We start from the raw sequence: 72,089 nt of genomic DNA, 5'->3' as shown, positions 1-72,089 counted from the left end.
AGATTTATATTGAGGTATTTAGTCCATCTGGACTTGAGTTTTGTGCATGAGGATAGATATAGATCTATTTTCATTCTTTACAAGTTGACATCCAGTGTGCCAGCACCATTTGTTCAAGATTCTTTCTTTTTTCCATTGTAAAATTTTAGCTTCTTTGTCAAAAATCAGGTTTTCATAGGTGTGTAGATTAATATCCAGGTCTTCAATTCAATTTCATTGATCAACCTCTCTGTTTTTATGCCAATACCAAGATGTTTTCATTACTATAGCTCTGTACTAGAGCTTGATGTGAGGAATGGTAATGCCTCCGGAAATTCCTTTATTGTACAAGGTTGTTTTGGCTGTCCTGGATTTTTTGTTTTTCCATATGAAGTTGATTATTTTTCTGTCAAGGTCTGTGAAGAATTATGTTGGGATTTTGATGGAGATTGCACTGAATCTATATATTGCTTTTGGTAGAATTGTCATTTTTACTATGTTGATCCTACCTATCCAAGAACATAGAAGATCTTTCTATTTTCTGGTATCCTCTTCAATTTCTTTCTTCAATGACTTAAAGTTCTTGTCAAATAGGTTTTTCACTTTTTTGGTTAGTGTTACACCGAGATATTTTATGCTATTTTGAAAGGTGATGTTTCTCTGATTTCTTTCTCAGCCCCTTTATTATTTGTATATAGGAGGGTTACTCATTCTTTTGATTTGATCTTGTATCCCTGGTAGAGTTTTTGGGGATATATATATATATATATATATATATATATATACATACATATATATATATATATATATTCCTATCAACTGCAAATATTGAAAGTGTGACTTCTTCCTATCCAATTTGAATCCCATTGATCTTCCTTTGTGGTCTTATTGCTATAGCCAGAACTTCAACTATGTCGAAGAAATATGGAGGCTATAGACAGCCTTGTCTTGTTTCTGATTTAGTGGAATCGTTTTGAGTTTCTCTCCATTTAATTTGATGTTGGCTGTTGGCTTGCTGCATTTTGCTTTTATTATATATAGATATGTTCCTTGTATCCCTGATCACTCTAAGACCTTTATCATGAAGGGGTGTTGGATTTTGTCAAATGCCTTTTCAGTATCTAATGAGATGATCATATTTTTTTCTTTCTGTTTATTTATATGATGGGTTACATTGATAGATTTTCATGTGTTGAATCATCCTGCATCTCTGGGATGAAGCCAACTTTATCATGGTGGATGATTTTTTTATGTGTTCTTGGATTAGGTTTGCCAGAATTTTATAGGGTATTTTTGCATCAATGTTCATGAGTGAAACTGGTCTATAATTCTCTTTCTTGGTTGAGTCTTTGTGTTGTATCAGGGTAACTCTAGCTTCATAAAAAGAGTTTGGCAATGTTCCTTCTGTTTCTATTATGTGTAACTCTTTGAGGAGCGTAGGTATTAGTTTTTCTTGGAAGTTATGGGAGAATTCTGCACTAAAACCATCTGTCACTGGGCAGGTTTTGGTTGGAAGATTTTGACTGCTGCTTCTATTTTCTTACAGTGTATAGGTCTATTTAAATTGTTCACATGGTCTTGATTTAATTTTGGTACATGGTATCTATTCAGAAAATTGTCCATTTCTTTTATTCTTTCCAATTTTTTGGAGTACAGGTTTTTGTAGTATGACCTAATGATTTTCTGAATTTCCTCAGTGTCTGTTGTTATTAGCCCATTTAATTTTTCATTTTGTTAATTTGGATGTTTTCTCTTTGCCTTTGATTAGTTTTGATAAGGGTTTGCCTCTCTGGTTGTTTTTCTCAAAGAAACATCTCTTTGTCTTATTGATTCTTTGTACTGTTTACTTTGCTTCTATTTTGTTGATTTTAACCCTCAATTTAATTATTTCCTGTCTTCTATTCCTCCTGGGTGATTCTGCTTCTTTTTGTCCTAGAGCTTTCAGCTGTGCTGCTAAGTCACTAGTGTAAGCTTTTTCCATTTTCTTTATGTGGGCACTTAGTGCTATGAAATTTCTTCTTAGCACTGCTTTCATAGTGTCCCATAGCTTTAGGTATATTGTGCCTCCATTTTTGTTTAATTCTCAGAAGTCTTTAATTTTTTTATTTATTTCTTCCTTGACCCCGGGGTAATTCAATAGTTCACTGTTCAATTTCCATGAGTGTGTAGGCTTTCTGAGAGTAGTATTGTTGTTAAATTGTAACTTAAACATTATGATCTGATAAGATACAGGGGGTTACTCCATTTTTTTTTTTTTTTTTTGTATCTGTGGAGGATTGCTTTGTTACTGAGTATGTGGTCAATTTTAGAGAAGGCTCCATGAGGTGCTGTGAAGAAGGCATATTCTTTTGTGTTTGGGTGGAATGTTCATAGATGTTTGTTAAGTCCATTTGAGTCATAACATCTGTTAGTTCTCTTATTTCTCTGTTAAGATCCTGTCTTATTGACTTGTCCATTGGCGAGAGTGGGGTGTTGAAGTCTCATAATAGTGTGTGGGGTTTGATGTGCAATTTAAGCTTTAGTAATGTTTCTTACATTGTGTTTCTTAGTAATAATAATAATAATAATAGTAATAATAATAGTAATGTAATCTTTCTTACACGTGTGGGTGATCTTGTATTAGGGGAATAGATATTCAGGATTGAGACTTCCTATAGATGGATTGTTCCTGTTATGAGCATAAAGTGTCCTTCTCCATCTCTTCTGATTGATTTTAGTTTGAAACCTATTTTGTTATAAAAAAAAAAAACCTGCTTGTTTCTTAGGTTCATTTGATTTGAAAACCTTTTCCTAACCCATTACTGTGATGTAATATACATCTTTGAGGATGAGTTTAGTTTCTTGTAAACAACAGAAGGCTGGATCCTGTTTCAGTATCCATTCTCTTAGCCTGTGTGTTTTAATAGGTGAATTGAGTCCATTGATTTTTTTTTTTTTTTTTTTTTTTTTTGGTTTTTCGAGACAGGGTTTCTCTGTGGTTTTGGAGCCTTTCCTGGAACTAGCTCTCGTAGACCAGGCTGGTCTCGAACTCACAGAGATCCGCCTGCCTCTGCCTCCCGAGTGCTGGGATTAAAGGCGTGCGCCACCAACGCCCCGCGAGTCCATTGATATTAAGAGACATTAATGACCGGTGGTTGTCTGTTATTTTTCGGTGGTAGTGGTTGTTTGTTTCCCTTCTTTGGGTTTGGCTGGTGAGATGTTATCTGTTGATTGTGTTTTTGTGGGTGCAGTTACCTTTTTTGGGTTGGGGTTTTCCTTCTAGTACTTTCTGTAGGGCTGGATTGGTAAATACCTATCTGGTTTTGTCATAGAATATCTTGTTTTCTCCATCTATGATAATTGAAAACTTTTCTGGGCTTGCATCTGTGGTCTCTTAATGTCAGCAGCACTTCTGTCCAGGACCTTCTGGCTTTAATTGAGAAGTCATGTATAATTCTGGTAAGTCTACCTTTATATGTTATTTGACAATTTTCCATTGCAGCTCATAAATTTCTTTCCTTATTCTATGTTTTGTGCTTTAATTATTATATGGTGAACGTATGTTTTTTGTTTTTGATCCAGTCTATTTGGTGTTCTGTAAGCTTCTTATAACATCATGGGCATGTCCTTCTTTATGTTGGGAAAGTTTTTTTCTATAATTTTGTTGAATATATTTTCTGTGCCTTTATGAGCTGAAGTTATTCTCCTTCTTCTACCACTACTATTCTTAGGTTTGGTCTTTTTATGATGTCTCAGATTTCCTTGATGTTTTGTGTTAAGAATTTGTTGGATTTAATGTTTTCTTTGACTGATGAATCTGTTTTCTCTATAGTATCTTCAACACCTGACATTCTCTTGATTTTCTTGGATTTCTTTGAGGGATTTATTAATTTCTTCCATTTTTTGCTTGTATTTTCCTCCATTTCTTTAAGGGAGTTTTTCATTTCCTCTTCAAAGGTCTCCATCATCTTCATAAAGTTACATTTAAAATAATTTTCTTCTACTTCTTCTGGGTTAGGATGATAAAGTCTTCCTGTTTTGTGATCACTTATCTGGTGTTACCATGTTGTTTGTTAGGCTGTTGGTTTAATTCTTTTTTTTTCCATTTTTTTATTGAGAAAAGGAGGAAAAAAAACAAGTTTCCACCTCCTCCCAGCCTCCCATTTCCCTCCCCCTCCTCCCACCCTTCTCCCCTTCCTCCCACCCTTCTCCCCCTCCCCCCACTCCTCTCCCTGTCCCTCTCCAGTCCAAAGAGCAGTCAGGGTTCCGTGCTCTGTGATAAGTCCTAGGTCCTCCCCTCTCCATCCATTTCTAGGAGGGTGAACATCCAAACTGGCTAGGCTCCCACAAAGCCAGCACATTAAGTAGGTTCAAAACCGCGTGCCATTGTCCTTGGCTTCTCATCAGCCCTCATTGTTCGCCATGCTCAGAAAGTCCAGTTTTATCCCACGCTTTTTCAGTCACAGTCCAGCTGGCCTTGGTGAGCTCCCAATAGATCAGCTCCACTGTCTCAGTGGGTGGGTGCACCCCTCGTGGTCCTGACTTCCTTGCTCATGTTCTCCCTCCTTCTGCTCCTCATTGGGACCTAGGGAGCTCAGTCCAGTGCTCCTGTGTGGATCTCTGTCTCTATCTCCATCCGTCACCAGATGCAGGTTCTATGATGATATGCAAGATATTTGTCAGTATTGCTATAGGATAGGGTCATTTCAGGTTCCCAATCCTCAGCTGCCCAAGGAACTAACTGGGAACCTCATCTTGGGCACTTGGGAGCCCCTCTAGGATCAAGTCTCTTGCCCACCCTAAAGTGGCTCCCTTAACTAAGAATTCTGGTTCCGTGCTCCCCTATCCAACCTTCCTTTATCCCAGTCCTCCTGTTTCCCCAAGTCCCCCCTCCTTCCCTTCTACCTTTTCTCTCCCCATCTCCCCTCACCCCCATCCCACCCCACCCACAAGATCCCAATTTTCTCCCCAGCAATTTGGTCTACTTCCCTTAGCCAAGAGGATAACTATATGTTTTTCCTTGGGTTCACCTTCTTACTTAGCTTCTTTAGGTTCACCTATTGTAGACTCCGTGGCCCTTATTTACGGCTAGAAACCAATTATGAGTGAGTACATCCCATGTTCATCTATTTGGGACTGGGACACCTCACTCAGGATAGTGTTTTCTATTTCCATCCATTTGCATGCAAAATTCGAGAAGTCATTGTTTTTTACCACAGCATAGTACTCTAGCGTGTATATATTCCATACTTTCTTCATCCATTCTTCCATTGAAGGGCATCTAGGTTGTTTCCAGGTTCTGGCTATTACAAATAATACTGCTATGAACATAGCTGAACAAATGCTTTTGTCATATGATAGAGCATCTCTTGCGTATATTCCCAGGAGTGGTATTGCTGGGTCCAGGGGTAGGTTGATCCCGAATTTCCTGAGAAACCGAAACACTGACTTCCACAGTGGTTGCACAAGATTGCATTCCCACCAGCAATGGATGGGGTACCCGTTCCTCCATAGCCTCTCCAGCAAAGGTTATCCTTGGTATTTTTGACTTTAGCCATTCTGACAGGTGTAAGATGATATCTCAAAGTTGTTTTGATTTGCATTTCCCTAATTGCTAAGGAAGTTGAGCACGACCTTAAGTGTCTTTTGGTCATTTGAACTTCTTCTGTTGAGAATTCTCTGTTCAGTTCATTGCCCTATTTTTAATTGGGTTAATTAGTATTTTAAAGTCTAATTTCTTGAGTTCTCTATATATTTTGGAGATCAGACCTTTGTCTGTTGCGGGGTTGGTGAAGATCTTCTCCCAGTCAGTAGGTTGCCTTTGTGTCTTAGTGACAATATCCTTTGCTTTACAGAAGCTTCTCAGTTTAAGTAGGTCCCATTTATTCAATGTTGCCCTTAATGTCTGTGCTTCTGGGGTTATACATAGGAAGCGATCTCCTGTGCCCATCTGTTGTAGGGTATTTCCCACTTTCTCTTATATCAGGTTCAGTGTGTTCGGGCTGATATTGAGGTCTTTAATCCATTTGGACTTGAGTTTTGTGCACGGTGAGAGATATGGGTCTATTTTCATTCTTCTACAGGTTGACATCCAGTTGTGCCAGCACCATTTGTTGAAGATGCTTTCTTTCTTCCATTGTATACTTTTAGCTCCTTTATCGAAAATGAGGTGTTCATAGGTTTGTGGGATAAAATCCGGGTCTTCTATACGATTCCATTGGTCGACTTCTCTGTTTTTATGCCAGTACCACACTGTTTTCATTACTGTAGCTCTGTAATAGAGTTTGAAGTCAGGGATGGTAATGCCTCCAGAAGATCCTTTATTGTATAGGATTGTTTTGGCTATCCTGGGTTTTTTGTTTTTCCATATAAAGTTGATTATTGTCCTCTCCAGATCTGTGAAGAATTTTGATGGGATCTTGATGGGGATTGCATTGAATCTATAAATAGCCTTTGGTAGAATTGCCATTTTTACTATGTTGATCCTCCCAATCCAAGAGCAAGGGAGGTTCATCCATTTTTTGGTATCCTCTTCAATTTCTTTCCTCAATGCCTTAAAGTTCTTGTCAAATAGATCTTTCACTTCCTTGGTTAGATTTACCCCAAGATATTTTATGCCGTTTGTGGCTATCATGAAAGGTGAAGCTTCTCTGATTTCCCTCTCTGCTTCCAAATCCTTTGTGTATAAGAGGGCGACTGATTTTTTGTAGTTGATCTTGTAAACTGCCACATTACTAAAGCTGTTTATCAGCTGTAAAAGTTCTTTGGTGGAGTTTTGGGGTTCGCTTATGTACATTATCATATCATCTGCAAATAACGAAAGTTTCACTTCTTCCTTTCCAATTCGAATCCCCTTGATCCCCTTATGTCGTCTTATTGCTATTGCTAGAACTTCAAGCACTATATTGAAGAGGTATGGCGAGAGTGAACAGCCTTGTAGTGTTCCTAGTTTAATGGAATGGCTTTGAGTTTCTCTCCATTTAATTTGATGTTAGCTGTCGGCTTGCTGTATATAGCTTTTATTATATTTAGGTATGACCCTTGTATCCCTAATCTCTCCAATACCTTTATCATAAAGGGATGTTGAATTTTGTTAAATGCTTTTTCAGCATCTAATGAGATGATCATATGGTTTTTTTCTTTCAGTTTATTTATATGATGGATTACATTGATAGATTTTCGTATGTTGAACCAGCCCTGCATCCCTGGGATGAAGCCTACTTGATCATAATGGATAATTTTTCTAATATGTTCTTGGATTCGGTTTGCCAGTATTTTGTTGAGGATTTTTGCATCGATGTTCATTAGTGAGATTGGTCTATAATTCTCTTTCTTGGTTGAGTCTTTGTGTGGTTTTGGTATCAGAGTAACTGTAGCTTCATAAAAGGAATTTGGCAGTGCCTCTTCTGTTTCTATATTGTGAAATACATTAAGGAGTATAGGTATTAGATCTTCTTGGAAGTTCTGGTAGAATTCTGCATTGAAACCATCTGGTCCTGGGCTTTTTTTAGTAGGGAGGTTTTTGATAACCTCTTCTAATTCTTTGCGACTAACAGGTCTATTTAGATTGTTCACCTGGTCCTGATTTAACTTTGGTATATGATATTTATCTAAAAAAGTATCCATTTCCTTTACATTTTCCAGTTTTGTGGCATATAGGCTTTTGTAGTAAGATCTAATGATTCTCTGAATTTCCTCTGTGTCTGTGGTTATGTCCCCCTTTTCATTTCTGATCTTATTAATTTGCAAATTCTCTCTCTGCCGTTTGATTAGCTTGGATAGTGGTTTGTCAATCTTGTTGATTTTCTTCAGGAACCAGCTTTTTGTTTCATTGATTCTTTGTATTGTTTTCTGTGTTTCTATTTTGTTGATTTCAGCCCTCAGTTTGATTATTTCCAGTCTTCCACTCCTCCTAGGTGAGTCTGCTTCTTTTTTTTTTCTAGAGCTTTCAGGTGGGCTGTTAAGTCTCCAATGTGAGCTTTCTCTGTTTTAAGTGGGCACTTAGTGCTATGAACTTTCCTCTTAGGACTGCTTTCATAGTGTCCCATAAGTTTGAGTATGTTGTTTCTTTATTTTCATTGAATTCCAGGAAGTCTTTAATTTCTTTCTTTATTTCTTCCTTAATCCAGGTATGGTTCAGTAGTTGAATGTTCGGTTTCCATGACTTTGTAGGATTTCTGTGGGTAGCATTATTGTTGAATTCTAACTTTAATCCATGGTGATCTGATAAGACATAGGTGGTTACTAATATTTTTTTGTAACTGCGGATGTTTGCTTTGTTACCGACTATGTGGTCGATTTTCGAGAATGTTCCATGAGCTGCAGAGAAGAAGGTATATTCTTTCCTATTTGGATGGAATGTTCTATAGATGTCTGTTAAGTCCATTTGATTCATTACCTCCATTAATTCTCTTATTTCTCTGTTAGGTTTCTGTCTGATTGACCTGTCCATTGGTGAGAGAGGAGTGTTGAAGTCTCCTACTATCAGTGTGTGCGGTTTGATGGCTGCCTTGAATTTTAGCAATGTTTCTTTTATGTAAGTGGGTGCTTTTATATTAGGGGCATAGATGTTCAGGATTGAGACTTCATCCTGCTGAACTGTTCCTGTTATGAGTATAAAATGCCCCTCTCCATCTCTTCTGATTGATTTAAGTTTGAAGTCAACTTTGTTAGAGATTAGTATGGCCACACCTGCCTGTTTCTTAGGTCCATTTGCTTGATAGGCCTTTTCCCAGCCCTTTACTCTGAGTAGGTGCCTGTGTTTGTGGTTGATGTGTGTTTCTTGTAAACTGCAGAATGTTGGATCCTCTTTTCTTATCCAATCTCTTAGCCTGTGCCTTTTTATAGGTGAGTTGAGTCCATTGACATTAAGTGATATTAATGACCAGTGGTTGTTAACTCCGGTCATTTTTTTTTAATCATAGAGTTTGTGTGTTTCCCTTCTTTGTTTTGTGTTGGTGAAGGGTCTCTAGATGTCTGAGTTATTGTGGTCATTGTTGGACTCCTTGGTTAGTGATTTTCCTTCTATTACTTTCTGTAAGGCTGGATTTGTGGCTGCATATTGTTTAAATTTGTTTTTATCCTGGAAAATTTTATTTTCTCCATTTATAGTGAATGAAAGCTTGGCTGGGTATAGTTATCTGGGCTTGCACCCATGGTCTCTCAGTTTCTGCAGTACATCTATCCAGGACCTTCTGGCTTTCATGGTTTCCATGGAGAAGTCAGGTGTAAGTCTGATAGGTTTACCTTTATAAGTAATTTGGCCTTTTTCCTTTGCAGCTCTTAATATTCTTTCCTTATTCTGTATGCTTTGTGTTTTGATAATTATATGGCGAGGGGATGTTTTTTTTTTTTTTTTGATCCAGCCTATTCAGTGTTCTGTATGCTTCTTGCACCTTCATAGGTATATCTTTCTTTAGGTTGGGAAAGTTTTCTTCTATAATTTTATTAAATATATTTTCTGGACTATTGTGCTGCACTTCTTCTCCTTCTTCTACTCCTATTATTCTTAGGTTTGGTCTTTTTATTGTGTCCCATATTTCCTGAATGTTTTGTGATGAGAGTTTGTTGGACTTGCTGTTTTCTTTGATCAGTGTGTTTATTTTCTCTATGGTATCTTCAGAATCCGAGAGTCTTTCTTCTATCTCTTGTATTCTGCTGGTTATGCTTGTTTCTGTAGTCTCTATTCGTTTACCAAGATTTTCCATGTCCAGCCGGCCCTCTGTTTGTGTTTTCTTCTTTGACTCCATTTCAGTTTTCAGGTCTTGAACTGTTTCCATTATCTGTTTGATTGTTTTTTCTTGGTTTTCTAGGGTATCATTCACTGATTTATTCAATTCTTCAAACTTTCTGTTATATTTCTCATCCATTTCTATAAGGGTGTTTTTTACATGCTGTTTAAGGGTGTCAATCACTTTCATGAAGTCAATCTTTTCTCCTTCTTCTTGATTAAGGTGTTCATGTCCTCCCGTTGTGAGGTTGCTGGTTTCTGGTTGCTTCATGTTGCTTTTCAGCTTGTTGGGTGAATTTTTGCCTTCGCGTCTGCCCATCTCTTCTTCCAAATGCTTCCTTATGGATCTTCTTTTACCGGATCAGGTCTCCTAGCCTACCCAATGCTGGCTCTCCCCAATGTTGGCTCTCCTGGCGCCAAGAGATCAGGCCTCCGTGCTGGTTGTGCAGCTCAGCTCGCAAACAAAGTGCCTACCCTGCTTGGTGCAGGCAGGCCATAGAAACAAAGGAACTCCAGCCCGCTTGGGCGCCCCGAGGATTCGGACACAGTGACCAGACAGGCTGGGCTGGGCGATGTCACGCACCAAAAGAAGGCAGTGGGGTCGAAGTGGGGAGGGCTCTGGACAGAAGCTGGGTGGGCCAGGGAGAAAGAGTTAGCACCCAGGGAGTAGAGGCCCTGCAGAGAGCCCAAGATAACCAGGGTGCCAAGGAACCCCTGAGCTCCCCGTCCCCGGCTGGCACCGCGGGCCAGAAACTCACCCCAATGCTGGGTCTCCTTGCTCTGAGAGATCAGGCCTCCGTGCTGGTTGGGCAGCTTGCAACCAAAGTGCCTACCCCGCTTGGTGCAGGCAGGCCACAGAAACAAAGGAACTGCAGCCCGCCTGGGCGCCCCGAGTACTCAGACCCAGCGCCCAGACAGGCTGGGCTGGGCGATGCCACGCGCCAAAAGAGGGCGGTGGGGTCGAAGTGAGGAGGGTTCTGGACGGAAGCTGGGTGGGCCAGGAAGAAAGAGGCAGCACCCAGGGAGTAGAGGTCCTGCAGAGAGTCCAAGAAATACAGGGGCCCAAGGAACCCCCCGAGCTCCCCGTCCCCGGCTGGCACCGCGGGCCAGAAACTCACCCCTCAAAGTTGTTTTGATTTGCATTTCCCTGATCGCTAAGGAGGTTGAACATGACCTTAAGTGTCTTTTGGCCATTTGAACTTCCTCTGCTGAGAATTCTCTGTTCAGTTCAGTGCCCCATTTTTTAATTGGATTAATTAGCATTTTAAAGTCTAGTTTCTTGAGTTCTCTATATGTTTTGGAGATCAGACCTTTGTCTGTTGCGGGGTTGGTGAAGATCTTCTCCCAGTCAGTGGGTTGCCTTTTTGTCTTAGTGACAGTGTCCTTTGCTTTACAGAAGCTTCTCAGTTTCAATCGGTCCCATTTATTCAATGTTGCCCTTAATGTCTGTGCTGCTGGGGTTCAGAGTAACTGTAGCTTCATAAAAGGAATTTGGCAATGATTTTTCTGTTTCTATATTGTAAAATGCATTAAGGAGTATATGTATTAGGTCTACTTGGAAGTTCTGATAGAATTCCTCATTGAAACCATCTGGTCCTGGGTTTTTTTGGTAGGGAGGATTTTGATAACAGCTTCTAATTCTTCGCGACTAACAGGTCTATTTAGATTGTTCACCTCTTCCTGGTTTAACTTTGGTATATGGTATTTATCTAAAAAAGTGTCCATTTCTTTTACATTTTCCAGTTTTGTGGCATATAGGCTTTTGTAGTAAGATCTAATGATTCTCTGAATTTCCTCTGTGTCTGTGGTTATGTCCCCCTTTTCATTTCTGATCTTATTAATTTGCATATTGGATAGGGGTTTATCAATCATATTTATTTTCTCCAGGAACTAGCTTTTTGTTTCCTTGATTCTTTCGATTGTTTTCTGTGTTTCTATTTTGTTGATTTCAGCCCTCAGTTTGATTATTTCCAGTCTTCTACTCCTCCTAGGTGAGTCTGCTTCTTATTTTTCTAGAGCTTTCAGGTGGGCTGTTAATTCTCCAACGTGTACTTTCTCTGTTTTCTTTAAGTGGGCACTTAGTGCTATGAACTTTCCTCTTAGGACTGCTTTCATAGTGTCCCATAAGTTTAAGTATGTTGTTTCTTTATTTTCATTAAATTCAAGGAAGACTTTAATTTCTTTCTTTATTTCTTCCTTGATCCAGGTGTGGTTCAGTAGTTGACTGTTCAGTTTCCATGAATTTGTAGGCTTTCTGGGGGTAGCATTATTGTTGAATTCTAACTTTAATCCATGGTGATCTGATAAGACATAGGTGGTTACTAATATTTTTTTGTAACTGTGGAAGTTTGCTTTGTGACCGAGTATGTGGTCAATTTTCGAGAAGGTTCCATGAGCTGCAGAGAAGAAGGTATATTCTTTCCTATTTGGGTGAAATGTTTTATAGATGTCTGTTAAGTCCATTTGATTCATTACCTCCATTAATTCTCTTATTTCTCTGTTAGGTTTCTGTCTGATTGACCTTTCCATTGGTGAGAGAGGAGTGTTGAAGTCTCCTACTATTAGTGTGTGCGGTTTGATGACTGGCTTGAGTTTTAGCAATGGTTCTTTTATGTAAGTGGGTGCTTTTATATTAGGGGCATAGATATTCAGGATTGAGACTTCATCCTGATGAATTGTTCCTGATATGAGTATAAAATGTCCCTCTCCATCTCTTCTGATTGATTTAAGTTTGAAGTCAACATTGTTAGAAATTAGTATGGCCACACCTGCTTGTTTCTTAGGTCCATTTGCTTGATAAGCCTTTTCCCAGCCCTTTACTCTGAGTAGGTGCCTGTCTTTGTGGTTGATGTGTGTTTCTTGTAAACAGCAGAATGTTGGATCCTGTTTTCGTATCCAATCTTTTAGCCTGTGCCTTTTTATAGGTGAGTTGAGTCCATTGACATTAAGTGATATTAATGACCAGTGGTTGTTAACTCTGGTCACTTTTTTAGTATTAGAGTTTGTGTGTTTCCCTTCTTCGAGTTGCACTGGTGAAGGGTCTCTAGATGTCTGAGTTATTGTGGTCATTGTTGGACTCCTTGGTTAGTGATTTTCCTTCTATTACTTTCTGTAAGGCTGGATTTGTGGCTACGTATTGTTTAAATTTGTTTTTATCCTGGAAAATTTTATTTTCTCCATTTATAGTGAACGAAAGCTTGGCTGGGTATAGGAGTCTGGGCTTGCATCCATGGTCTCTTAGTTTCGGGAGAACCTCTATCCAGGACCTTTCATAGTTTCCATAGAGAAGTCAGGTGTAAGACTGATAGGTTTACCTTTATAAGTAACTTGGCCTTTTTTTCCTTGCAGCTCTTAATATTCTTTCTCTATTCTGTATGCTTTGTGTTTTGATTATTATATGGTGAGGGGATATTTTTTTTTTTGATCCAGTCTATTCGGTGTTCTGTATGCTTCTTGAACCTTCATAGGTATATCTTTCTTTAGGTTGGGAAAGTTTTCTTCTATAATTTTATTAAATATATTTTCTGGACCTTTGAGCTGCACTTCTTCTCTTTCTTCGACTCCTATTATTCTTAGATTTGGTCTTTTTATAGTGTCCCAGATTTCCTGAATGTTTTGTGATGAGAGTTTGTTGGATTGCTGTTTTCTTTGATCAGTGCATTTCTTTTCTCTATGGTATCTTCAGAATCTACTATCTCTTGTATTCGATTGGTTATGCTTGTTTCTGTAGTCTCTATTCGTTTACCTAGATTTTCCATGTCCGGCCGGCCCTCTGTTTGTGTTTTCTTCCTTCCCTCCATTTCAGTTTTCAAGTCTTGAACTGTTTCCATTATCTGCTTGATTGTTTTTCCTTGGTTTCCTAAGGTATCATTCACTGATTTACTCAATTCTTCAAACTTTCTGTTATACTTCTCATCCATTTCTTTAAGGGCATTTTTTACATGCTGTTTAAGGGCCTCTATCACTGTCATAAAGTCAATTTTTTCGACTTTTTCTTGATTAAGGTGTTCATGTCCTCCTGTTGTGAGGTCGCTGGGTTCTGGTGGTTTCATGTTGTTTTTCAGATTGTTGGGTGAATTCTTGCATGTGTGCCTGCCCATCTCTTCCTCCGAATGTTCCCCTATTGATCTTCTTTTACAGGATCAGGTCTCCTTGCCCACTGATGTACCTTCCCAATGATGTCACTCCCCAGTGATGGCTCTCCTGATGCCTAGATCAGATCTCCGTGCTGCTTGGGTAGCTCATACACAAAGGGCCTACCTTGCTTGCTGCAGGCAGGCTATGGAGACAAAGGAACTACCGCCCTCCCGGTTGCCCTCCCGCTTTGGATTCGGTCCCAGCGCCCAAACAGGCTGAGCTGGGAGATGTTATCCAGATACACTGTTCTTAAGTAAAAAAAGGAAGGAAGTCAAACTTGAAATCAGAATGAATCATTTTGCTTTTTCCTTCAGGTCTTAGTTTTGTCTATTTGATGTCTACGGAGGAAATAATAATAAAACAATAATCTCCTTGATTATTGACTTGTTTTTAGCATGCATTAGAAGCCATGCCCCATTGCTGTTTTCTGTTGACATTTTGCTGTGACTTGGTATTTGTTTTGTGTCAACTTCATACAGCTTTGTAATTCCCAGAATCACAGGCTAATGGCATTGAGAGGGTGGAAGCTTTTTAAATGTATGCTATTTTCAGTGGTTTTGTGAATCATTCAAGCTAAGTATGTAATCTGCCATTGAACTAAGCACTCCTATCTGAGAGGAATAAACTCACCCCATCTATGTTGTTTATAGGCAAAGTCATTAGATAATGGGTGAATTTTTCTTAGGGCTGAGCTCATTGTCCAATAGACTGTTGTATACAGAACAGAGAGGTGACTAAGAAATATACATCTGTCTTCATCATGATATGACATAAGTGGGGGGAGGGAGCTTTGGAGTATCCCTAGAAGGTACACAATGTGGTTTGAGGTTGCTACTATAAATCTGTGAGTAAAGTAAACTTATTTTCTTTACAAAACAACATCCTACAGAATGAGAAAAAATCTTCTCAAACCCGACATCAGACAGAGATCTGATCTCCAAAATATACAAAGAACTCAAAAAATTGGTCATCAAAAGAACAAATAATCCAATAAAAATTGGAGTACAGACCTAAACAGAGAATTCTCAACAGAGGAATTTAAAATGGCTGAAAGACACTTAAGGAAATGTTCAACATCCTTAGTCATCAGAGAAATGCAAATCAAAACAACTCTGAGATTCAATCTTATACCAGTAAGAATGGCCAAGATAAAAAACACTGATGACAACTTATGCTGGAGAGGTTGTGGTGTAAAGAGATCCTGTATTGTATTGTTGGTGGGAATGCAAGCTGGTTCAGCCTTTTTTTTTTTTGATGTCAGTATGGTAATTTCTCAGAAAATTAGTAAACAACCTTCTTCAAGACACAGTAACACCACTTTTGGGTATACATCCAAAGTATGCTCATTCCTACCACAAGGACATGTGCTCAACTATGTTCATAGCAGCATTGTTTGTCATAGCCATAGCCTGGAAACAACCTAGATGTCCTTTGACCCAAGAATCGATGAGGAAAATGTGGTACATTTACATAATAGAGTACTACATTTTGTAGGCAAATGGATGGAGCTAGAAAACATTATTTTGAATGAGGTAACCCAGACACAGAAAGACAATTATCACATGTACTCATTCATAGGTGGTTTTTAAACACAAAGCAAAGAAAATCAGCCTACAAACCACAATCCCAGAGAATTTAGACAACAATGAGGACACTAAAAGAGACTTACATAGATCTAATCTACATGGGAAGTAGAAAAAGACAAGATCTCCTGAGTAAATTGGGAGCATGGGGACCTTGGGGGAGGGTTGAAGGGGGGAAGGGAGAGGCAGGGAGGGAAGCAGAGAAAAATGTAGAGCTCAATAAAAATCAATAAAAAATGAATAAATAACAAACAAAGTAGACTTTCAGGTATTTGATTATAACAATACAAAGCTGACTTATATATTCTTCTACTGGAGGAAGTGGAAGGGAACGGTTTGACAGTTACTTTGTTTGACCCAGACTAACTGAAAATAATGCTCCCATGTCTGAGTAGAGCTTTGGCCTCTGGCAAACAAAGTGAAGACTTTTCGGCATGTTCAGCCTCCACGACACTAATTTTCACATTACACCCAGTGTCCTGATAGTGACAGGAATGGATTTGAACAAAAACTTGAAAATTCTCACTTTCATGGGTAAGAATTCTGACCTTTCACACTATAATTGAAAAATAAACAGAAAGGCAGTGTCTGAGCTTTTACATTTCTGCTTTGGGAAAAATAGAGGTGACAGTAATCCAGATAAATGTGATCAGATTCCAGCAGGAGAAGGGGATGGAAATCATTGATCATCTGTACCTACAGGTCAGTAGGATTAAAAACAAAATGTTCCCAGTTTGAGTGACAAGAAAATTATGAGAGACTAAGTGTTTATATTACACGAGGCTTCCTGCTGTGGGAAACCAGAAAAATCTAGAGCATGTTGTTATTCCACATGCAGCAGGTAGAAAGGGGTCATGAAAGACTATAAATGGGAGAGATATTGGCTAATTTTCAAAAAAGATGAATAAATGTAAGAAACAGCATAGCTGTTTTTCTGCAAGCTCTGAACATAAGGCTGTGAGGAGCAGCTAGGTATACATTGCAGAGTTATAGGATAAAAGGATGCATTGAGGAAATGTGAAATGAGAAGACAGCAAAGAACGTAAGAGGACCACTCTTGAGGGTCACTTCAAAGTCCATATTGTGATTTATGATTTGTGAAAGTTTGAGACAATGTTAAAGTGAGGGAAAGGACATGGTGGGTTTTCTAAATGGTGGAGCACATATTTCTTTCTTTTTTTTTTTAATTTGCAAAGTCTTAACTGACAAGGACTGTGTAAGCAAGTCTGGTTTGGGTGAACTTATCAGCCCAGCTATAAATCGATTCTAGACACTCTCATGTGCATTAGTAGCAAAGGAAAGCAGCAGAGGCTTGGTTGGGGTCATGACTATCAAAGTAAGATATTCTTTGCATTATGCAAACATTTAAGCATCATGCATTCTCCAACTATTTCCTGATGGTCTCTGCAGCATTCAGTATTATCCTGGGGAAAACTTGTCTGCGACTGTATAAAACTCATACTCTCCCACACCCAGCATTTTTAGGACCTTTGGATGGTTCTAGTTGTAGACACCGAATCTCAGGAGGTTTCTCCTTCAACATCATCAGCATCATCAAAGATTTTCCCACAAGCCTCTGAATCTTCAGAACCAAAATGAATCACATTAAAGAAAAAGACAATGTAAATGAGTTGCAAATTGAATGATTATATAATTAACCCTGGGGTATCCTTATATGTAGTTATGAACAGTGACTGATTCTTATATATGCTTTTTGCAGAGAAGCTTATTTAGTAACACTCCTATTCACTTGGGATTGGCGCCTATTTGTGAATCCTAGGGAATGCAAGCCAGATCATGGCAGCAACGTTACCCATGTGTCTCCTTTTCATTTTCCTGAACTGTTCCTGGCATGGCCCTCAATGTCCATAAAATATCTAGTCTGAAAATGGCATTGTGATTCACTGGACTCTATCTTTCTTCATTTCAGCTTCAAATTTCCCATCCAAGCATGCTTGCCTTTCCCACAGTCATTGCCATGCCTGGCCTATTGCTGCTGCTGCTAGCCCTTTCAATTTGTCTGTGAATACCTATGGGTTCATACTGTTCTATGCAGGCAGACACATATACACCTTTTCCATACAGCCAGGAAAAGCTATTTTCCCCCTTTTATTCCTGTAGTGAAGGCTGTGTGTGTGTGTGTGTGTGTTGCATAGTTATTGTGCTAAATACAACCTTTGATTGTGTTATAGTGGGGGCATAGATGTGGTTTGAATGGATTCTAAAAGTGCTTGGTCCCCATTGTGGTGGTGCTGAGAAATGGTGGTGCATCGTAAAAGGTGGTTAGGTTTGGGTGCACCACCCTTCAGAGAGACTTAGTTCTTACAAAATCTGGTTAGCTTTGTGAAATAGTACTCTCAGCAAATGTGACACCCTACATACTTGTCCTCTTCTCAGCTGTTTCACTTTTTCCCATCTATTATGTTGTCCTGCAGTCAGGCAACCTGTACCAGGATACCAGCTCTGTGATGTTTGCACCTTCTAGATACCACAATCATCATAAACCTATTTCTTCCTGAGTTTTCTAGCGTCAGTGTTCTGTTATGACAACACAAATACATTAAGAGAGGTTATAAATTTAAGGTTTTTTCTCATATAACAAATTAAAAAGTAGCTATCACAAATAAATGCATACACACATTACTAAATATGTACATTGTTAAATGGTGAACACTTTGTCACAGGTCAAAGCAAGAAAGCATACAACTCTTATCTCCCTGCCTACTGTTGATCCCTGCCTCATTTTGATTGAGACTACAAAAAAAAAAAGAAGTAATCACAAACTACAGTCAGAAAACAAATTTCACATTGTAAATGTGGGATAGCTTCCTCAGTCTGCTACTTTTGATATGTTTTCAGCTCTGATCATTTGGCATTTTGTAACCAGTTGGTGTGCTCTTCCCCAAGGAAGACTACTTCTCCCAATCTCAGCATTACTTAGTTGCCCATGCAATTAATAATAAAAAAAGAAAGACCTTAAAGGAAATAAGGAAAGGTATATAGGAGGCTTTGCAAAAGAGGAAAAGAGCAAATGATATTACTATAGTATATCAAAAAGTAAAAGAAATAATAAGATATAGCTAAGAAAGAAAAACAAGGATTATTATTTTGTATTAATTTTACTTCAATATCTTTTTCTTTTTATAAATAAGGTTTTATTTTCAAATAATTTGCCAAAATAAAATCAACTATCCAAAATGGATGATGTTAATTGTAATTATATACATTTATTGACTAAAGTTGTTTATACTTATAGTTTTGAGTATTTTGTCATGAGACATTTGAAAATTACATGATATTTACTTATTTGGTGGGCTACATACTTTTTACTTTGATTTTCATTAACATATATTACCCTTTTCAATACTATGAATATAATAGCATATATTTTGTGATATTTCAGATAGTTTCTATCAAATTCAAAGACCATCTTGATTATATTTTAATTAAGTCATATTGTTGACATATAAGTCTGAATAAATTCTAAGAAATAATAATTTGTTATATGAATATCTCAATTTTCTACATATTGAAATAAAGCTAGACCATCAAGACAACAATGAAGTATAATGAAAACTGACATTCAAATATTCCACTTTTTACATATTGCTGCATGTGATTTCCTATTAATACACTTCATCACTGAATATGGGAAACCTTCAATGTCCCATTCAATAACTGTTGTCTGAGTGTAGTTTATGATTAGTTCTTTTTTTATAATCCCAGAATCAAACAATGTTCTCTACGAAGCCTAGGATGCAAGATCTGTGCTTTGTTCCTTTGACCAGTGTAAGTGTCCAATTGAGAGTTCTCCAAGGGAACCAGCAGCTGTCCCATGAGATTTTAGTGATACTTAAAACAGCGTTCTCTTTAATCTCCTTCATCTCTTATCATCCTTAGGAGATTATTACAGAACTGTGGTCAGATGAAACCAGTCTCAGACAGACATGACACCCCACATACCACACCTTGCATCTGCACTGTTAGTCTTGGCTTCCTCTCTTCTGGTACTTGCTTAACTACTGCCCTTAGACTTTGGACTCATCGATCCCACTTTTTATGAAAACACATGTCATGAATTTTTCTGTTTGCTTGGTTAGTTTTAGTTTTTAGTACTTAACTGAAAACGTCTAATTATTTTCATTATACTCGCAATAATACTCTAATAAGAACACCAGTCATGACCACACTAAGCCCCATACAACCTTCCTTCATTTCCTAATTTACAAGCTGTTTAAAAAGCATAACACCAGCAGGTGCTGACTTTTGCTACTTCTCCATCACTCACTCATAGGTCAGCCTTTCATGACGTGAATCTGGCTGGAGCTCCCCACAGACAAACAGCTTTTGATGCTGTTATCAGCTTGACACAGAACTTACCTGTTCCATATTTCATTTGACTTCATAGGGCCATTATATCCACTTGGCCAAGCTACTGCTTTTGAAATGCTTTCCAGAGGTTCCTTGATTGGCACTCCAGGTTTCTTTGTAACCCAGCCTTAAGTTTATTTCCTCATGTAGACGTGGAAGAGAGATCTGCCTAATCATGATTTTAGTTCCTCAGTGTTGGTCCTAGCTCATTTCTCTCCTGCAATGCTTTAAATATTCATGGTCTGCAAAATTCTCATATTAAAAGGCTAACCTTCAAGATTATAGTAGCAGGAGGCAGGGTCTTCAAAGAAGTGATTGGATTGCAAAAATACTGTTTATCTATCATCTATCTATCTATCTATCTATCTATCTATCTATCTATCTATCATCTATCATCTGTCTGACTGTCTCTCTGTCTGTCTCTTATTATTTCTGTGGTACTGAGGATTGAACATGGCACCTTAAACATTTAGTCTAATACTGTACCATTGAGCCATATTCCCAGCAAGAAGCAACTTTACTGACATCCTGATAAAATAGGTTCAGATAACTCATTCTTCTTTTCTGCTGTATGAGAAAACATCAGACATTAAGAACTTGGTGGTATCTTAATCTTGACCTTCCTAGATTTAGAACTATGAGAAATAAATTTAATTGAAAGATACAGAGTTTTTAATATTTTGTTCTTTTGGCTCATATTGACTAAAATATTTTTATTCCCAGATTGTTCTCATGTGCAGATGTGGCTGTATTTTATGGCCTATTGTATTCTTTCTTAACTAAGAAAGTTACTGTGAGTTCAAGATCAATGTATCCATTTTCTATTTGCTGTTTCTCCAGAATAACTCTTTATATATTTTGGAGATTAGGCCTTTGTCAGTTGCAGGGTTGGTGAAGATCTTCTCCCAGTCAGTGGGTTGCTTTTTTGTCTTAGTGACAGTGTCCTTTGCTTTACAGAAGCTTCTCAGTCTCAGGAGGTCCCATTTATTCAATGATGCCCTTAATGTCTGTGCTTCTGGGGTTACATGTAGGAAGTGGTCTCTTGTGCCCATGTGTTATAGAGTACTTCCCACTTTCTCTTCTATCAGATTCAGTGTGTTCAGACTGATATTGAGGTCTTTAATCCATTTGGACTTGAGTTTTGTGCATGGTGATAGATATGGATCTATTTTCATTCTTCTACAGATTGACACCCAGTTTTGCCCACACAATTTGTTGAAGATGCTCTCTTTTTTCCATTTTATACTTTTAGCTCCTTTATCGGAAATCAGGTGTTCATAGGTTTTTGGGTTAAAGTCCGGGTCTTCTATTTGATTCCATTGGTCGACTTCTCTGTTTTTATACCAATACCAAGCTGTTTTTAGCTCTGTAATAGAGTTTGAAGTCAGGGATGGTAATGCCTCCAGACTATCCTTTATTGTATAAGATTGTTTTGGCTATCCTGGGTTTTTTATTTTTCCATGTAAAGTTGATTATTGTCTTCTCAAGGGCTGTGAAGAATTTTGATGGGATTTTGATGGGGATCGCATTGAATCTATAAATTGCCTTTGGTAGAATTGCCATTTTTACTATGTTGATCCTCCCAATCCAAGAGCAAGGGACATACTTCCCTTTTCTGCTGTCCTCTTCAATTTCTTTCTTCAAAGACTTAAAGTTCTTGTCAAATAGATCTTTCACTTCCTTGGTCAGAGTTACCCCAAGATATTTTATGCTGTTTGTGGCTATCGTGAAAGGTGATGCTTCTCTGATTTTTCTCTCTGCTTCCTTATCCTTAGTGTATAGGAAGGCATCTGATTAATCATTCTTTTATCAAACTATAATAAGAAAATGGTGAAATTTACCCCTTTAAGCTTCAGTGTTTTCACTGTATCCAAAAGTGTGTTGGTACCTTATTTCAGGATATTGTCATCCAGAAACCTGAATTCACTAAATTTGTTCTCCATTCTTCATTCCCCACAGCTCCTAATAACCGGGAATTTACTTGAGGCCTTAATGAATTTGTCTACTCTATGCATGGCATGTAAATCAAATTATACAACACCATTGCTCTATGGATTAAACAAAACTGAAATGTTAGATCTTAAATTCTACACATTTAAATCCTGTCTCTAGTTCCCTCCCTTCATGTCCCATGCTATGTCCTTCCTTAATTTTTTTTCCTTTCATTCACACTGGTCTTCATTCCTCACTAGAATTCCCTCTTTTGGAGGTCTTTGTGTATGAGTCTCTCTCTCTCTCTCTCTCTCTCTCTCTCTCTCTCTCTCTCTCTCTCTCTCTGTCTCCTCCATTGTTTGACTGAAGTTAGTGTAAGCATTGATTTTAGAAGATAGTGTTCCCAAACCCTCTGACTTTGTCCATTCTTCCCAGTATAGGGTTTGATGGCATCAGGTGCTTCTATTTTGAAACATCCCTGATGTGAGAATATTTTTGTTTTCCCACAATTATTTATCAATGTCTTTCCCCTTCTGATCCTGATCCCTGTGAGAGCAACAGTGACTGCTTTTGTGTGCCATAAAGACCTTACATTGAGTACTGAATATGAAAGAAATGTGGAGTAAAGGGATTTGTGGTTGGGACAACTTTAGAAAGAAACATTAAAGTATCAAGTACTGTTTAGCACTAGGGATGCAGTGCAGCCAGTAGGACTTGCTTCTGACATTCTGGGACACACCAACATTATAAGGATGTCCTCCTACATCTTCCCCCCCCCCCCACTTTCCCTCAGGGTCAAAGGAAGCTGATATTTGCCACTTGACACTCCAGGTTAATTAAAAGGCACAAATTAGCAAATCTGTTTGCAAAAGTTCTACAAACTGTGTCTTATTATATACTGCTTTATCCAATCACCAAAAATATAATTCAATTCTTTTTGTTACTCACAAGTCATAAAGATACACCTTGTAGAAAAATTCAAAGAATAATGATGTTCCTTTATTTCTGTATGTAACATCTGTTGGCTACGAAGTTAATTGTCTTTTGTGATTACTAAGAATGTGAAAGGCATCAACTTTTAGGGAAAAGGGAAGTCATTGGCTTGATTAGAAAGAAAGATGGCAGATGTGACAGCAGGGTTAGATAGCAGCTGATGCAGAGATTGCCAGCAGAAATCATTAAGATCATAAGTCTGAGTTAAATGATAATATGTCCAAGGTGAGATTGCTGAGGGATGTTATGGTAGACTTAAATAGAAAGAAAAACATAAAAATGTGTATGAGATTTGATGTTACATTTGGAAAATAGCACTACTGTAGTTTTATGTAGTTAATTGTGTGATGTAACTGTAACTTATATCTCCTTGAATTTTGTGTTTCTAAATGCTCACAAGTAGACTGTATGAGATAATAATCTTCATGTGGAAAGCAATCCTAGTGTTACAGAGAGCATAAATATTGGTATTAGTGTTAAACATAGAGTTTGTGTAATAAAATGTGTATGTCAATGTATTATTTACATTGAGATATGATTTCACTGCCTTAATGTTTGACTTGGTTATATGTTCTCGGGAGTGAAAAATAACCACTTATGTGTTTTGAAACTCCAAATATTATAGAATTTTTCAGATGGGAAATGTGTGTGTTCCTTGTCTCATTGCTGTGATAATATAACATAAGAATAGAGGAGCTTACTTGGGTTGACAGTTTGAGGGACAGACCATCATACAGGGGATGGCACAGTTGCAGGATTGGGAGGCAACTGATCACACTGCAGCCATGATTGGGAAGTAGCTAACAATGAATGTTAGTGCTTAGCTTATTTTCCCTTGTTTATTCTGGGACTCCAGCTCACTCAGTGATGTCTGCCACATTAATGCTGGTTATTTGCACTTCAATAACCCACAACTCCTCAGAGCTTAGTCCTACATAATGCTGGGTCCTGTCAACTTGACAGTATTTACCACCATAGATTCTTTTAAGGTTCTACTTTAACCTCATGTGTGATAATTCAAGAATGGTACAGCTCTCCTAGAAATCTTTAATGACCAAAAGACTGTGGCATTCCATTCTTAACTTGTTTCTCATTTTTCATCATATCCATTACTAAATGAAGAATATTTTCAACAATGAGAAAAAAATGGAGCAGTTATAGGAAATAAATATAACTTGTGTGAAGAAAGTAATTCATATTTTTTGTCTTACTATTAATTTTACCTCACCTATAACTATGTTCATTTTTATAAGTATCTCCAGAATTTAGTTTGCTTATATTTCTTTCTACTGGACATTGCTAAAGGGCACCTGTACTCATTCTATGACTCCTAGCTCTAATTTATTTCTTTTAAATTTAGAGCTTCTGTGATTAATACACAATTAGGAATGTTAACTGGGGAAGATTTGGAGATGGAGGGATGAACAAATTATCTAGAAGTCCTTGATTACCTTGTTTCCATTGTTTTACATCTCCTTAAATAAAGGTGACTTCAAAATCACCATACAGTCTAGGGTGGATTGCACTCTTCTCTCCTCAAACCCCAGTGCCATAATTGTAGGCATGTACCACCATATCCAGTATGTTTTCCTGTAGCTCAACTGAATGTCAATGAGCATGGAAGAAGCAACAAAGCATTATGAATGAATTAAGTGAATTCAAATTGATAAATAAATTACATTTCTCAAGGATACTAAGTATATGAGATTTTCAAAGTTTTCTCAGCTATTGAACCATATTAGGAGTTTTAAAAATCACCGCCCAGATTGTATATAATTCCTCTATCATCTTTATCTTTATTTATATGATTAAGTAGCAAATGTCTTACCTTTATAATTAATACTAGCTATAAATGTGTTTTCTATGCACTATTCATTTGATTTTTCTGGAAGAAGCAGTCAGGCATCTCATTTGTGAAGGGGGCAAATAGTATTCTCAGATGCAGGAAGTATATGAATCTGTATCTTAAAGAAGGTTCTAATCATGATGTGCTTTTATGTGTTTCTAAAGGTAATTTGATTGACTATTTTCTGACTGACAGCGCATGAGCAAGACACTATGTTCACCATTGCATCATCCTCAACAATTAGAATCACAACATGTTGCCGGGCGGTGGTGGCGCACGCCTTTAATTCCAGCACTCTGGAGGCAGAGGCAGGAGGATCTCTGTGAGTTCGAGACCAGCCTGGTCTACAAGAGCTAGTTCCAGGACAGGCTCCAAAACCACAGAGAAACACTGTCTCGAAAAACAAACAACAAAAAAAAAAAAAGAATCACAACATGTTGTATTCCACCCACCACATTACATCTATTCTCCAAAATCATTACTTTCATTGATCTGTATGCTCAACTATCCATTAATTAGAACTCTTTACTGAAAAATTCCATTACTTTTGTCTTTTTATGTAATTCTATGTTCTTAGTCTCTCCAGTGATTTCTAATGTACGATCAAAACAAACATTCATCACATACTCAGTGGACAGTTTTATGTTCCTGTCTCCACCCAATAATTTACAATGTGTTTACTCACAACTTCCCTAAGATGTTCTAAGCAGCAGATGTTTAAGTTCATGGGGAGATTCTTGGAAGGATAGAACTATGAAAATATTCTGGGAGTAATAGTTTGGTTTTGCCTGCATAAAACATCATCTTTGGTTCATAAATACAAATAATAATTCAAAGACAAGTATTTGAACAAAATCTAAATCATTAAAGAAAAATATGTAAATATCTTACCACATAAAGTGTGCAAATCAGTTATGAAGACAAGAGGAAAATGTACTGAAACACAGAAGATTTCACAACTCTATCTACAGTAAATCTTGTGAGATTTCTCTGAAGGATATAATCTAACAAAATATAAGTATCAAGTATACAAGAGGACACCAGGGAAATCAGGGCAACACAGGATTAAACTTGGAAGTCTGAAAAGAGTTGTCAGTATGAAAAACATGTGAGCTTAGAAAGTAGAGCCATGGGCCTCCAAGATGACCGTTAACAGGAAGAAAGGATTGCCCATTCAGAGCATTATTGATTAAGAACTGCACAACTTAGTTCCTTGGCCACGGAGGCAAATATTTCTTTTGTCAACAAGAATGTAAATATGGGGAGAAAGTGGATATTAGAGTCTTGAGGGAATAGAGATAGACACGCCAACTGCAAATTCACTCAAGATAACATGAAATTCAGCCAGCAACTGAACGTTTAAGATAAGTTACTCATTCTCTCAGGAATCTTCAATGTTTTCCCTCAAGAAGTATGAGTTTAAATAAGATTACCCTTCTCTTTTCATTTGTCCAATCATCATGACTGGATCTGCCGTGAATTACATTTATGTATTAATCATATTAATATATCTCCAGAATTCAAATTTAATTTTACTTGCATTAAACTGTATATTAAGTTTCAAGATAGAATCTGAATATTATAATATTTGATGATGGAAAAGCATCATTTTAGATGTTCCTCAACTGAAGAATGGATAAAGAAAATGTGGTACATTTATACAATGAAATACTACTCATCTGTTAAAACAATGCAGGCAAATGGTTGGATCTAAAAAAGTCATCTTGAGTGAGGCAACCCAGTCCCAGAAAGACAAATATTGTATTTACTTACTTATAAGTGAATATTAGCTGCGAAGTAACCAAAGAGCCTAGGTAAACAAGGAGGGCCCAAGCAGGGACACATAGATCTCCCTGAGAAGGGGACATAGAAGAGATCTTGTGGATGGGTTTGAAGTAGGTGGGAATGGGAAAATGAAAGATCAGGTATGGGGTAAATGGGGAGAGTTCTGAAAGAGACAATTGGAAAGGGGAGCATTTCAGGTCAGATAGAAACCTGGAACAAGGGAACCTCATGGGAATCTAGAAGGATGATCCCAACTAAGACTCCTAGCAATAGAGGATGTGTAGCCTGAACTGCCCATCTCCTGTGACCAGACAAGACTTGCATTGGTGGACTGGAACTGTTACCAACTCACATGACCTAGCAATGAGATGTGTTGGATTTGGTGCCTAGTCCAGTTGTTATCAAGAGAGGCTTCATCTAGCAACTGATGGAAACATATGCAGAGACCCACACACAACCAAATATTAGGCCAAATCCAGGGAAACCAGCTGGAGAGAGGAAGGAAGGATTCTAGGAGACAGAGGGGTCAAGGGCATTACAGAGAAACCCAAAGAATCATCTAACTTGGACTCATAGGAGCTCATAGAGACTGAACCAACAACCAGGGGTCTACATGGAACTGACCTAGACCCTTTCTATATATACAGTTGTGTAGCTTGATATTGTAGGACTCTTATCAGTGGGAACAGGGGCTGTTTCTGATTCTTTTGCTGGCTTTTGGGACCATATTTCTTGTGCTGGGTTGCCTTGTTCAACCTTAATAAAGGGAGGGGCTTAGATTTATTGCAACTTGATATGCCATGTTTTATTCATTTCCATGGGAGATCTGCCCTTTTCTGAATAGAAAGGAGGAGGAATAGATGGGGAAGGGGCAGAGAGGAAGAACTGAGGGAAGAGGAGGAAGGGTAAACTGCAGGTGGGTTGTTAAATAAATAAATGAATGTTAAAATGAAAAGCAGATGTTCATTTTGAGAGGAGCTGGGAGGTTGAACATTGGAAGGGAATTCTGCAAGAGCAGTGAGACCTTCCAGAATTTGGTACTAATGGTGTCCTTAAATTCTTTCTAGAATCCATGGCTAGGCCATTCACAAGCCAGTTATATAACCCAGACAAGGTAAAATCCACACTGTGATGACATTTCACCTATAGAATTATTATCACAGGTTGTGTAGAGAATATCCTAGGCTCGAAAATGCTGTGTAGCCATCAGACATGTAGATGGAAAATGTTTAAATAAAAATTAAAAACTCTCAAACTGACTACAGTTCCAGTAGAAGCAGGAAATCTTATAGGAAATCTGACAAGTACGGTATGATACGTAAAGGATTTATCACAAGCCATGCAACCATTGCCCAGCTGACGTGGTTTCGGTTTCTGTAGTTTCAGCTACCTGCTGTCAGCCTTTGTTGATCAGAGCTCCGTGACCCTCTGGCTGATGCATTATCAGAAAGTCTCTAGTAGCTGAGCACTTTGTAACAAAGCCAACATCACACACTTTGTGCTACCATTTCGGCACCACTTCTCCTCTCATCATCACAGAATGAAGGATTAATGCTCACTGTGACGGTATACATCTCTCTAAATTCTAGCACTTTTGAGATGGAGGCAGAAGGATTCTAGTGAGTTCCAGCCAGGCAGGGCTATTTAGATAGTTCTGGACTCAGAAAACCACAAGGGCAACAGAAGCTAGTACAATACAGAAGACATCGTAGAATATTCACACGTATATAACATTAACAATAGTGCATTGTTATAATGATATTATTTTATTATCTCTATATGCTTTGAAAGACTAAGTTAATATGTGTACAGTGCTAATAATTGCATTTTGGTAACTTTTTGAACCCACTGTTGGAAGAAGTACAAAATTATTCAGACTCATTTAGAGTACCACAAGCCCACAAGGTACCAAGAATTGTGTTATGAGAAACTTCCATTTGCTTTCCTGTTTTAAATGGTTGTACTTCAGGAATAATAATCAAAATATGTAGTCACTTATTTAACAGTTATCTGGAACTAGTTTTTTTAAATCTTTAATAAACCTGTCCTAATTCAGTGCATTCTCAATTTTCTGAATGCTTTTTATTAACCACCTCTCACCTTTTCTGATGATAAAAATACATCTATAATTTAAAATTTAACAATCCATATTTTTTCCCTTTAAGGTTCTGAGTGTTAAAATTTTATTTTAGACTGAGTACCATCATTGTTTTTAACTCTCAACTGATTAAAGTCATACAATATAAATCTGGATGCTTATTGAAGGTTATAAAAGTTTATTAAAAATTAATCTCTTAATAAAAATAATAACCTAATTACTCATAGATGAATATCAATCATTATTGTTTAGAGATTACTCCTTAATTATATTGATATTTTTATATTATATGCATGTGTAATCTCTAGAAAATTAATTATTGCCAATAAATAGATGGAAGAATTCTCATATAGCAATGGTGCTCAGTTCTTTGAACTTCCAAATTTATATGCAATAATGTATAGTGTTTTGTCATTAAACATTTTAAACGAATTGCTATTTGTCAATTCAGTTCCCTTCGGTCTTCATCCCGACTTGCAAAAATATTTTTTACTTTGTCTTTAGTGATTTTTCTCCCTATCTTCATGTAAAATATATCAAAAAAGGCATTCCTCAATGTAACTATTAATGTTAATCTTAAAATGCATTTACTAATACAATCAATAATTTGGATGAAATTCTTTCTTTTCATGTACTTTGTAAGCACTACTGATAAAAATCTTAGAACTACAGAATTAACTAATTTATAAAAAATAGATTATTTTCTCATTTGACATGCTGTTGCTATTGTGAACCAATCAGTCAAATCAGATTCACTATCTGTGAGACAATGTCACTTCATTTCTTAATTCAAGTGTACTCATTAGTAAGCGACTTCATGAAACTCTCTTGCAGTTGAATTCTAATTCTAAGGCAGTCATCACCCAGATCCCTGACAAGAGGTTTTTGTTCAGATGTTAAAGTAATCATTCAGTTCCGTAAATACCTTCGGATGAATAAAAGAAATATCAGTCCCAAACAAACATGCCTCATATGTTTATAAAGACTGGCTCTAAAACTTGAGAAAAAATGTAAAACATCAAAATTTAGATACTCTTAAGGAAAGAGTAGGTTATAGAAATTAACATATAAAAATCTCATGGCAATCACGAATTATGTTCTTCGGGGAGAAATAAGGGGGGTCACAAAGGACTCAGGTAGGTGTCACAGAAAATGCTGCGCTGAATGTGCTTTGAAGAGCTAAAAGTTAGGATAAGGAGTGCTTTACCATACATCTGCTAATTAAAGGCAGAAGCCTGGAACTGTATCAGACAATACAAGACTGATTTGCCCAGAAATTTGCTCAAAAGAGGAGTATGCCACCATGGACAAGGAAGAGAAAAGCCCATGTCTTCCCCATGTTCTGTACAATGAGCTGGTAGATATTACTCTATTAAATTATTTTCCTTGTATACTCAAAAGCTAGTGTTCTAGCCAGAAAATCAGGGAATTTACAAACCACAAGGAATCAATAAGGGACACTAATCTCTTATTACATAAAATCATTACAATTTTAATTAAATTATCTTGACATTTACTAGAAGGATTTACAAACACAATCATAGACTGACCATCAGTAATATTTTGGACATACATTATTAACTGGATAGGAGGCACTGTAAGTAAGAGTCTGATTTTTTATGCATGTGTAATGCATATATAAAATATAATATATATATAAAATATATAATCTCTCTATATATATAGAGAGAGAAAGAAGAGAGGAGAGATATTTATGTATGTATCAGTAGATCCTAGATACTGTATCATATCCTCAATACTAAAATCATTTAACCCCAACAATAAAGCCATTTCAAAACTAAAAACTGTAACAGTTTTTTTACTAATAAAATCTTAAAAGTGCTTTCTGTTTCCTTTACCTTGGTATCAGCCAAATTTCTAAAGCTTCGGGAATCAGCTTAATGTAAGATGAATTTGATGAACACTTAAGGGGCTAAAATTTGAACCATCTTTGTAATGACATGCTATCAATGTAGACAGTGTGCTGATTCCAAATGCCCTGAAAGGACCCTCTTTGGTTGCAACTGGGATTAGTTAACCTCATGGTTCTGTTCCAGTTATAATCTCTATGAATTCATACATAATCTTTACGTAATGCAGGATAACTGCTAAGTGACACAATTTCTGAGAAATTCTTCTAGGCTTCAGGCATGGCATGAGGTGGCAAGCTCAGGGGAGTGTAGATGCATATGACAACTTTAGGGAACCTCAAAGTCAGTTCAAGACACCAGGATCAACTTCTCAACACAAAGTGTATTTATTTGCCCCAGAGGTACAAAGGGAAAGGAGTAAGAGACAAAAACAAGAGATATAGGATGAGATAGAAGGCGAAGATAACAAGGGGCAGGGGAAGGATAATTTTTTGCGGGGAGAAGAGGTGGAACAAAAAACTGCCTCTGGATAGAGAGGTGATAGACATTACCCAAAAGCAAGTGGCAGTTTATAAAGGCAAAAGGGGACAGGTGTTTATTTTTAGTTCAGCATGTTATTTAGATGAGTCTACGGGGACTTTTGATTGCTAGATTTCGAGTATTCAGCCTCAGGAGGAAGAGGTTGCCAAACAAGGGAATGGACCTTAGTTGCTAACTTTAAGAATGTAATCTAATGTTTTTTTCATCAAGACAGAGAGAATGAGGGAGAAGGGCAAGGCCTGCCACAGCCATGTTTGCCATGCTCAAGAGCACCTTGAGCAACCATCATTGACAAGGATGGAGGAATTGCTCTTTAATCCCTAAGCTTTGAAGTCATCACCATGATGGAGAGCTATTGGAAAACAGGAACTGGATTTTCCAATGTGAAGATTTATGTGCGTTCTTTACTTTTGGTTACTTCCAGGACCTTGCCGTCTTGAAAGATTTGGAGAATCTGGACATTTGGGGAAGTTCCTGGCTCATTTATAAAATATTCTTTTCCCCACTTGATGCCACTATGTCAATTCCTGGTCTATTGGAAATCTTGAATGTGTTTTATTGATCTTTCTTTCTACAGGGTCCTGCATTAGCTTGATTGGCACTGTGTTCATGGTTTCATGTTTCTGTCTCTACCTTACAGGAAAAGATGCATTAGCCAACTTACTTTGGCATTTTAAATATATGTCCATTATGCAGTTTTCTCTCTCTCCACAGTAGCAGGCAAAATGTGGTTTCAAAGGTTTAAGAAATTTTTTACTTTTTCATGGATAAACTATTTGAAAAGTAGTTAAAATAGAGGTTGTTAACGGATGAAAACGCAAAACATACTGTACAATAATTCTCAGGTGTGAGTGTGTATGTGTGCATGTGTGTCTGTGTGTGCATATGTGCATGTACCTGTGTGTGTGTGTGTTGTTGCATGTTGCCCTGAATAGTTTCAGGTGCACAATGAAGTGAATTGGGATTTTTGCGTAGGCTGCGGATCCCACTCTTTGCAATGCCCTAGCTTCTTTTATTTCCAAACCAGGAACTTCAGTTGTTTTTTTAAAGAATTCCAGTGAACACTGAAGTGCTTTGCCAACACCAACATCAAAGGACTCTGAGTGTACTTTTTCCCTGTTTCAGATTTTTTTTTTTTTGCCTTCATGTCTGATATCAGCCAGGGAGAGTGATAGAATGTAATGCCTCACACCTTGAAGATTAAACACCTTCTCAGCTGGCTTTTCTGTTTCAACTTCATTTCCTCCACCTGATAGCAGAAGTACCTTGCACCACACCAGGTCCACTCTTGCTTCTGTTTGAGCAATGAGATTAGTTTTCAAAAACATTTCCCTGCAAATAAGTGAGCCTGCCTTGTTTTTTTTTTTTTTTTAACATGAGCTTAGTTGCTGAATGAAGAGCTTTGCTGGACAGTGAGATGCGATTATAATAGAGTGTATAATAATAGTGCCAATCACAGATGGTAGGAAAACTGTTATTCTTAGACTGTTGTGTTTATAAATCATGCTAGATTTCTGGTGGCTTAATCTAAAATTGCCACCTTGTCAGCGGGAGAGGGATACTTTTCAAGTTCTCAAGAAACAATGTTTCAGGAAGGATGTCCTACTCATCTCTCTGAGTAATAAGTACGTTCTAGAAAGGAATCATCTCATCAAGGATCTACCCAGGGGGTTCCTTTATTTCTGCATCTAATCATGCATGGGTCAGGAAGCTATCACATTCACTTGTATGTATATTTTTTTATTTATACAAAATATATCTTGTTTGGTTTGGGTGGAGTTGACTTTGCTTTAATTTTCTTTCTGTTTGAATTGTATGCACATAAATACTTACAGGTTAGGAGGTAGAAACAGGCCCAGAAATTGGAAGCCATAAGTCAGCTAAAGTGGGATAAAAAAGAACTTCAGAACAGGTAAAATGGAAAAATTTATTTAAAAAAAAAGCAAGTGAGGATGTTTCTAAATATTTCACAGCATGTCTGACAATTTTAGGACTGATTCTTTTTTCCAAGGTTCAGAAGTTCAATTTTCTGGGTTATTCCATTTTTTTTTTTTTTTGGTATTTGTTGAGGTTTGTTTTGTTACCGAGTATGTGGTCAATTTTTGAGATGGTTTCATGAGGTGATGAGAAGAAGGTATATTTTTTTCTGTTTGGATGGAATATTCTATAGATATTTGTTAAGTCCATTTGAGTCATAACATCTTTTAGTTCTCTTATTTCTCTGTTCATTTTTTGTATGACTGACCTGTTCAGTGGTGAGAGGGAAGTGTTGAAGTCTCCCAATATTAGAGTGTGTGTGGGGGGGGTTATTGTATAGAAGTGTTTCTTTTACATATGAGGGTGCCCTTGTATTTGGGGCATAGATGTTCAGTATAGAGATTTCCTCTTGGTGAATTTTTCCTGTGACTAATATGAAATGACCTTCTTTGTCTCTTATGACTGATTTTAGCTTGATGTCTATTTTGTTAGATATTAGTATTGATACACCCACTTGTTTCTTAAGTTCATTTGATGGGAATATTTTTTCCCAACCCTTTACTCTGAGATGATGTCTGTTTTTGAGGTTGAGATGTGTTTCTTATATGTAGAGGAACCTAGAGAACTTAGGCAACAATGAGGACACTAAGAGAAACATACAAAGATTTAATATACATGGGAAGTAGAAAAAGACAAGATCTCCTGAGTAAATTTGGAGCATGCGGACCTTGGGTTGAAGCAGGGAGGGGAGAGGCAGGGAGGGGAGCAGAGAAAAATGTAGAGTTCAATAAAAATCAATAAAAAAATGAAAAAAATAAAAAGAAGTTAATTTTTTTTTACATTTACAACAATGACTTCTCATCTTTTGTGTTCAAATTATTCTGTCTCCTTGCATGCCTTTTCTATACACACTCCCATATACTCTGTGTCTCTGATAGAAAAAAGAGTTATGGTGTTCAAGGACTGGGAAGCTCATTTTAAAGTACACTTGATGTGGTGTTGTTTTAATGAGAATGTTTCCCCAAATCCACGTTGTTGAAGTCCGAAGTCCTGGGAGATGGCTCAGTGAGAGAAGTGCATTCTTCATCCTCACGTGGATGGCCCCCATACAGAATGCCAGGTATAGGAACATGCGCCTGCCTCCCCAGCCCTACAAAGGCAGACAGAAGTATCTCTGCAGCTTTCTGGCTTGCCAGTCAAGCACGTGATGCACACACACACACACACACACACACACACACACACACACACGTTACTACCAGCACCAAATACAACAACATCAGCACTAGTTAAGGATACAACTGATGATGATCTCTGGTTTCCATGTATACCTGCACACACGTGTTTCATACACACAATGTGACTCTTCAAGATAATGGTATATACCACTAGGAAGTGATTAAGTGATTGGGGGCAGTGCCCATCAATGGGATTAGGTACACTTGTTAATGAGACTGAAAAAGAGACACTTTGATCATCTAGCACACAAATACACAATTAGAAAATGCCACATAAGCTGGGCGGTGGTGGCACATGCCTTTAATCCCAGCACTCGGGAGGCAGAGCAGGCAGATCTCTATGAGTTAGAGACCAGCCTGGTCTACAAGAGCTAGTTCCAGGACAGGCTCCAAAGCCACAGAGAAACCCTGTCTCAAAAAACCAAGGGAAAAAAAAGAAAAAATAAAGAAAAGAAAGTGCTGCATATGAACCAAAAAAACAAGCCCTTATTTAACAAAGAATCTCTCAGTACTTCCAGTGCCTCCATCCTTGGTTTCTGGACTGTAGAAATAAAGAAATGCAAGCAAGAAATTTCGGTTGCTTATAAACTGTTTCATTTATGGTGCTTTTTTGTAGCAGCACTCACAAACCAAGCCACTCTTTAGTGCTCCTTGAGAGATGAGAAATCAGAGAAGTAGAAATGGTAGCTTTACCAGTAAGTGAATCCTAATATTTAAAAGAATCAGCTGGAAAGTTTCCAAGGGCATGATTGTAAAATACGATCTTAGAAAAATCATCAGACGGTTTTGCTTAATCATAGCAATTTAAAGATAAAATGAGGCCGATAGATATTAGAGACTGTGGCATATATTTTGTTCAATGGCCTATATTTGGGACCCTGGTTTCCTGAATGCTAGCCCTGAGATTTCTCGAATGGATTGTGTATCTTCTGTGATATAACAATTTAGGACCAAATTACCATGTTGCAACACACATGTGGGGGGCATCCAGGATATTGTTACAAACTAGATATATTTTTAATCATAAATTCTCAATTGTAACAAAGTAATGAGGAAGTTAAAAAAGCAAGCACTTTCTTCTATCAGTAAAGAAACTAGGAAAGGTTAAACTCATGGAGAAAAGCAACACAAGATTGCTTATTTGGTATCACAATTTTAACTATAAAACAATTTTATGTGCATTTTCTTCAATATTGTCACCCAACACCTGGGGAGTAGGAGCCCTCAGCTACCTTAGAATAAGTGAAACCTTAAGCTTAAAATGTAGTTTCTTGTGCAAGCTAAGGTGCCCAAGAAGAGTTGAAGAGAGAGTACGGAATGGATATGACCAAATACACTGTCCACATGTGTGAAATTTTCAGAGAATTAAAAAAAATGTAAAATCTTCATGTAAGATGGCTGGGTTAGATGTCATGTGCATGTCTTCTTTTTTCCAATCAGAAAGATTCAATTCACTATCTCAGGATTGTGCTTGGATGGTTACTTCCAGTTAAGTAAATATTGATGCGAAGACAAGTCCCAAATTATCCTGCAATTGAAGAATATTGATATCTACTGATGATATAATGATATCAATAAGGGGAAGTAAATTCTTCTGGAAGCTGTGAGTAACTAACTGTTTATTTGTCACAATTCTGCTGTTAAGAAGCAGGGAGGTGAACAGCAGGAGAAGACTCCTGTCACCTAGTGCACACATGCATAATCACACAAAATAAACAATAATAAATAGAAAGGTTTAAAAAGTACTTTTAATGAACTTTTAATTGAACATTATGATAAAATCAAAGGTAATAAATTCAAAGATTCTTAAGATTTTTCACTTCCTAGTTATTTTATCACATTGCACAATTTTCTATGCTATTGGGGTCCTTTAGGTCTTGTATTTCTCTGTTCTGGAAATTCTATCAAATTGTCTGCTGCAATGTCCTGTGTAGGTAGTTTGGAATTCACTTTAATGGAGGTATTTTAATCAAAAAAGTCACAAATTCTGTAAATGATATTATTTATTTTATCTAGGCTTAAAATGATGAAAATATTAATTATGTTTATTAAATTTGAAATTGTGTTAGGCCTGTAGTAATTGCATTGCACGGATATCAAACTATCTTACACTACTGGAAACTGTTATTTAAACAAACAAATTGTTCACACATTTAAAAATAAATAAAATGATCTTTGAAGAAAGAACTGAGGAAGACATCAGAAAGTAGAAAGATCTCCCATGCTCTTGGTAGGTAGAATTAACACAGTAAAAATGGCAATCTTACCAAAAGCAATCTACAGATTCAAGGCAATACCCATCAAAATTCCAGGAAAATTCTTCACAGACCTTGAAAGAAAGTACTCAACTTCATATGAAAAAAACAATCTTGTACAATAAAAGAGCTTCTGGAGGCATCACAATCCCTGACTTCAAACTGTACTACAGAGTTACAGTACTGAAAACAGCCTGGTATTGGCATAAACACAGACAGGAGGACCAAGGGAACCAAATTGAAGATGTGAATATTAATGCACATACCTTTGAATGCCTGATTTTTGACAAAGAAGCAAAAAATATAAAATAGAAAAAAGAAAGCATATTTAACACATGGTGCTGGCAAAACTGGATATCAACATGTGCAAGAATTAACATAGATCCATATCTGTCACCATGCACAAAACTCAAGTCCAAATGGATCAAAGACCTCAACAAAAAGTCAGCCACATAGAACCTCATAGAAGTGAATGTGGGAAGTACACTTGAACACATTGGCACAGGAGACTACTTCTTAAATATAGCCCCAATAGCCCAGACACAGAGAGAAATAATTAATAAATGAGACCTCTTGAACTGAAAAGCTTCTGTAAAGCAAAGGATATGGTCAAAAAGACAAAATGGCAGTTTAGAGAATGGGAAAGGATCTTCATTAACCCCACATCAGACAGAGGTCTGATCTCCAAAATTTACAAAGAACTCAAGAAATTGGTCATCAAAAGAACAAATAATCCAATAAAAAAATGGAGTACAGACCTAAACAGAGAACTCTCAACAGAGGAATCTAAAATGGCTGAAAGACACGTAAGGAAATGTTCAACATCCTTAGTCATCAGAGAAATGCAAATCAAAACAACTCTGAGATTCAATCTTATACCAGTAAGAATGGCCAAGATAAAAACCACTGATGACAACTTATGCTGGAGAGGTTGTGGGGTAAAGGGAACACTCACTGTGCTGGTGGAAATGTAAGCTGGTATAGCCCCTTTGGGTGTCAGTGTGGTGATTTCTCAGAAAATTAGGAAACAACCTTCCAAAACTCAGTAATACCACTTTTGGATATATATCCAAAGTATACTCAATCATGACACAATGCCACGTGCTCAACTATGTTCATAGCAGCATTGTTTATCATAGCCAGAACCTGAAAACAACCTAAATACTCCTTGACCAAAGAATTGATAATAAAAATGTGTTACATTTACACAATGAAGTACTAAACAGTAGTAAAAGTAAAGACATCTTGAAATTTGTAGGCAAATGGATGAAGCCAAAAAACATCATATTGAGTAAGGTAACCCAGACTCAGAAAGACCATTATCATATGTACTCACTCATAAATGTTTTTAAACATAAAGCAAAAAAAATCAGCCTACAAATCACAATCCCAGAGAACCTAGACAACAATGAGGACCCTAAGAGAGACTTACATAGATCTAATCTACCTGGGAAGTAGAAAAAAACAAGATCTTTTAAGTAAATTGGAAGCATGGGGACCATGGGAGAGGGTTAAAGGGGAGAGGAGAGGTGTAACTTGATGGCCTCCTTGTTGGGGTTTCTATCCTGCCCAGTTCCCACAGCTGGCAGGTCCCAAAGAAAGTCACACACAGGTCTACATAAGTTATAAACTGATTGGCCCATTAGCTCAGGGTTTTTATTAACTCTTATAAGTTATAGTAGCCCATTATTCTAGCATATGTTAGCCACATGGCTCAATAACTTTTTCAGCAGGGCAGGTCACATGCTGCTTCTTCAGTGTCTGAACAGGACTGCGGAAAGAACTTCCTTTTTCCCAGAATACTCCTGTTCTCATTGTCCCACCTCTACTTCCTGTCTGGTTGTCCCACCTATACTTCCTGCCTGGCTACTGGCCAATCATCGTTTATTTAAAACATAATTGACAGAATACAGAATTGTGCCCCACCAGAGAGGCAGGGAGGGGAACAGAGAAAAATGTCAACCTCAATTAAATCAATAAAAAAGTAAAAGTAATGGTTTATATCTTTGTTGGTTTTCTTTAGTTTTACTCTATTATATAAGAGAGAATATCAAAACCATATATATATATGTATATTAGAATAATATATATATATATATATTAGGATATATATTCATTTGCTGATGAAATAATTTTTTTAATGAACTGGAGTATAATCAATCATCTAAACATAATGTGATTTTGTGAAACAATTGATAGAATTAGGCCTTATTTTAAAAACTAACAGTAAACATTATAAGAAATAGAAAGTCACGGAGGTAATTTATATAAAATTTACAATGAAGATCATTTTTAATGTTAATAAATTCCTTGTTAATTGGATACTGCATGTTTCTAAAGCAGTACTGTATAATAAATTTACAATGACCAAACACTTATCCCAGATACCACAGAGAGGAAGGCTTGATTTTTGAAAAGTGTTCACTTGTGTTGAAAGTATAACAAAAAGTCTTGTGTGTTCCTCTGTAATTCTCTTTGAACAAGAACTCTGAGTGTGTGTATATAATAATAATTGTAGTTTTATATAATGTACTCCTGACCTTTTCCTCTATTGATTTGTGAAAGAACCTTTCCCACATATGGTGCCTCAACATCAAATGTCATAAAATGTTTCATGTTCTACATAAAGTCATCAGTTTATAGGGACAAATAGAAGATGAAAGCTTTCCTTAGCTGTAAGTTACCTCGTGGTCCTGACCTTATATTCCATGTGAGTTTTCTCTGTTGCCTTCATAAGGATTCTTCTTTCTGGGACTAAGGTCCACTACTTGGTGTACAGGAGTGTTACTGGGCTTTACCTTAGTGATGACCTTCATAGAATTAGTCACAATTTGCTTCGTTTACTCTGTTCCTTTGAAGTTCTGTCACATTACACCACTGCTATAATACTCACCAGTGATTTAATGCTATTCCTTTCCTGTGCAGTACACATTCACATTATGGTTCTGTCATGATTTAACCCCGCTTGCTAAGTCAAGGGTCAGGATGCTTTATGTGACATAATTATTGAGATGTGAATATGTGAATAAATGTTTTGATTTTTTTTTGGTAGACTTTCTTTCTAGACAAACTCATTCACATCTTTCCCAAAATCTTCTATATTGGAGGCCAAGTTAATCACATAATTATAAGCTGCTTTGATAAACTTTGGAATGAAAATAAATTTATACAAAATCAGAAATTGCATACTGAGTATCAAACCCATTTATGGTAGAACTATTTTGGTTTTTAGAGCTGATGTACTTTGTCATTCATGTATGCACCATTGACTTTTATTTGGGGTTTAGCTTGTACTGCAGTTAATCAAACTTAAGTTATATTTCTAAAGGACTTGATGAGACAGCATACTGTTCAAAGAGAAAAAGAAATCATAAGATATCATGGTCTTTTGATTTCCAGTTGAAGGGTACAGGTTAGTTAGAGGTCAGCTAGATAAAGGGACATTCCTAAAGTAAACTGGAGAATTGTATTGGGAATATTTTCTGCCTTTTTAAACCTTCCATGATGGTTATAATCATTTAATAATGATAAATGGGGAAATAAATATGCTATAACTTTTAATATATATAATAATCAAGTAAGTATGAGATAGATAGAGAGAGTGTAAAGGGGATTTGTAGTCATGAATCTTGATTTCCAGACCAAGTTTTGTGTGCTTGGTAACCAATTCATCTCTTTTAATCTTAATTTAATTATCCATAGAATTAGAGATAATATCTAACTTCCTCATAATACATATAAAATACTTAATGTTACATTCATATTTCTATGATGCAAAATGTCAGGACAGCAGTTTAAGCAGCCATTTCCTTTGGGAGAGCCCTTTATTTCATGGGCTGTAGATTAACATTCTTTGCTGTTTTCCTAAAATGACATCTTATTAAAATATTCCAAAAAACTACAAAGATATTTAGTTACATTGAAGTTTTTGAGTTTTCAATGGTTTTTCAATTTTTTTTTTACTGTTCAAAATGTGTGAAGTGGAAATTACTGAAGCACATTGGGAATTCTTTAATCATCGTCATTTAGAAAGTATGAACTGGAAATGTTATGTTATGATAGATCATCAGGCGCTCAGGACAGAGCATCAGTTGCCAGTGGGAGGTTCTAGTACAACTTTATAATAGTCTATCAAGGTGCATGATTTTATTTTAAGTGCAGCCAAATATATGGCAGTTTATATGCATGTGTTATGGGAACTGACTTCTATCTGATGAAATACAGTTTGTAGGTGTGTTTGTAGCCATTCTTTTTTTTTTCTGGTTTATCAAGACAGGGTAGTTTTGGAGCCTATTCTGAAACTAGCTCTTGTAGATCAGGCTAGCCTCAAACTCAGAGAGACATACCTGCCTCTGGCTCCCAAGTGCTGGGATTAAAGGCATATACCATCACTGCCTGGCTTTGTAGCCATTCTTAAACGATAAATTTTGCATTGAAAATTTGCTCTGCATTATAAAAAGATAACAGATTACATAATATTAGGTTTCTTCAGAATTTATCTTAATTAATAGTGTTAATTAATTGTAAATGGGAGGTGAATGCAAAGACTAAGAAAATAAAATATCACCTATCTTATCTAGTGAACCTTTCTCTGGTTCTTAGCATAGTAATGAGGTGCACCCTTACACTACTTAACTTTAAAGGTCTAGTAGTTATGGGAATGCTGTTTGGCAATTTATAAATTTGTGGAAATTATTAATAAGGAGAATTATTTGTATTATTATGGAATTGATATCAATGAATATCAAATGTTGAGGAGCCCTATAGAGCAATTGTTTGAGGCAGTGTTTTCCCCTCACATAATAATATTTTATATAATTTGTGTTTGAGAAATAAGTTTGTAGAAACTTTTACTCTTTAGATGATTATTTCACCTGGAAGCAAGGAAAAAACTGAAATTGCATTCATCAAAGTACTGAGAGTAAATTTGGGATGAAAAAACTTGGGTCTAAGCCCTTGCTCTACACTTTTATACCCAGGTAATACTGAGTAATTTTATCATCTTTCCAAGTCTCGATTTCCTTTTTGAAGATAGCATAAAATATCTAATATTTGTCTGTAGAATTTATAAATATCATGTATGCTAGCATAAATGAAATAGTACCTAAAAAGAACGAATGATACTGTTGCAATTGTCAGTTCATAAATATATTGATTTAATGTGCATACATTAGGGAACCAACTACTTGGTTTCTCATCTCATGATTAATTAGATTTAGAAAAAAAGATTTAGAGGTCTTTTGGAAGTTTATCAGAATGATCCCCAAATCAAACATGAACTGTGTTGACTCCAAGTACAATAGTACTTGGTTATTATAGTTTATCAAGAAATGATTAAACACAGATGACATTTATCTAACTAAAAATTAGGAAAATCTTAGGCTTTGTCAAGATATTCTTAGATATATGTAAGTTTCTATTTAACTTTTTTCTGGTATTAGTTGAGTAGTGATTTATTTACTATAAACCATTTCCTATAAATCCTAGATGTTTGACACTAATTTTTGCTTTTTTTTTTTGGAGAGCTTATGTTAGTACGCAATTGAATGTCTGAGGGTGGTAAAATTTATACATATCCGTGCAATACTACATAAAATATAGGAATAAAATAGGAATTATTTTTAATTCCTATTAAAATAAAATAATAAAATGTTAATAAAATAGGAATCACATTTATTAATATGTAGAATCTTGCATAAACTTAAAATTATGTTCCCATTTTTCCAGAGTATACATAATAAACTATAGAACTAAATCTTCACCTTGTCATTTTTTGACCAGTATTATTGAACAGAAGTAATGTGAATGGCCACCTGAAAGTCCCTGCTGCAGTGTGTGAATTCAGGGTTGCTGGATGTCCCTCTAGTCTTCTGACTCCCTGAACGGCATAGTCTGAGGAGATGATGAACTGATTTTTCCAATCAATCCAGTTCTACCTGGATGGATTTTCTAAAAAAAGGTGAACATCCACAACTATGAAACCTCTTAGCTGTCACCACCTACAGTGTTCTTCCAAACAATTCCAAATCCTACACCAGTCAAAACAATGAATACAAGTTAAATGAGTTTAAGAAAGACCTTTTGAAAACTGAAAACAATTCTTTAGGCAGACTTTCACTTGTACTTTGTCAGCAAATACATTTTTTAGCATCATGATAAATTAGCATCAGTATGGTTCAATCAGTGACATAATGTTCATATAAAAAGTTCCTAGCATAACAACTTTTACAAATAAATCTTGAAAGTACAGATAAATCTCAAAAGTACAGGTAAATCTTACAGTGTTCCAGGATTCAGCAGACAGCAGCTTTGAGACACAACGTTGAGTGTCTAAGTTGGGATTATATTTCATGGGAGGCGGCTATTCACGCTAGGTAAGAAATAAGCAACTTACTAATAATGCATGCAGTTCTTGAGAAAATTTTGTCATCCTTATTTATTCACTTTCTTCTCTCTGAGAGATCAAGATTACAGCCTACATGTTGTCTCCTTGGATAACACACAAGCGATTTGCATCAATGATAGAGACTGTGTCTTTACTATCCTCATGAAGGTTTGCACCCAGAAAATTAATGGCTCATTTACATTGTCTTTGTATGATGCTTTTCAGGCTAGTTCACAGATTATTGGCTCCAGATGTAAGGACAGATTAATAATAGATTGAAGAGTATAGATATTTGAAGGTTGTTTCCAAATATGAGAACTGTCATTTGATTAGTAAAGAGGAACTAGAACTCAATGACATTCAGCACCTTGACTTCGGATTTCACAAAGGTTTTCATCTCTCCCATTCACTTTTTTATTTGCTTTTTTGCTGCCTATCTTGAGTGATCCTGTTCATCCTGCCAAAGGCACTGGCCTATGCAATCTCTCTGCTCTTCCTTAGCATGCCTGCTCTGATTTATCAGCACTTTGCGTGTCTCCTCTTCCTTCTTTGACTTGACCCTTTCTGCTTATTTTATGAAATGTTCTTCATGTGTCTCTGTTTTCTCCACTGCTTTTGCCATTCGCAACTCCCACATCCCCATTAACTTCCTATTTCCCAGTTGTCACCTGCCTCATGGGTACATTCCAAGCCAATATCCCCCCAAATGTTCAGTGCCCTTGTTCAAACATCTTAAACTTCATGCAAATCCTACAGATTTAATACTATTAATATTCTTTGATAATAAAAATTCATACAAGTTGTGCATATTAAATCAATCATAGTGGTCTATACCTTTATGTTCTAGTGTTTGAGTGGTTGAGGCAGGAGAATTATAAGTTTGAGGCCATCTTGAACTATATTGTTTCAAGAAACGTGGTATATATTAATTATTAGGTAATAGCCTTCTGATTTAAGTGTGCCTTGTATGTTTAAATCAGTCTAAATCTATTTCTACAAACATTTATCCTAATGTTCTCATAATCAAAACTCAAATTTTTGAGTATTTTAGAATATATAGTACTGTTTTTGCATATTTTCTTACAAATATTTAGTAATAGAATGCAGAATATTCCTTATTAATGTTTAACTCCAATGACTTACCCTTTGCAAGAACTTTTCCTATTCCCTTTTCTTTCTATTCTTCTTAACCCTTGTTACTACTATTCTCTCAACTTCCATGAAGTCAACTTTTTAGAATTCACAAGTGATTAGGATAATGATACTTATCTCTTTATACCTAGTTTCTTTAATTTACTATAATGATTTCTAGTTCCATCCATTTGACCAAACATTATCATCTTTTACTTTTGGTTATGTTTGAATACAATTCCATTATACATATGTGTCACATTTTCTTTTTCCATTCACCAGTTGATAAAACATACACTGTTTCTATTTTTAACTATTATAAATACTGCAAGGAGTACAGGAATGCTCGTATTTCTTTGACAGTCTGGTTTGATTTGCTTTGGACATATACCAGGCAGAGAGATAGTTGATTATACAGTAGTTCTTTTTCAATTTTTCTGATGACACTATACTGTAACCCATAACAGATATAGTACTGTACATACCTCCCAACAGTATACAGAGGTTGGGTTTTTAATCCTCTTTAGCCCTTTTGTGTTTTTTTATATTTTTAATTATTTTTTTATTGAAGAAAAAAAAATTCTGCCCCCTCCCAGCCTCCCATTTCCCTCCCCCTCCTCCTACTCCTCTCCCCCTTCCCCCACTCCTCTCCCCCTCCCTCTCCAGTCTGAAGAGCAGTCAGGGTTCCCTGCCCTGTGAAAAGTCCAAAGTCCTCTCCCCTCCATCCTGGTCTAGGAAGGAGAACATCCAAACTGGCTAGGCTCCCACAAAGCCAGAACAAGAAGTAGGATCAAGACCCAGTGCCATTGTCCTTGGCTTCCCATCAGCCCTCACTGTCTGCCATATTCAGAGAGTCCGGTTTTATCCCATGCTTTTTCAGTCACAGTCCAGCTGGGCTTGTGAGCTCCCAATAGATCAGCCCCACTGTCTCCGTGGGTGGGTGCACCCCTCGTGGTCCCGACTTCTTTGCTCATGTTCTCCCTCCTTCTGCTCCTCATTAGGACCTTGAGAGCTCAGTCCAGTGCCCCAGTGTGGATCTCTGTCTCTATCTCCATCCATCACCAGATGAAGGTTCTATGATGATATGCAAAATATTCATGCTCCTTTGAGTCCAGAAGCTGTTAGGTTTACCATAATTCAATTTGTCTATGGATCAGTTTGATTTCAGATGCCTTTGGAGCCTTAGACAAGAAATTCTTGAACCTTATTTCAAATGTCCTGAAACCTAAATCCTATTTTCTTCTGAGAGTTTCATAATTTCAGGTCATACATTAAAGTCTTCAAACTCTTTTGAATTAATATTATGTGGGGTGAGAGATCTAGTTTCATTCTGCTAAGTATGAAGATGACCCAATTTCTTGGCATCATTTATTTATTTAAAGGGTTGTCCCTTCTCTAACATAAGTTTTTAGAACTTTTGTCAACGACAACTGGGCTATAGCTCCATGATTTGTTTCTAGGACCTTTATTTTGTTCCATTCACTCTGATTCTTTCATGCTGCTGTGATTGCTAGAACTTTATACTGTTTTGAATGTATGTCCTAATCTTTCTCAAGATTGCTTTTATTGTTCCTGTTTCTTCTTAATTTTGCCATAGTATTATGTGAGTATAGTTCTACACAAATTTTATGAGATCTTATTTTTTAATTCTATGAAGAGTATTATTAGTGTTATAATTGTGAGTATAGTAAATGTATAGAGAAATTAATAATACAAGCCTTATAACATTGTTGACTTTTCTGGTACTTGATAATGGCGCATGTTTCTGTTTTTATTGTCCTTTATTTTATATCAATTTTATAATCATTTTCATGATGGAAGTATTTTATACCATTCATTAAATTGATTTCTAGGTAAAATTTTGAAACTATTGAAAATGAATTCCTGAAATCTTTAAAACTTCTCTTCTTAGAAAACACCCAGCCCCATATGGGATGTCTTTATCAAACCCTCCCTTTCAATACCAGGGATCTATGAAGAAGAGTTGAAAAGATTTTGAAAGTCAGAGGTGGTAGACTCCAAGGAAACAGTGCTTTTCAGACACATGACACTCACAGAGACTGTGACAGCATTCATGAGACTTTAGTTCAATAGAGACAACGTGGTAGCACTGAAAATGGGAGGTGGCCACCAAGTCCCACCCCCAACCAGAAAGCTCTTTGCAACCGATACCTGCTGGGAGAAAAAAAAAAACAGTTTCGTTCAATGTCTTAGCCCCTGTTATAACAACCACACTTCAAACCAGGCCTCATTTCCACTAGTAGTTGCCCAACACAAAACAGATTCCATGTTTTTTTTTGTTTTTTCTTTTTTGCTGTTGTTGTTTTTTGTTTGTTTGTTTTCTGTATGATTTCTTCTTTCTTTTTGAGAGGGGGATAAAGAACATGAAAGTGGTGAGTAGGAAAGGTATCTGGGAGAAAATGAAAGAATATACTCAAGATATATTGTATGAAAAGTGTTATTTTAAAAGAAAATTAAAACAAACAAGCAAAAACCATTCAGCATTGCTTTGGTAGCAAAATCAGACAACGACGTCACAAAACAACACAAAGAAAGCTACCAGTCTATGTCATTGATGAAAATAGTTTTCCAAAAAATAGTAAACTAAATCTAACAGAATAAAAATGCATGTTTATCACCTTCAATAGGATACATTCCAGGTATGATCTTACTAATCTCAGTATTCTCTTACATACACACACACATACACCATCCCTATCTCATCATCATAACTCTCTCTCTCTCTGTCTTTCTCCACACCTCTGTCCCAATGGATGCATCATAATGTATAATAGAATGTATAGAATTTAATAAATGTTATATACCATATCAACAGAATTTTCAAAGCAACAAACAAGGTCAGTAGATGCAAAAAGACATTTGATAAAATTAAATATCCACTGACATAGATGATAGAAATTCTAGATAAATTATATATAATATAAACATGTTTCAATATAATACATGTGAAACATAGCAAATCCTCAGTTGATAACACTGAATCAGAAAAAAAATTGAAACTTTCCTTTTAATATATGGGACTGGGAAAATATATCTGTTTTTGCTAGCATTACTCAACTTACTATCTGAAGTTCTTGACAGCAGTTATCAGATAAAGAAGTAAGACGGGGTTGGGGGAATTTAATTATTCCTATTTACAGATGTAGAAAGCATCTAAATTTACAGAAAAAATTAAAATGGAGAACATAATTAAGCACATGTTTTTGTGGTATGATTGAGCATTATTTGTCACAGCCAGAACCTGGAAAGAACCTAAATGCCCCTTGACCAAAGAATAGATAAAGAAAATGTGGTACATTTACACAATGTACCACAGCAGAAAAAAAATGATAACATCCTGAAATTTGTAGGCAAATGGGTGGATATAGAAAATATCATACTGAGTGAGGTAACCCATACCCAGAAAGACAAACATCATATGTACTCACTCATAAGTAGCTTTTAGACAAAGCAAAGACAACCTGCCTGCTATCCTAGAGAACCTAGACAGCAATGAGGATCCTAAGAGAGACATGCATGCATCTAATATACATGAGAAGTAGAAAAAGACAAGATCTCCTGAGTAAATTGGGAGCATGGTGACCATGGGAGTGGGTAGAAAGGGAGGGGAGAAGGAGGGAGGGGAAGAGAGGAAAATGTATAGCTGAATGAAAAAAATAAAAAACTAAAAATAGATTAAAATAAAATGGAGAGAACAAACAAATGAATTAGTCATATTGTCAGGACACATAGTTAACGTGTAAATTGGCAGCATTACCATAATCCAATAGTTACCTATCTTTATGGAAACTTTCCATATCTTCTGCCCAGATTTACATGAACATTATATTTTAAAACCTAGAATCTCATGTACCTTGAACTTGCTACAACTTGTAACATAGCTGAGAATGACCTAGACCTTCTGATCCTATGGCCTCCATCTTCTGAGTGCTGAATTTCAGGGGTACCCCACCATGCTCAATCTATAAAGTGCTAAAGATGGAGGCTAGGGTTTCTGTATACTAGTCAAGCTCTTTTTTCAAAAGACCTACATTCTCAGCCCATTGTTAACTATGATTATCAAATAATTTCACTTAATAACATTCCATTATAGAAACAATCCTAGTACTTCTATTGATTTGTGTATATAGCAGTATTACAGAATCAACTGTCTTAGAAGAATATTATAAAATTTCATTTGTAAGAGCTTGGTATTCTTTTGCATCTTTCTCATAAAATATGTTGATAAAAATTACAGTCTTCTATGGCTGTCTCTCCTGATGAACTTACTGTCTTTTTCAGTGCCATGAATGGTTCTCTCTCAAAGCAAATTCTAGGTACAGTGGAAAATCAGTCCCTGAAGTTTGAGCCATTCACTTCTTTCTAGGAGATATCCATATGTGTGCAAATGTCATTTTTTTTTGTTCTGCCCTATAATTTCCTTGAAAGGTTTTGGGACAGTAATTTTGTTGCCAAAATAAATTGTATATTTCAAGTAGCCTCCTGAATAGTTGTTAGGAACAACTTATTATTTGTGTGTGCAATAGACACATAAGTAGCCATCCTTCCTGGAATGTATCCATCCTCCTCAGAAAGCCTGTTTCACCTGCCATGCGAGAATGTGTACCACAGCACATCACAGGGAGGCAGATACAGATTGATACCAGCATACTAATTTAGGCCTGACATCCTCCTATAACAAAAGAGGGCCTGTTTGTTTGTCCTAGCAGCCCAGTTTTTGGCCATCCTGCTAGCTTAGCTCAGAAATAACCTCACAGAAATTGTATTAATTAAATCACTGCGTGGCTTATTAGCTCTAGTTTCTCATTGGCTAATTCTTACATCTTAATTTAACCCATTTTTATCAATCTGTGTATTGCCATGTGACAGTGGCTTACCGGGTAAAATTCCCAGTGTCTGTCTCTGGTAGATCCATGGCATCTCTCTGACTCTGCCTTCTTCCTTCCAGCATTCCATTTAATTTTCCCCACCTACCTAAGTTCTGCCCTATCAAGGGCCCAAAGCAGTTTCTTTATTAACCAATGAAAGCAACACAAAGATAGAAGGACCTCCTACACCATCCTTCTTTCTGTAATTTGAAAGAGTGAAGCAGGAACCTTCTAGTCAACATTTCAAATTTTAAAGGAGGATAAGCTAGAAATGGAAGTAGCAGTCACTCAAGCCTATGCAAAATGGTGAACTACACAATGCAGGAAAGAAACGAGAGGCAGGAGGAAGACATCCGTGATAGGTTGTTGTAGCATTGATGTTCAGAAGCAAAGACAAAGTGTGACATAGACTGAGAAACAAACTGGTAGAGACCCAAAGGAACAGGAGAAGTCCGAGGAAGAGAAGTAGGCAGAGGAAGGCAAAGAAAGGAGAAGGAGAAATAGTACTCCTCTCTGGCTTTTGATTCATGAAAGTATCAGAAGACGAATGGATTCAAGGCTTGTATAAATATGATTCTGCTTTCAAATGGATTTTACATACATCTAACTCAGAAGAACTTACATCCTATCTGTTCTGTGTTCTTGCTGTGAATTTAGACTTCACAAATTCTGTCTGAGTATTTGACAAGTTGCCAGGCCTCATTACCAGTTATTATCATATAAAATCAACAATAAAGACATTTTGCTGAATAATATTAAAGCATTATCATCAAGATTTGTAATTTGTAGCATTTAATTAAATGCAGTAGTCAGTTCAAATTATTCATCGTGTTTTAAAAGAATTGTTTAGTAATTAGAATTATCCACAATGACAACGATCTAAACAATGGTTATTACTTGCAAAAGCATCTATATGAAACATATATTTCCCATGAAATCAATCTTAGTGATATGTTTAAAAACTAAATATGTAAATCAAATATGCATATTATTATTTATTACATTGTTATGTAAACTTAATGTTTTACATCTCAATTCCATTAGTTTTATAATTTTGCTTATAAAGTTGCTCATGAAGTTTAGTTATGTTAGACTTTAAGGACTTTATACTTAGTTTTAATATTATTCTACATACAGATAATATTATAAAAATAATTTAAATATTATTTAGTTCTTCTCCCAAGAAGTTTTATTTGTTATTCAATTTTGAAGAATATTAAATTGAGCACTCTGGTTTTTAAATTATATGACAGCTTGTTCTTCAATCATTTAATTAAAAAATTGTTCTATTTTCAAATTGGCCTAATGTATTTAATGTTTTCTTATTCTGTGGCATGCTTTTTGAGGGTAAAACAAATTTTAATTATTTTTTGAATAGTTAAATGCTCTCTGTCCCCTCCCTATACTCCTCTGCCCCCTGCCCTCCCTCCCTCCATCTACTTCTTTCCCTGTCTCTTTGTATCACTTTCTGACATCTTTGCATTATTTCAGTAGATTTCAGGTATTTTTCTCTAAAATATCCAAAGGTAGCTCACCAGTGCTACTGGTGTGATAGTCAATGAGGGCTGATAGTCTCTGAGATCAGTGAGATAGCCATTGTAGTGTTAGAACAGAGAGCTGTGCAGTGTCTTTTTATTGTTCCTCACTGCCCACCAGAGTTGCCTCTCTCTTATAGATACTGTAGAAGGGTTTACAGGATAGCATGCACATTAAAAATTATAACAACTATAAGTAAAATAACTTATTTTATTAAGCTGAAAGCATCAGTTATATATTTTTAATTCAGGTTACTGCTGGGTTTTGTAGAAAACTGATATAAATAGCACAAATAATAACTAAGGAAAGGTAAAATATAGAAGAATCCCAATAATACTTTTCTTTTCAACCCTTCAAAAGCCAAGTGATAAATATTAACTTAAAAAGTATATTAACAACAGGAGAAAATGTCTGAATAATAGCACTGGAGCTACAAATATGACTTAACTTTTCATCTTTATTGATGACAATATATATGTCACTGAAGAAATGGCTTAAATGCTAAGGAAAACACCTAAATTAAGAGATTATATACAACATTAAAATCAGCTTTACAGAGATTTTCTTCGTCCATAATCAACAAGTATGGTATAGTTATTAGTGGTGACCTGGTGACAGTAGGTCAAAGGAAAGAACTAGCAAAATGAATACAAAGCAATATATGTTTCAATTAAATATCATTGCAAACACATGTTTTAATGAAGTATCATTGCAAAGTGCATTAGGAAAACTTATGCATGAAAATATTAGACCTGGGTCACTCAAATCATAATTGGGTCTATTTTATTTTAGCGATTAAATTAATCTTCAGGAATCCCTTAAGTGCTCATAATGACTATGGTATAATTTCCCTTTGGAACTAAGATGACTAAACTAAGCCCAAATATTAAAAATCTTCTTTGATTTGCAATATGGTTATCAAATCATTTATGGTACCACAAAATTTGTTTATACCAAAACTTGATGAATTACAGGGCTAACATTTTTGATGGAGTTAACTGTTCATTTAAATGACTTAAATATGTATCTTAAGGTGAAAACTAATGATTAATTAATGTCTCCAATCATAATACCATTCCAAATAAAACTTGAATACTTGAATTATGATAAGCTCAAATTTAGGAAAAAATTTTTATACATTTTGACATGTTTAAACACAGTCCTGTGAACATGGGAAAGACATTGCCGTGCTTTTAAAGCCTGAAGTAGAAATCTGAAAACAGCTTTCAAGATTTGTGAAAAAATAATGTATCTATTTGTAACTCCATTTTCTGTTGGTAAATACATTGTCTACTAATTTTCAAATTGAGTTTTAGAGATACAATTCAATGTTCAACTTACCAAAAACTTTGATGATGTCTTCTTACTAGACTTTCTCATATCCTGTTTCCCAAAGTCAGTTAGGTTTTACCATGAGGCCCCACAACTAAGCCTTACTCTTGCCATCACTTTTTGGCAGCACCTACATCTATGAGTAACTGTTTTCAAGAATGAAGAAATCAAAAGCAAAATTAGAAGATTAACATCTGATGAGCATCTTGAGAACTTACTGAAAATTCCAACCACTTCCATAGGCCAAGTATTGATACATTAGTTTCTCAAATATCCCATATAACCCAGTCGTCCTATGTTGCTCATTTTTTTAGTAATAAAGATGTGTAAAATCAATGAAATGCTTTTTAGTCATAGTTACTTCTCATATTTATTGATATCCCAGGACATGATAGATGATTTTAGGAGAAGTCTAAATAGGAGAGCACTCAATCAGGGCTGTTCCATGAGGAGGATTTTTTAGTTTATCTGTGGTGGTAAAAACCAAAAAACCTAAACAGATTTGGTTTTGCTTACCATATCTCATTAGCATTTATATTATTTAATGTACACACTAAGATAATTACTTTTTGTCCAACATACCACCAAGAGGATACAAAATTGGATACCTTGAACTAGACTGTATTGGCTGCTCAATGTGTAGGGTCAGTGACTCTCAGATGTGTTCTTGGTCCTTTTTTGCTAATAGTCACAGTGAATTTCCCATGAGAATGTAGTAGAGGGTGAAAGACTGTGTGTGTGACTAGACACTGGGCATACAGAATATTATTCGCTAATTGAAGGCTACTTGGAGCTCTAGTCCCACTGTGCTCAGATTGATGTATTCCATTCTATTTTACATTCTCAATTCAACACTACTATTTGTCTATACTTTTAGGATTCAGTTGATTCTGGATGAACAGCAAAGGTCACATAAAACCCTGTTTGTCATATTCAGGCATGGCTTAAGTATGCCAGGATTCAGGAGCAAACCAGAAACAACTGTCCAAATTGAAGACAGGTGCTTATCAAGTAAAGGTTGAATTTTATCTGAAGGAGTAGGATCTGTACTGTTTCTTTTAGAAAAGAATATTGGAGTCTACAAAGGGTGCCTATGTTTACCACAGAGTTCAAGAACCTTCATAATTTATGAACCTCAAATGTTGGGTCATCCTATAAAACAGCCTAGACCTGTTGTAAGCTTTTCTTGATCTAGGAAACACCCCAAACCAGCATTTTTTGTGGTTTTCTGTGAACTGGGCAATGGTAATGTTACTAACTGCACTGTAACCTATTCCAAAGTATGAAGACATGTCAAATGTGGTGTTTCATTCACCATGGTGATCAATTATAGGCACAATTAATTGTTGGTCACTTTTAGGGCATATTTCCTAGAATATTTTTTACATGGGCAAAATTCCAAAGTCTTGTGGTCTTTCTCTCTTATTTGTGACTACATACGTCTTAATAAGGCAAGCTAGGTGTATTTGAGACCTGAGTGTCAGATACATTGACCATGACTTCAATATGATATATGAAAGCAATTGTGCTAAGTTTTATGTCAATTTAATACCAGTTAGAGTTATATGGGAAGAGAGAACCTTCACTGAGAAAATACCCCCAACAGACTGGCCCATGAGGAAGCCAATGGGGCCATTTTATTGATCGATAACTGATGTGGGATCAATAACTGTTGGTCGTACTACTCCTAAGATGGTGACACAGTGTGCCAGAAGAAAGGCAACCTGAGCAAGCAATAATAAGCAAGCCACTAAGCTGCATTTTTCCATGGCTTCTGCATCAATTCCTACCTTGATTACCTTTACTGTTGGGAGAGGATGCTTATTTGTTTCCTGGCCACCCAGACCAGAAATAATCACACTGAAACTAAATTAATTGCAACCCTGCTTGGCCAATGACTTTAGCATATTCCTTTGATAGCTCTTACATCTTAAATTAATCCATTTCTATTAATCTGTGTCTTTCCATGTGGTTGTGGCCTGCCAATAAGTTTCCATCCAGTGTCTGGCATCTTTCTCCTGTGGCAGCTACATGGCTTCTCTTTGACTCTCTCTCTACATCTATCTGCTTGGAATTCCTGCCTTGCCCTATTCTGTGCTACTAAAGTGCCAAAGCAGATTTTTTATTAACCAGTATTATTCACAGCATACAGAGAGGAATCCCACATCATCTCCTCTTTTCTGGCTAAATAAACATGAAGGTTTTAACTTTAACACAGCAAGATTACATGCAACAAAACCACTAACAACCAAAAATTACAGTTACAATATTCAGTTTATTTTCATTTGTCAAATTAAGGAAAATTCTCTATCATATACTCTATCTTTGTGAGCCTAAAGTTTTATATCTAATAGTTATCTTAAATGTAACTATCTATTCTTCAACTCCATCAAAGACCCAAGAAGTATATAATGTTACCTAAATTAACAGAAAGTGCATTTTAAGCAACTTTCAAAACTCTGGAATTGACAGAGACATCTCACTGCCTGGAGAGTCACTCAAAGTTCTTCTGTAACATTGGAACCCATCTTCAGCCTACCGGCCCAAAGTATCCAGAAGACTTTTCCATGAAGCAGGAAGTTTCAAAGACAATTCCACCTATATTTGGCAGTGTGTCTGTCACTTTCTTCTGTGTCCTGAAGAATGTCTGTCAAAATTTTTCATGAAGCAGAAACCCTGAAGAACTCTCACCTTTAGGCAAGTTTAGCAATCATTTTTCTGTGGGTCATGCATAAAATCAAGCAGTCCAGGCAAGAGCAATTTCTTGCCCAAATGGCTAACAAACTCCATAAGGAGTCTCTCTGATGTCTATCATCCTCTTGAAGTAGGTTGATTTTGCCAGAAGCAGATGTGTCTCACTGTCATGAGATGTCCTAAGTTGTTAAAACATTTTAAATGCCAGTCTTTTAAAGATTTGATGAATAACTATCCTTCTAAATATATCTCTGTACGTCTAGAAAACCTAACTAACATGACTACAAGCTTGACTATTATAGGTGATTATCTACTGTGTATTTCTTAATTATACATTACATTTTAAATGAGCTGCACAAGCACAATACCTTAATCAAGAACAGAAATACACATGTAAAAAATTGACTTTAAAAATTTGTATCAATAAACCAGGATCCATACAAATGCAAAGTATTCATCTCTATATCATACTACCATTTAAATGTAATCAAAATATTTATAAACAATATTTGGGAATTTGGGTGCATTTCTCTCAAAACTGTTTCCTGCTTTTTATTGGGCAAAGTAATTTTAGAAGGTGTTAACAGTGACCTTTTTTTTTCTATTGAACCATGTTAGTCTGAAGGAATTCACAGGTTTTTATCTTCTGTGAAAACAAAAGCAGAACCTTTTTTTCCAAAGCAACATATCCTTAGACCCAAATTTTGAAATCAAGATACCTTTAAAGTATATGTGTTGGTTCAACTTAGCAGCTTGTACAATGAAATGTTTCTCTGTTCTTAGCTCATTCACAGTCAATAAATTCAAAGAAAACACAATTGTATGCATAACCCAGATTCTTTCTGTGTTGCCCATCTTTACATGGCTTATTTTTCTTTACTCCTTTAATATATGACTGTTTGTACTTTGTCTCTTCAAAGACTTTGTTTTTTTATATACTCTTTTTCTCTTCTCTTTCAAGTCCACATGCATTTATTCAGCACTGTGACCATTTTAGAGTTTTTTTTTTTTTTTTTTTTTTTTTTTTTTTTTTTTTTTTTTTTTTTTGCTAAGCAGCATGGTTAGGACTAAGGTTGCTTTGCCTTTTGGCTGCACCCTGTCCAAAATGGCAGAGTTCTGTTCATTGCCTCTGAGACTACTTGGTGTTAGCCATCCTCACCATCTCAACTCTTGTAACTAGTTGGCCTGTGCTGCTACCAAGTAATTTGCAGCATGCTGCTCAGAAACCTCATTCAAGTGCTCAGCCTCTTGAAAGAGCCAGAACTTGTGCTGCTAAATGATGAAGCCTGTGCTTCTTATATTGAGTCAGTAAGCCATTTCTTAAAGGAGCCGTGGCACTCCTGCTCACCTCCAGCAAACAGAGCACATCTGGAAAAAAATGCCTACTAACCAGGAAGCTGTGCTCAACTGTGTTCTGTTTTTATTATTAAAAATTTCCTCCTCCTCCCCACCTCCCTTTTCCCTCCCCCTCCCCCACTCCCCACACCACACTCCCCTCCCCCTCCCTCTCCAGTCTGAAGAGCAGTCAGGGTTCCCTGCCCTGTGGGCAGTCCAAGGTCCTCCCCCCTCCATCCAGGTCTAGGAAGGTGAGCATCCAAACAGCCTAGGCTCCCACAAAGCCAGTACATGCAGTAGGATCAAAACTCAGTGCCATTGTCCTTGGCTTCTCAGCAGCCCTCATTGTTCACCATATTCAGAGAGTCCGGTTTAGATACTCAACTGTGTTCTTTTGTGTCTAGAATTCCTTTTCAAGCTTTCTCAGGTTTTACATGGATGTAGTCAGCATATGTTGGCGTGCCATTTTGTTGGTAGAGGTTACTCATTCATTTCCAGGCCACCTAGGCTGGAACTAATCACATTGAAACTATATTAATTGCAACACTGCTTGACCAATGACTGTAGTATATTCCTAGTTAACTCTTACATCTTAAATTAATCTATTTCTATTAATCTGTGTATCACCATGTGATTGTGGCCTACTGATAAGGTTCTCTCTTGTGTCTGGCATCTGTTTCCTGTTGCAGGAGGTCCTTGTGCTCCTCCAACCAATAGCCGCTGAGATACCAGCCCACTGGGGCATGGTTTCTATCTTTAAAAAAGCAGCCACTTTCCTCCTCTCTCTTTTTTTGCTTCCTGCTCCATTTCCGGCGACCAGACTCCTTTCTGATTGCGCAGAGGGCTGTTGTCTGGGATGGTGATCTGTAAGTTTTTTCCCTTTTAAATAAATACCACCCTATTAATCATAATTCCAAACTGGTGTGGGATTGTTTGTTACTTATGCCTTCATCTGGGCAGAGGAAGCTCATCGGCAGGGCCACGCGCTGAGTGCTCGTCACTCCTGGGAAGGTCTGAGACTGGGGCCCCCTGCAGCCAAACCGGGCCCTCCCCAAGTGGGGAGGTGAGTTCCCAGAGAGCAGGGCTCCGTGCATGGGCAGACTGGGCAGGAAAGGCCCACACCCCCATGGCAGGCGGATGCTACCCTCACTGGAGCTTGGAACAGACTCACGGCCAGCGGCACCAGTTCAATGGCTGAGGTGAGGCACGTGCCTTATAACCCAATTCAGACTACTCTCCCCCACCACTCAGTCGGTAGAGCATGAGACTCTTAATCTCAGGGTCATGGGTTCGAGCCCAGTGTTGGGCGCCAGATGAAGGCGTAAGTCACAAACAATCCCACACCAGTTTGGAATTATTATTAATAGGGTGGTATTTATTTAAAGGGGAAAAAACTTCCAGATCACCGTCCCAGACAATAGCCCTCTGCGCAATCAGGAAGGAGTCTGGTCGCCGGAAATGGAGCAGGAAGCAAAAAGAGAGAGAGGAGGAATGTGGCCACTTTATTAAAGATAGAGACCACGCCCCATTGGGCTGGTATCTCAGCGGCTATTGGTTGGAGGAGCGGAAGGACCTCCCGCAACAGTTTCCTGTAGCAGCTGCATGGCATCTGTTTGATTCTGCCTATTCTCTCTGTATCTATCTGCTTGGAATTCCTGCCTTACCCTATTCTTCACTAAATAAGCCCAAAGAAGATTCTTATAAACCAATGTTATTCCTGATGTACATAGGGGAATCACACATCACTTCATCAACTTCACTGAATACAAACTTTAAGATCAAATGAAATCTTTCCTCATCAAGTTACTTTCTATTGTACTGTTTTATTACAGGAATAGAAATCCTGACTCAGACAGCAAGGTATTCAGGAATTTCAACAGGGTCAAACACTCTGGACAGGTATTTCAATGTTCATTCTCTATCTTTACTGTATACATAAGGACCATTTTTTTTTAAATTTTCTGTTAATACATATGGAAAATGCACACATACACACATGATAAAACTGTCTGGATCAATAACTACCCTCAGGAGTATGTGGGCATGTTGATTTGCTTCATTGAGGACATCAGAAGCATTGTTAGTGATACTCAGACATGATTGTAGAGCATCCATTTGGTGGCTATACCAATCATATGGAACAAGTAAATGAGGATGGGACAGATACCACCATCCTTGTTTATTTGACTCCATGATAGAAGCACCATGTTTGGGATTTCTACCGAGGGATATGACATTGCTTTCTAGTGATTGTCCTACAGATAAAATTTCAGCAGGCTTGCATGGCTCTCTTAAAGAAAACAGCACTATTATTTAATTAGGAACAAATATGAGAATATTTCTAGTTATTAAATATAATTATTTCATGCAAACATACAAGAAATTAGGAAATAATGAATATAAACATTAAGACCATTCTTAGATTGTTCTAGGGCAAGACGATACTTATTTCCTTATTTTGTGACCATCTTAATTAGAATCAAATCAGGGCACAAGACAAATAAATCAAAGGTATATGTCTTTTTCTTCCTATTTTTTTATAATTTAATTTAGAAATGTTTTGGAGACCATCCTATACATGTATAGAATTCATAGCATTTTTTACCCTCCTTTCATTTCTGTGCCACTCATAATCCAAATCAAATCCAGACATCTTCTCTTGCAAACACACACCATTCACAATTAGTGTTATTTTATGCAGATGTGTTTAATGCTCACTACTTGAGAACACATAACCTCTCAGATGCTCATCACTGAAGACTGATTCTCTCTCTCTCTCTCTCTCTCTCTCTCTCTCCCTCTTTCTCTCTGTCTCTCTCCATTACCAGCTGATATGGGGCAATGGAGGAAGGTCATTGGCTAATAAAGGAACTGCCTTGGCCCATTTTATTGGTTAGAACATAGGTAGGTGGAGTAAACAGAACAGAAGGCTGGGAGGAAGAGGAAGTGAGCACAGACTCGGCAGCTCTCCTCTTGGAAGCAGACACCTCAGAGAGACGCCATGCTCCTGGCTCCTCGACAGATGCACGCTATGAAGCTCTGACCCAGGATGGACATAGGCTAGAATCTTCCTGGTAAGCGCACCTAGGGGCGCAACACAGATGATTAGAAATGGGCTAAATTAATATGTGAGAATTAGCCTAGAAGAGGCTAGATAGAAATGGGCCAAGCAGTGATTAAATGAATAAAGTTTGTGTGTTGTTATTTCAGGGGCATAAGCTAGCCGAGCAGGCAGCCGGGGTGCTGGGGACGCAGCCCCGCCGCTCATATTACTACAATGGGGTGTCCTTCTGTATATGTGTTGCTTTTATTGATTCATGAATAAAGCTGTTTTGGCCAATGGCTTAACTGAGTAAAGAGAGAGAAAGAATAGGCAGAGTAAAAAAAAAAAAAAAAACACACCATGTAGCTGCCCAAAAAGCAAGATGTGAGGTAACAAGCTACAAGCCTCGTGGTAACAAATAAACTGGATTAGAAATAGCTTAGCTGTTAGCCAGATAAGTGTGACTGGTATTAAATCTCAAGTGGCTATTTCATAAACAGCTTCAGGAACAGGCAGGCAGAGAGAAACCGATCTAGTGGAACCAGCAGGATGAAGAATACTTCTAGCTACAACCAACCAGTAATTGCCTGAGGTTCTTCATCTGTTGAGGGTGAGTGCTCTGTAAGATGTTTTTCTATTCACATTGGAATGATATTCCATGCTCATGGTAGAATTAATATTGTGAGGATAAGTATAAAGGTAAATTAATATATTTAATTTACACAAAAGCAATTTACATATACAATGCAATTAAAATCTAAGTCCCCATAAGATACTTCATAGAAATGGACAAAAATATCATGAAGTTCATAGACAACCATGAAAGACCACCAGACAGCCAAAACAATCCTGAGCAAAAAAAAAAATGCTGTAGTGTGTTAATATCTTGTTTGATCTTGTTTGTACTCTAACAAGTAAAGTTTCCCTGAAGAACAGAGGATGGAGTTAGCCACTAGTTAACCATAGAGATCTAGAGGTCTGTAAAGACAGGAAGTGATATGGCTGGGCAAAGAGAGGAATATAAGGCAAAAAAAAGACAGAATTCAGTCCTTTTTTGGCTGAGGCATTAGTAAGGTAAGAGTTGCCCATGTCTTGCTCCTTTGTCTTTCTGATCTTTTAGAATTTACCACAATATCTGGCTCCAGGTTTTTATTATTAATACCAAATAGAACTCACACAACACTGGAGGAATTAACCACTCCATCTTTCAAACTATATTACAAAGCAATAAAAACAAAACAGCTTGCTTTGTGCACAAATCTAGACATGTAGAACAAAATAGAAATTCTAAACATAATTATATGAAGCTATATATAATTATTGACAAAGATGTTAAAATAAACACTGGAGAAAAGATAATACCTTCAAAAATGTTATCTGGGAAAACTGAATATCCACATGTAGAAGAATGAAATTAGACCCAGTCATCTAACAGGGCAGCAAAAGCCTTAGTGTAAAACTGAAATACTGGAACTTCTAGAAGAAAACAGGCAGTTTAATACAAGGCATAGATGTAGGAAAAGACTTTCTGGCTAGAACTCCATGCCATCAGAAATTAAGGCCAATAGTTGACAAATGGTACCTCATAAATCTGAAAAGCTTCTGTTCAGCAAAGGTAGGTGAAGAGGAAAACCAGAGTATGGGAGATGCTTTTCCAGTTATACATTGGAAAGGGTATTAATATACAACATATACAAAGAACTCAAAGTGCAAAGAATCAGGAAAGCAAAACCCTAATTTAGTAATGGGCCATGGTTGTTAACAGAATGTGCTCAAAAGAAAAGATAAAAATGTCCCTGAAATGTATTTTAAAATGCTGGATATCCTTAGCAGTTGGGGGTATGTAAATTAAAACTACATTGAGATTTCATCTTCCTAACTCTTTATCACTCTACCAAATGGCAATGCATTCTCTTGGAGAACATTTAGAGGAGCCTATACATCTGTATCCATTCTTTATGGTAATTCCTTAAAACAAAACAGAACAAAAAACAAACAACAAAAACCAAAAACTGCATTTGAAACACAGTACCAGAAAGAACTGGCTTTCATTTCAAAAACCTCTGGCTTGTAAAGTAGGTAAAAAGTCACATAGTCCCAATTACACATTGATTTGGGTGGAAGAATTAGTCTACTAATAAAACAAGTAATACATTAGAAGGGTGAGAATATATCTCATTTCTAAGGTCCTCAAAAATGTCAGTTAAAGAATAAATTAAAGTGAATCAAAATTCTTACATTGTCATTCTATATCTCATTTATTGTGGCAATTTCACTCATCTCTTTCTTGAACCGAAAGACTGCTCCCTACAGTGAAAGATCACCATCATTTCCACTGAGATGAGAAAATGCAACTGTGCTGTAGCATCTTTGGTCCAGAGGTGATAAACACACAAAATCTTTTCAGAGATGCAGCACTTATTCCCAAAATATCCCTTCTTTATGGTGGAGGGATATGTTCTTCATTCCCTCCTGCTCGTGTACTCACACTGTTTGTTGATCTTTTCCAATACCACACTAATTTCTGGGATTTTCCTCTTTGGGCCAGAAAAGTACAGACATCACAACCTTAGAGTGTACGTCACAGGTGAGCCCAGGTTTCAGCAAACTGTTGGGGCCTTTTCTAGGAGCTAGATTTAGAAGGAGCTTTGCTTTCTTGATAGATTCCTCTTGAACTTAACTCAATTTTAATATATTTGGTTTAATCTCCTTAAGATCTCTTTTTTCTAAATACATTTTGTCTATTCCATCTACTGATGAAAATAGTCACGATTCTGTCACTTGTTTGATGTAGGCCCTATCTATACTTGAAGGTACTTTGAAATTCCCCTTCTGGCTGTGAAATCAATAAATGCTGGTTGGGATCACTCCTGAGAAGAATGAGAATGTCCTCTGTAAAGCAATGTTTATGAAGAAATTGAAAGCAATTTTTTGCCAACAGGTAGAAGAGTTTTTTCACTTGCCAGGACATTGTAAAAGAATTTGCAAATTTAAGTAAAACTCTTCATCTCAAGTTTTATAGGTCTATTCTTTTTTAAAACGTTCTTTGTATTCTTTGTATATTTCACATCATGTATCCTGATCCCATTCATTTCCTGTCCCAGCATATCTGTCCTCTGCCCTTGCAGCTGCCCTTTCCAGATAACATATAAGAGAAGAAAGAAAAGAAAGAAAAGAAAAAAATGGGGGGAATTTCATCATGAAAGCGATAATGTGACATAGTGAGTCATGTAGTGGATCCATTTGTCCATATCTCTTTATTTGCAAGTGTCCATTGCAAAGAGTCATTGGTCTGGTTCAAGGCCTCTGGTTTCTGCTACACTATTGATGCTGGGCTCTCAGTGGGACTCCTTTTGGTTATCATGCTGCTGCCCTGTGTTGTGGAAATCTTACAGCTTTGGGTCTGCAGGACAGGTACCTTCACATGCTCCAGCAGATCACAGATGGGATGGATATTGGGGTGGGCCAATCCATAACCCTGGTGCTGCACCTGTGTAATTGCAGGGTTGGTAAGACTGCCAGCTCTCCCTTGTCCTCACCAGCAGGGTTCGCTTTTCAGCACCGCCTTAATGGGTTCACCATTTGCAACAATGGGCAAGGGGCAGGATCAGTTCTCCTGCTGTCATGATCTCAGGATGAGATCTACATCTACATCTTCAGGGCCAGCTCTACTGTGTTGCCCAGGTGTGGTGTAGGAGACACTCTTCTGAGTGCTGCAGCTGATGAGGGGCAGGGCTAGCTTTCCTGCTCTTATGATCTCTAGGCCAGTTCTCTCTCCCATCTATGTCAGGCATTGATGGGCAGTTGAGGGGGGGGGGACATCTCTTTCTCACCCATGCCACCACATAAGTATTAGGGACAGTTTTCCTATGCTCACAACTTTGGGCAGGCTCACCCTCTCCTCGGCCAACAGGATTTACTTTTTTTTTTTTTAAAAAAAAAGTATTGGAGGGAGAAGTCAAAGAATTCATTTTTATTTTGCTTCATTTGTTATATTATTTATTAATTTTACATCCCAACCTCAGGTTCCCCTTTCTCTTCTTCTGGTCCTTTCTTCTACCTGAATCTTCCCTCTGTCTTGCAGGAAGCTGCTTGTTCATTCCCAGCCGCCTGGCTAGCTTAGACTCAAAATAATCACACAGAAACGGTTTTGATTAAATCACTACTTGGCCTATTAGCTCTAGCTTCTTATTGGCTAATTCTTACATATTAATTGAACTTATGTCTATTAAACTGTGTAGTGCCACATGGCTGTGGTTTACCGGCTAAAGTTCCCAGCATCTGTCTCCAGCGACTCCATGGCTTCTCTCTGATTCTGCCCTTCTTTCTCCCAGCATTCAGTTTAGTACCCACATCCACTTCTCTTCCGTTTTTATTAAGAAAGAGCAGCCTCCCATGGATGTCAACAGAACATGGTATATCAAGTTACAGTAAGGGGCATCAATCCAGTCATATAACCTTTGACCTACAGTCTGTCCTGCCTATGGGGTGTGCTGGGGTAAGAGTGGCCAACCAATTACTGGTCCAGTCTGAGACCCATGTTCTGAGAGTGATCCCACCTCAGGCACTGTCCAGAGCACCAGAACACAAGGTTGGATAGCCCTGAGAACTAAATTCCATTGGAGAGAAAAAAGGTCCATGAAATGATTCCTAATGATATTCTGTTATACTCAGACATTGGTGCCTAGCCCTGTTCTCATCAGAAATGCTTCAATGAGCAACTGATGGAAATGGATGCAACGACCCACCGCCAAACATTAAGCTAAACTTGAAAAACTCTGCTGAAAGTGGGAGGAAGAATTATAAGAGCCAGAGGAGTCAATGGCATCACAAGAAACACACAGAATCAACAAACCTGAGCTTATAGGAGCTCATAGAGACTGAATTGACAACCAGGGAGCCTTCACGGGACTGACCAAGCCTCTCTGCTTATATATAACTGTTGTGTAGCTTGGTTTCTTGTGGGACTCCCTTTACATGGAGCAGGGGCTATCTCTGACTCCATTACCTGCCTTTGGGACTCTATTCCTCATAGGTTGCCTTGCCTCATAGATCGCTTAACAACCGGTGCCACATCATATCTACTATAAACAGCTGGAGCGTGTGCTAGTTAGATTTTTGTCAAGTTGACACAAGCTAGAGTCATCTGTGAATATGGAGCCTCAATTAAGATAATACCACCATCTTATTGGCCTGTGAATATTTGTGGGACATTTTTTTGGATTATTTATTAATGTGGGAGAACATAGCCTGTCATCCCTGGGCACGTGATTGTAGGTTACATGCAAAAGCAAGTCATGCAAACTGAGATCAAGACAGTAAGGGCATTTCTCTTTAGACTCTGCTTCAGTTCCTACTTTGAATTCATGCCCTAATTTCTATAAATGACATTATGATGCAGAAACATAAGTCAAATAAGCCCTTTTGTCCCCATGTTGTTTTTGGTCAGAAATGGGCTGCTGGCCTTAACCCTAACTTGGTTAACTGGAGTCCATCACATTTATGCATTTACTGAAGTAAATTTACTTGATTACCATATGAGTCAAGACTTACACTTACAGCTGATTACAACTCTGTTCCTAGAGTTGAATGTTGGAGGCATGAAGCCTAAAATTTATTTTTCTAAATTAATTAATACAACAAGAAGCAGATTGATATAATCTTCATTACTTTAATGGTTGAATGATACACACACACACACACACACACACACACTCTTGCAAAGCTGTGGGGAGCCAGACTGACACAAAACTTTGGTTCTGTGTCCTTGTCTAGGAACAACAATTGGAAAGACCAGGCTGATGCTAGAGTCAATGACTTAGAGGAGTCAAAATTGCTGCTTCTGGAGAATCGACTCTTTCTTTTGGCTGTGGTTTTCAGTACTAGGGCAGTTGTGCCTGGATATCCTGTGGACTCTTTGCCAACATTGTCTGGCTTAGTTCTCTACTGATTTTGGTCATTTTTTTTCTGGAGAAAATATCTAAGATTGTATACTTCTTAATCAACTTGCTTGGATTAGGACAAAATTTATGTAAGACCTCCCAGTCCTAGCATTTATCTTCTCTATTTCTGTCTTTTCTATCTTTCTCATCCTCTGGAATCTCAAATCAGGACCATGTCACTGAAGAACTGTGTACTAATCTCCCATACCACTGGGTAGGAAGACCATCTGTATTCTATAATACTTGTGAAATTCAGTTCAGGCTGTTACTTGAGACTGTTCCTGATACCTGTGTCTACATTACCGAAAGATCCTGAGATGCACTGGAGCAAGTCTGAGGAGAACAGAACAAAAAATGCTAACTAGGACCTGTGTCATCAGATAACAAACAAGCAAAGTTGAGGCCCCAGAATCTGGCAATGTTGGGAGGTGTTACCATTTTTGAATGTGAATTACAGAAAGGGTTCACAAAGCCGAAAAAGAGATAGATGCTTTGGAGTAGGGATCTGATAAGAGCTGAAACTAGAAGGGTCCTATTGGTTAGTAAACTCCTGGTATAAGGAAGGGTATGACAAAGCCAATAACAAACCTGAATTTTCTCTTTGTACTCTTCTTGATTTCATTCTGGCTTTCTCATTAGCTCAGTTGGCTTGGCCTGCATGGATAGAGTATCCAATATACACAGAACAAAACAGAAGTTGGGTCTGTATCAGGGATGATGGAAGACAAAGTGGAGAATACCCTTTTTTTTTTTGGCGGTGGTAAGAGCTGTCTATGTAGTAAAAGTGACTTCAATTCAAAGGGAGTATCTGTATTCAGAAGTACTCTTTCCTTTTCTTATTGCTTTTGACGAAAATGTATTTTTTCAGGGTTATTGCATCAGTCTAGCTATCTATTTCCACATCAAATCCCCACTAGTATGTCAGAAATTCTTTCTTATGGGACTCATAATCTCTCGGAAAATCAGTTGATCTGGCTAGACACTGTTTACGTGTCTTTAACAATTCTGACAGTGAAGGTGATTGCATGTGGTTGCAGCATGGGAGTTTCTCTAGAGAAACTGATGCTAGTACATCTGTGTCTCAGCCAAGATAACCTGTTAGAATAGCAAACTAGAAGAAAATTAAGGTGAGCATTGCTTGGAAGCAAAATTAATTTCTAATGTGACATGGCAGGAGAAAAGTGGAATGATTTTTGAAGAGCTAGATGAAGAATAATCACAGTGCTGGGTATTTCTTCTCACACAATTCAGTTGCAATACTTCACATATCACATCTGATTTTGAATGTGTGAGTTACAGTGACTGGCAGATATTGGGGAGAATGGTATAAAGGAAATATTGTGCAACAAAATGAAAGAATATAAGTCTACTATTCAAAATACCTCACCGTTCAAAGAAAACCAGAGCAAAATAAAAAAAAAATTAGCTTTACTCTGGATGTGAAGTAACCTTATTCCTCAAAAATAATGAGAGCATAATATGTTTAAAATGTATGAAGTGGTGCAATAAAGGCAATAGGGAAAATTATCAAGTGTATGTGGAAAACATTGAAGGATGAGCCATCCAGTGTAATAGATGTAATTTCCCTAGTTCAAGGCAGTTGAAAACATGGCACAATCTGATTATAGCATCACAGTTCTGAGACTTCTGACACCTTGTCAGGAGGTCAAGAGCTGTCTAATGTTGCATCACTATGCCTGTGACCTTCATATCCCTCCTCTTACTATGTGAGATTACTATTATATCACATCAGAAACAGAAGGATGAGTACATTTAGTAAGATATTTTGTGTGAGAGAAGCACATATAGAATATATTCACATATCTTTTATTACAGAACATCTAATAGCTTATTCTCTTGATGTAGTAATTGAACCTAATTTATGATTTAATCTTTATGATTAGTGTGTGTATATACAAAATATGCAGTCTAGATAGGATTTGCTATTATCTGTAAATTTTGGAGTGGGGTCACTTCTTAGAAGCAGTGTTCTGTGTAGCAGAGGGCCTAGTCTATGTGAAGAAAACATGTCATTCATACATAGAAATATGGAGAGGTAATGACTGTTACTGCAACTGTAACCTCTTTAGTCGTAGGTATGTATCTCTTTTTAGATGCACCTAATAATTCTCTGAAGCTGAACATTTTAACTCATGCTAGTTCTGTAAATGAGGAAACAAAAACCTTTATTGTCTTTCCATGTCCCATGCATAGAACAAATTTAGCTGTATTTTGCTAGAGGTAGGTTTACTGAACTTGACTAACCATTACATTGATTGTTATAGACATCCAGTGAGATTGCAAGTTTGTTATGTGGTTTTGCATGTTTACACAGTGGCGGTTTGACTGTTGTGTCAGTATGAATTGCTTGCCCCAGATTATCTCTTTTGTTGTAGATTCTTTAAATAAAAAGTGACCTGTTCTAGAGCTAATGTGTTTCTCATTGCTATTTTGTCAGAGAAGACAAGCAACTTGGAGGCTAAGTTGGCCAAGGTTTTAGTCTTTCGTCTTCTTTTTAAAGATGTATGCTACTGAATATACCTTTATCTTTCATGATTCTTGCTTTTCTGTGATATGGAATTAATAATTCTTATAGGAATTGTCATGATTTGAATATGAATATCCCCATGGCTTAATGTTTTGATTGCTTGTTCCCACAGTTTGTTTTGATCCTATTTTGAAAGTCATGGATTCTTGAAGTGGCCGGTCACCTGGCAGAAGTAGGCCAGTGACAGTAGGCCTTTTAAGGTTCCGCTGATCTCTGGTTTTGCACCTTTTTTTATTTCCTCATCAGCCACAATGTGAGGAAGTCTCTGACCACAGTCTTACCTCCATCATTGACTGAAACTTCTAGAAATTATTGTCAAAATAAACTGTTCCCTCCTAAGGTTACTGTCAGGTGTTCAGCCATCAATGATGTTCTGATGCACATGGAGCACCTGCCATATATGATGTATAAGAGATTGAAGAGATTCAATCTCACCATTCTCTGATCTTCCTAACCACTGGTTTCTTTAGAGAAGAACTGAGAACTCTCCCCTATAAGGCAGACAGGTGGAGCTTGGCAGGAAAGGCTTCTCTGCTTTGAGTTTGTCATCACTTACCCAAAGTGGATTCTTCACTTTCCTTTCTAGGTAGTCCAATTAAGGGTTCCCCATAGGCTAACTTCTTCCCTAGTAAATGAAAAGTTTGAATCTGAAGCCAGGTAACATGGTGCCTCAAAGCATTGTCTTAAACGAATTTTTCTTTCTTGCTTAAAAGAAAGTCAGGGAAGATTTATTATAAATGTTCTTGGGAGATTTCTTCCAAAATGCTTCTACTTAAAGAGGTAGCTGCAAAAATTAGTACTGAGTGCTGCTTTTGGAGATGTGGGCAATTGTAGTAAAAGCAGTCTGTTCAGGAGTGCTGAGTTATGAAAGAGATTCACAATGCTCAAAATTAGCTTAAAATGTCACTGTTGGTTAAGATTCACATGTGAAGACCTACAAAACAATTCACAGTTTTTCAATAAAAAGAACCAATTACAAAAAAAAAAGAGAAATATAGTAGGAAGCCGATAAGGAAGGCAAATTCTATTAGGTAGCTCCATGGTGAAATCTGTCAGGTCAGTATCTGCCTAATAGATAATTGCATTGGTATTTATTTAAATTACTTTCATATATTACTCTTTGCTCAGATAGCAATTCTTAATTTGATTCAGATAACATTAATAAGTTTTTCTTTTTCTCTTTGACATTTTATAAATCTTTGGAAATGATTTTTTTTGGGGGGGAAGGGATTAGGGATAAAAAAGGAAGGCCATTCATTCTGCTTTTTCTGTTGCATTTTCCTGTTTGAAGACTCTAGATTTTCAAGAAAGACAAAATCTTGTAATTTGTAAGCTTGCTTCATTTTTCTTTAAATTCTGTCAACTGCTTCACATTCATTGAAAAGGATTGCTACATACATAGGGTTTCCTGAACTGACATTCTCTTTGAAACATAATAGACTGATGGATGAGCAAATAAATGCTAGGACATGGCAATTCCCCTAACTGGGTGTGATCAATTGTTTTTCTCTTCCAAATATTGCGTTAAAGTATGTCTTGAATTGGCATTGCAACTTCTATGTTCTGTTTATAGTTGTTCAATTTAGTCACTATTTCATATTGTACATATCCCATAGGATGCTTGAATCTCATGTCTTTATGTACAGAATAGTAATACCAATTTCAGTATGTCCGCATATGTTTCATTTGTCTGTCTTAGGCCTCTTCTTTCTGTCTCTTTTTGATTAGCATTCTTGCTGTGCAGATACTGAGAAGCTAAAAAACAAAATACTTCCACCACAAACAATTAGATGGAGATTGCTTGTTCATTCTCAGACACCCAGACCCGAATAATCACACAAATACTATATTAATTACAACAGTCTTTGGCCAACAACTCAGGAATATTTCTAGCTAGCTATTATGTCTTAAATTAACCCTTTTCTATTATTTTGATTATTTCGTATTTTATCATGAGGTTCATGTTTTTTTTTTTTTATCTCTTGCTTCTTGGGCAGCTACATGGCATCTGCCTACTTTGGCAGTTACATGGCATCTCTCTGACTCGGCCTACTCTCTCTATGTATCTCTTCCAGCCTGGCTATATTCTACTCTGATATAGTTTGAAGCAACTGCTTTATTAACCAATAATAACAAAACATATTCACAGCCTACAGAGAGGAATCCCACATCACAAACCAATCATATTTTCCATCCCTTATGATACTAGAGGTTGGGAATCAAGTCAAGGCCCTGCCATTACAAACAGCTTGTTTACAGGTAAGTAGATGAAACTAATAAGGGGCACCATACAACTGTGGTCCTTGTTATTCTAGAAAACAGACTGCACAGATGTGTGCTACCCTATCTAAGTCCCATTGTCTAGCTCGTATAAGTTGCTAAGGTGGCTCTGGCCAGAGCAGAAGCAACTTTCTTTTGTCAAAGTGATTATCATGGCAGAATTTTGTTAAATTCAGAGTATTATTGGTGGCCTCTTATAGATTACTTTCCAATGATGGACAATCAGCAGCCTTATGGTTTTGATGTGTCTTGTTTGTGGGTCTGCTCTGGGTTCACAGACTTCACACGGAAATTTCCAATTTTGAAATATGTTGTAAATATATAGGTGCTTGTTTTAAAATCCATTTTCTTCAAAACATCCAAAAATGCTACATATCCATATGTGGTCTTAAGTCTTGCCAGGGTGAGAGAGACTTAATCATTTATTTAAAGATGTTTTATTTAAATGCAACATGACATATAAAATTATTGTGATTGATAAATGCATGAGATTTGTCATGCTATCTGACTAGTAGAAATTAACTGGGGTAAACTCTATAAAATGCAGTGACAAAATATCTGAAAAAAGCAATTAAATGAAGGAAAGGTTTGCTTTGGCTCACAGTGGGTACTCATTGTGGCAGAATAGGCATCATGGCAGCAGTATGAGGTATCAGGTCGCATTGCATCCACTATCAAGAGTCAGAGATTAATGAATGTTTATGCTCAACTTGCCATTCTTCTTTGTATTCAGTCCAGAACTCTTAACATACAGGAAGAGTGTGTCTCCTCAACTCAGCTAGCTCAATGGAGAAACTCCATCAAAAACAGGCCCAGCATTTTGTCTCTTAGGTTGATGGTAGAAGTCACAAAATAATCCCATATTAGTTCAGAATTATGAATAATAAAGGGTTATTTATTTAGTGGAGACTTACAGATCACTGTCCCAGATAACAGTCTTCTGCACGAACGGGGAACAGAAACAAAGTCTAGCAGCTGGAAGCAAGAGCCAAAAGCAAGAGGGGGGGCTGGAGAGATGGCTCAGAGGTTAAGAGCATTGCCTGCTCTACAAAAGGTCCTGAATTCAATTCCCAGCAACCACATGGTGGCTCACAACTATCTGCAATGGGGTCTGGTGCCCTCTTCTGGCTAGCAGGCATACACACAGAATATTGTATACATGATAAATAAATAAATATTTCAAAAAAAAAAAGAGAGTGAGCACACGCTTTACAGCTGCATTTATCGTATAAGAGACCACACCTGAGTAGACTGGTATCTTAAAGACTATTGGCTGAAGGAGCAGAAGGAGCTCCTACAGCACCATATCTTAAATGCTATTGGCTGAAGAGAGGAATGTGCTCCCACAGCATTAGGTTATTTTAGATCCTTCCAGTTGATAAACATCATTAACCAGCATACTCTCCAAAGATGTAAGGAATAAGATTAATTACTTTGTAAAAGAAAATGAATAATTTTGTAGCTACTTTACATGAAATCCTTCCATTTATGCCTGCGCATTGAGGTCATGGCACGGTGGTTGGGGGTTCAGGAGTGTGGTCTTATACTTCTCATGCAACTTGTGATCTTCTAAAGTAAGAACTGTTGGTTTCTGGACCCCCATACTCTATTTCTGATACTAGTTGTTTATAGATGAAAGTTATCTAAGCACTTGTGGGTTCAAAGTCTCTGAAAGTCAGAGTCCTAAGTTATTTCTTGCTTTCAATTTAGTTTCTTTTATAAGCAAGATCCTTTGGGAAACTTGAGGTTAAAGGTTTGAAACTGTAAAGGATTGAGCTAGTTTCCAGCATCATTGGGTTGTCTCAAATGAAGTCTTGGTATATTTCCTGCAAGACATCAAATTATTCAAATAGAAAATATGATGATTTTTGAAATATAACAGGAAAGTTTTACATGCTAAATCAGCACTCTGCAGTCTGAAGATTGCTGAGTTATGATTGGCTTATCTCACTGTTGTTGTTCATCTAATATAACTGCCCATAATATTTGTAGCTTTGGATTTGTGGCTGGTATGGAGAGTCAATCACAAGTTTTTCTTCATCACCAGGGAAATAAGATTTATAGTCAGTGAACTGCTCTGATCAAACACAATCAACTTAAGGAAATATATGCCTAGGAACATTCTGAACTGATAAACATTTACAAAAAAAAAAAGAAACAAACAAAACTCCACTTCTATATTCTTCTAAAAGGGGAATGTGCACATAATTTATATTGCCTGATATGACGAGGCTTTTGATTGTAGTGCATGTTGAGAAGAAAAAGGACATTCCCAGGGCCTGGTGGTAATTATATTTGGGAATACAGCAGGAGTTTACTCTTCTAATTCTATTTTGTTAAATGACAAATGTAATTGTACTAATTCTGATTCAGTCTGTTCTTTTTTCTAGGAAGAGTTTTTCAAACCTGGACTAAGATACAGCCGTGAATGGGGCAAACCTGCACAAAGGATTTATCTTTTTGACCCTCTTAAAATATAAATTGCTACCCAGGAAAATTAGAGTACTTGTATAGCAGTAAATTTGGGGGGTGGGCATGACACTTTAAAACAAATGAAATAAATGTTGGGCAAGTGTGGAATACTTCATCTCCTTCATCTCTATTAAGATTCAGACATGTATTGTCTCCAGGCAAACTTCTGTCACCACTTATATGACTGT

Source organism: Microtus oregoni, unplaced genomic scaffold, assembly GCF_018167655.1.
Source record: "Microtus oregoni isolate MIOR12 unplaced genomic scaffold, Mior012 000006F_ref0000085, whole genome shotgun sequence".
In the NCBI taxonomy this organism is placed as follows: Eukaryota; Metazoa; Chordata; class Mammalia; order Rodentia; family Cricetidae; genus Microtus; species Microtus oregoni.
Note: the sequence above shows the minus strand (reverse complement) of the source record.